Source organism: Heterodontus francisci, chromosome 4 (assembly GCF_036365525.1).
Source record: "Heterodontus francisci isolate sHetFra1 chromosome 4, sHetFra1.hap1, whole genome shotgun sequence".
In the NCBI taxonomy this organism is placed as follows: Eukaryota; Metazoa; Chordata; class Chondrichthyes; order Heterodontiformes; family Heterodontidae; genus Heterodontus; species Heterodontus francisci.
The window spans coordinates 181619132-181691220 of NC_090374.1; positions in this window are offsets into that span (position 1 = coordinate 181619132).

A 72089-nucleotide genomic window follows, 5' to 3' on the forward strand; every position below is an offset into this window, starting at 1 on the left:
CTGATGGTCCTCCTGCCATACATATGGTACGTCTTTCTTTAACAGCTCTCTCAGTGATGATGCTTTGTCAGAAAAATTTGGAACGTATGGTGCCAAGAAGTTGAAAAATCCAAGCAATATCTGGAGGTCTTCCTTGTCTTGTGGAGTAGGCATATGCCTCATGTCTTCGACTTTGCCTGGGTCAGGATGGATTCCGCAACCTGAATAGATGGAGCCAAAGAAATTGTTCAGACTTACATTCACCTGGCACGTCTTGCTGTTAAAAATGAGCCCTTTGCGATGAGCTACTGCCATCAGTGAATGAAGATTTCGATCATACTCTTCCTTGGTTTTGCCCATTACTGCAATATCATCGGCGATGCATATACATCCAGGAACGTTTTCTACAATTCTGTCCACATGCTGCTGAAACAGATCTTGTCTGGGTAGTCTCTGGAACCAGCATCTTCCAAATGGTGTCCTGAAGGTGGTGACTTCCTGAGATTCCTTAGCTCGGTGTACTAACCAATATCCATGTTTAGCATCCAACTTGGAGAAGAATTTGGCTGCTGTAACCTGGTGTTGGAATCTTGTGGGGACATTTCTTTAGGGAGAGGTTTAGAAGCCTCGGATCTAGACATATCTTGATTGCTCCATCCTTCTTCAGTACACACGCAATTCAGCTGCACAGTCTGCATGATGATGCACACGACAGATGACGCCATTGCGTTCCATGTCATCTAAATTGCGCTTAAGCTTTTCTTGTATGTGCACACTGCACTTTCTGGGGGTGGGGGGAGCGGTTCCATTAATGAAATTGCATCCTCTCTAAGGTACAGTACGGCATTGCCTTTGAAATCTCCCATGGCATCAAACCTGTCCTGGTATATTAGTTGTAGGTCATGGACTGACTGAATGCGGATACCCTTGGTCTCTTCTGCTGTAATGGGTATCTTGGTGACCTCATGGATAGTCACGATGTTGAGGTCCTTAAACACTGGTAGTCCTGCTACTGCTGATCCACTCGTATCTTCCAGGTGAAATATTTGTGGTTTCCATGCCGACTTGCCATAGCTGCATTGCATTGTTAATGTGCCATTGCAAGGGATGGGTGACCCATTGTATGCAGTTAACTTTGCAATTGTCAGTTCTATCATTAATTTCCAGCAACCCCGGGACATATCCTTCAGGATTTGGACTGGTAGGATATTTGCACTAGCTCCGGTGTCAATCTTAATCCTGAATCGGTGTTGGCCAACTTTCTTTGGGCACATGATGTTAACAGTAGCAAAAGCTTCCAGTTGTTTGACTTCATCAACACAATGTGTCAGGTTCACAATGAAAAACGCCTGCTCGCCTTCTGGCTGAGAATTGCTCTACTCTGAGCCTTGTGTCAGGTCTATTTCGCTGTGGACTTTGCGTATCGGCTTGCGTTTATGCAGGTCTCTGCTGCTCGCCTTGTTGCTGTTTCCCTGTTGCTGCACCTGTCTTCTGTTTGTTTATGTCCTATCTTGACTTCTGGCTGTGACTTTGGAGCCAGATTTCTTGCATAGGCGGGCCCAGTGTTCTTTTGTACCACATACCTTGCAAAGGTCTTGAAATGGCAGGATTCAGTGAGGAAGCTGGCTGCTGGGTCTTAATGGAAGTCTCTCGGCATCGATGTTGACCTGTTCTTCTATGTGCTAGATCATGAGATGGTTCTACAACTGCTTGTGCCACATGTGCCGCTGTTTGATCCTGCTGTGCCAAATTTTGTTCGGTAATACTCCTGTGACATGCATTGGAATGTTTTACCAAGTTGGAGCTGCTATAGAAAAGCAAGTTGTTGTCATCATTGTTGTTGTAGCTCATTTTTGGGACCTCTATAGCATCTAATGAAACTCAGGCATATTCTATAATGGGCAGGCACATCACTTCAGTAAATTACTACCCATGCAGTGAAGTTGATTCAGTGCCCCACTGTGTTCTTAATGTCAATGTAACATCTTTTGTTTTAAGCAATGCTGTAATGTTAAAAAAATCTCTATAGCACTATCATTTTGCAGTTTAGCTTCTGAATCTCAGTCTTAGGTGCAAGGATTTCAAGTAGATCCTTATGCTACTTATTTATATATTTTCACTTATACATTACAGGGCAAGAAAGTTATGCCAAACCTTTATACCTCTGTCTTTAGTCCTCAGCTGAAGTCTTGCATCCAATTCTGGGCACCATATTGTACGAAGATGTCAAGGCCTTGACGAGGGCGCAGAATAGATTTGCGGGGGTACAGTAATGTTGTGGTTATGTTATATTACCATGGCAACTTGGAAATTTAAACTCAGTTAATCAAATATATCCGGAATAAAAAGTGCTGACCATGGGCTCCGATTTTAACTCTGTGCAAGTGAATGGGTATTGAGTGAGTTAAAATCTCAACCTTGCATGAACTACCAGACTGTCGTATAAACCCAACTGCTTCATTAATGTCCTCGAGGGAAGGAAATCTGTCATCCTTACCCGATCTGGCCTATATGTGACTCGAGAACCACAGCTCTTAACTGTCCTCTGATATATTCTCAAGGGATGGACAATAAATGCTGGCCTTTTCAGTGACGCCCACATTCTCAAACAGATAAAAAAAACTAGAGTGGCACCGGGGACGAGTGACTTCTGTTATGTGGAGAGACTGGAGAAGCTTGGGCTATTCTCATTAGAGCAGAGAAGTCTAAGAGGTGATTTGATTGAAGTGTTCAAAATCATGATCGAGTAAACTTTTACTAGTGCAGATGGTTTGTTAACCAGAAAATGCAGATTTAAGATGATTGGCAAAACAATCAGAGGCAACCTGAGGACATTTTTTTTACACAGCCAGTTGTGGTCTGTTGTGAGCTGCCTGAAAGCATGATGGAAGTGGATTCAATATTAACATTCAAGAGAGAGTTGGATGCATACTTGAAGGGAAAAAGAATTACAAGACTTTGGGATAAGATAGAGGACTGGGATTAATGGGAAAGCCATTTCAAAGAGCTGGCATAAACATGATGGGCTGAATGGTCTCCTTTGCTGTATTACTCTGGATGATTAAAAATGTATATTCTTATTGTATATACTAATTTGCTGCATATTGTAGTTCATTAGTTTCAGATCAGTGATGTTTCAAAGGTAAAACTACATGATTTATTCAATGGATACTGATTGTTGAGTGCTCATTGCAGAAAACATATACATTTGATTGTATTATTTTTCAAAATTTAAGGACAAAATAAGATAGGATCAAGACAGAGCCTCAGACAATGTCAACCTAATTTGGTTCAATGTTGAAAGCCTTCATAATGTTTTCATAATGCTGCTACCTCCAGACAAGTCCCTATCATTTCATTAAATATGTTGAAAGTCCAAACCATCGCTGCCAATTTATCATTATTAATATTATTTTCGCGTCATATGCGTGTGAAAATTTCATCTAAAAATTTGCTCCAAATGTTTGGTGGAAGATAATCTAAATTGTAAAAATAAATTAAATGTAAATGAGCAATATGATTGATTAGTTTTACTAAATCATCAAAATGTAACATCTCCAAAGTACTATCAGATGATCTTCTTTCAGCTCTGCAGGCAATAAAATCACAACCGAATCCAAAGAAATTCAAACTGTTTAGCTCGCCGTTGTGCATGCTAATGAGGTGTTTTGCATAATGCCTGCTTAAACATATGGCACAGATTCACTGATATAATATCAATGAGCTACATTCCCACAAGTTACAACATTTTACTTTGTAAATTGCAGGCCAGATTTCCTTCAAAAGTATGTTAATTGAGTTATGAATATGGGTACATTTACTTTAGTGATGACACAAATATGATGCCACCTTCCAGTAATCTCCTATATGAGTACAGCTTAAACAACCCAATACATAATTGGGAGCTTTGGATATTGAGATCTCCACAGCTGAAAGCGAGACACAAACGTGAACTGACTTGGTGTGTGTGTATATACAGAGCAAATAACCCCAAGACCTGGATTTAAAGTAATGATTCAGTAACAGTGCCAGAAAAATATATATGCAGAAATGGTCGATGTAGGATTGAAACAGAACTAAACAATATTTGAGATTTATCTCATAGATAAAGGTTAATTCCTTGGGTTTGATCTGTATCTGCATGAAGGATCTTAGTTACAAACTGGCAGAAGATAGAGAGCTTCCTAACACCTCAGCTAACTGGAGGAGGTGAAAAGACAGGGAGAGAGACAGAGAGGGAGAGAGAGAGAGACAGAGAGAGAAGACTGCCCTTCTAGTTGTGGAGATCGGCTGCACAATCATCTGTCACGGGTCGTGTACTTCTCCTGTCTATTTAGCCTATGCATTATATCTAAACTGTTGCTTCTTAATAAATTTAGTAAATTATTGTAAAATCATATTATGATCTCAACCCCATTTCTTTATATCTGTGAACCCTGAACCTAATTCTTACACTGGTCAACACTGAATACTACTACTTTTGGGATCTTCCACTGGAAGGAATATGAATGGTTTTTACGATGTTAAAGATGCAACATCAATGCAATTTGCTGTTGTAATGATGGGAGGATGTCATACATTGTGCTTTCAGTAATTACTGCCATAGCGATGATGGACAATATAAGGCTGGCAAATTTATTGCATCTAGCGTTGTTAAAGGCCTGCAGAAGGGATTTTGCAAGTTTAAGTCCTGTCCCCAGCCACCCACAAAGGAGCAAATCGATTGCATGATGCTTTTCAATTCACTCTTTCACTGCAGGAATTATAAATATTGGCCTCAGAATGCTTCCTTAACTGACTACAACAGAACAGACTATCTGGCCGTTATCACGTTGTTTGTGGGAGTTTGCTGTACACAAAATGGCTGCCTCATTTTCCTACATTACAATCGTGTTTGCACTTCAAAAGTCATTGTCTTTAAAGCATTATAGGATGTCCTGAGGTCCTGAAAGGTGATATTTAAATGCAAATTCTTTCTTTTGTTCCTGCTACTTATACAGCCCAGGATGGGTCATCTGATTAGGGCATTGGCTTGCAAGGTTATTATGAAGGCAAATGGGAAGAATCCCAACTCCCCATTGATAGGTTTAATGCTCCAAATTCCTTTAACCAGCTATAATGACTGATCAATCATCTGTGATAATGTAAGTTGGAGGACCAAGATGTCATCTTGGAACTTGCTCATCGCCAGATAGACTCAGCTTAGCTTCTGTGTATCCCTGCACCACAACATCACCAATCACGCCCCCAAGATTTCAAACCTTCACTCAGCGGACAGCAGGCACCAGGAGTTGCTTAAATGCAGCATGGAAAATACTGAATCTGCACCTAGAAAAACAGACTTTCTGAAACTGTCCGAAACAAAATCCGATGTTGCAAAGAAAAAACCCTCCAGCTCTGGGATGGATTTGCTGCCACCATCATTGATGGTGCTGAACTAGCTTCTCTTTGAAAAGCAGTCTCAGGGACATGACAGAATGACAACGCAATCAGTATCACTGTGATTGGCTGTCATGTCAACGGGACCGTGTGCCTGACAGTAAACCTCTTAAATGAGCGTTTGGGAAACAGTCTCATTGTTCATGTGGGCAGGAGCCAGGTTATAGGAAAAATAATAAAATTACTTTGTCGACCAACTGGCACCCTGGAGAGTTGCTGCTATTAAAATAATATGCAATTCATGCATTGTGTTAATCAAAAGATCTTTTGGAATGAAACATTTTTGATGGACAGTGATCCTGAAACTCGTGAATAGTAAAATGACTGTCAAACCCTGGAGCGTAAAATTCCAGGCCCGTCGCCTTTGACATTTGGTCATCAAAGGGAAGAAAGTTTTTTTTTTCAGGACGAATGAAGTACATCTTACAAAATGGTTTTAGAATACAGTCCCCACTGTTGCATGTGTACATCATTTGCCTGCCATACACAATGGCGAATACAATATGGCAGCGAGAGAGGACAGTTAAAATGTTCACACACAGGAACAGGATTTACACAGTAATAGCAGAGCAAAGCAACAACAACTTTCATTGTCATAGCACCTTCAATGTGGAAAAAACATCTCAAGGCACTTCAGAGGAGAATCAGCAAACCAAATTTGACACAGAGTCATAAAGCATTATGAGAACTGCTCTTCAGCATGTTACAACCGAGGTGGGAGGAGTGAACTGTCATTTCTAGACCCACTTCTCCACAGGTCACAATAGATATTTTAAAAATATTTACCTAGTTACTGATTCAGCCAATCATATACTCTTTATCCCAGAATAAAATACACCAACCAGGTTTCGTTAATAAACAACAAAAGGATCAGTTTATTATTAAACAAGTCTTATCCAATAACGAAGCAAAGCATTAACACACAGATTGAAATATAAAAGTTCCCTTTTTAAATTCCCCACACACACACTGAAAAAAATAAAGATGATTTATCTGCAAACATCTGTTAACAAACAAAAAACTTTGGCCAAATACTTGCAAGTACTTGCTAATTCCTGAAGAAAAAAGAGACGATGTGGAAGAAAGTCAGTTGTCCCTTTTCATTTGGTATACAGAGACGAGTCACTGGGATCTTTTCTAAAGCTGTTCTTTTCAGGTGGCATTGAGAATTAATCTGGCAGGTTTTTCCAGCTTCTCGGGTGAGATGCAGCACCAGGGATTTTAGCTCTCCCACACTGGATCTTTGCAGCGTTTCCTTCAAAGAGGGAGAGAGAGAGGTAAGCTGGGTGGTTTCTTTTTCCTCGGCTGGCAAAACACCAACTGTCTTCAAAACAGTTCACACCCCAACTAAACTTAAAAAATATCTTCCCCAAACAGAAAGTCAACCTCCTGACCTCCATAAAACTTGACATGTGGCTTCTCTGTAAACATCTTCCCCAGATCACCAATGTTTCTCTTGTTTATTGAACTTAAAGCACATGATTTCCAGCACAGGTTGTTTTCAAACAACATCTCAAGTGTCCTTTCAGTGAACTTGGTTTAAAAAAAAACATCCATTGAATCTTTTGAGTTTTAACACAAGTCCTCAAAAAAATGGAAGCACTTTCTAACACCTCCATCCTTAGAGGAATGAAACAGCATTTTAAAATGTGTTCCATTACAAAGAGTAAAAAAAAAAGGTGAAAAATACTAAAACACATTTACGTACTCATTCTTATTCACTCTTTACCTGTAGCTAATATAATTTGGATTTGTACCATATTTACACTCAGATAACTCAAAGCAAAGTTATATTCTCGACAAAGCATCCACAATTACATTATTTTTTCCAGCAATGTGGATAATCTTAAAGTGATAAAGTTGCAATAGTAAACTCCATAGGAATAGTCTGACATTCTGTTTTGTAAATTTTTTCCACTAAGGCTTGGGGGTTATGATCAGTATATACCAGTGTTTCTCTGTAGTTGTGGTGGACATAGACCTCAAAATGCTTACGAGCTAGTAATAAGCACAGGATTTCTTTTTCCACCATTGAATATCTTTTTGGTGTTGATATAGCTTTTTGGAAAACTGTCCCACTGGCCTTTCTATGCCTGATTCATTGTCTTGTAACAGGACTGCACTGACCCCCAGGTCACTAGTATCAATTGCTATCTTGAAGGGCTTAATGAAATTTGGAGCAGCCAACACTGGTTCATTAATCAAAAATGTCTTTCAGTCTTTTGGCACTCTGCTTGGCACTCTCCTGATTACACTACCTTGGTTTTTTTTTGTAGTAAATCTTTCAGTGGAGCAGCTAAAGTACTAAAATTTGGTATAGAAACCACACATCCCCAAAAACCTCATGATTTCTCACTTAGTCTTAGGGGTAGGGAGCTTCATTAATGCTTGTACTTTGCTGTTCCTGGCAACACTTGTTCTTGCCTTACTACATGCCCGAGGTAGGTTACTCTTGTTTTGGAAATTCACTTTTGGCAAGGTTTATCACTAAATCAGCCGATAGTAATTTCCTAAACAGAGCTTCTAGTTGTTCCAAGTGGTCCTTCCTGTATACCAGCACATCATCAAGACAAACCACACAGTAAGCAAAACTAGCTACCACTTGGTTCATTAGTCTCTGAAAAGTGGCTGGGGCATTTTTGTTAGCTTGAATGGCATTGCTCGGCATTGGAAAAGACATTGGTGTGACAAAGGCCGATATTTCTTTAACTTGCCAGTATCCCTTTAACACATCTGTTTTTGTAAGAAATGTGGCACTGCCCACTTTGTCAATACAGTCTTCCAAGTGAAGAATTGTGTAGGAGTCTGCCTTTGTTACTGCATTAACATTTCTGTAGTCTATGCAGAAACTAGTTGAACCATCAGGTCTAGGTGTTAACACCACTGGGGAACTTCAGCTGCTTTGACTGGGTTAAGTTAGGTGGTTTGCAAACATGTATTGGATTTCTGCTTTTATCTTGGCCTGTTTTTCTGGACTTAGGGGATAAAGATGCTGTTTTATTGGAAAGGATTCCCTACATCCACATAATTTGTGGTTAAGGCTGTCAATCCTGGCTTGTCCCTCCAGGCTCCTTTACATGCTGTAAGTAGCCTTGTTAGGTCTTAGAACATAAGAACATATGAAGTAGGAGCAGGAGTAGGCCATTCAGCCCCTCAAGCCTGCCCCGTCGTTCAATAAGATCATGGCTGATCTGCCCCAGACCTCAACTCCTCTTTTGTGCCAGCTCCTCATAGCCCTCAACTCCCTGATATTTCAAAAGTCTATCTACCTCCTCTTTAAATACTTTCAGTGATCTAGCCTCCACAACTCTCTGGGGTAGAGAATTCCAGACATTCACCATTCTGTAACAATGTCCCCTAGTTCGATATTCCCCCACTAGTGGAAACATCTTCTCAACATCTACCCTGTCAAGCCCCCTCAGAATCTTGTACAATTCAATAAGATACCCCTTATTCTTCTAAACTCTAATGAATAAAAGCCTAACCTGTTTAGCTGTTCTTGATAAGTCAACCCCTTCATCCCAGGAATCAGCCTAGTGAACCTTTTCTGAACTGCCTCCAATGCTAGTATATCCTTCTTTAAATACGGGGACCAAAACTGTATGCAGTACTCCAGGTGTGGCCTCACCAACACCCTGTACAGTTGTAATAAGATTTCCCTATTTTTAAACTCCAACCCCCTAGCAATAAAGGACAAAATTCCATTTGCCTTCTTAATTACTTGCTGCACCTGCATGCTAACATTTTGTGTTTCATGCACAAGAACACCCAGATCCCTCTGTGCTGCACTTTTTTGTGTCTATCCATTTAAATAACTGTCTGCTTTTTGATTCTTCCTTTCAAAGTGTGTGACCTCACACTTTCCTACATTAAACTTCATCTGCCAAGTTTTTGCCCACTCACTAAACCTATCGATATCCCCTTGCAGATTCCTTATGTCCTCATCACAACATGCCCTCCCACCTACTTTTGTATCATCAGCAAACTTGGATATATTACACTCTGCCCCCTGCACCAAGTCATTAATATAGATAGTAAATAATTGAGGCCCTCGGACTGATCCTTGTGGCACTCTACTAGTTACGTCTTTCCAACCTGAAAAAGACCCATTAATCCCAACTCTCTGTCTTCTGTGAGTTAATCAATCCTTAATCCACGTTAATACATTACCCCCAATACCATGAGCTCCTATCTTGTGCAATAAATAATTTCATTGCTCTGCCACTAAATATGAAAGCACAGTGTACAATCTCGCTAACAATTCAGTATTAGCTAACCGGATAGTAGGAGGTTCAATTTGAGAATTGTCTAGGCCTCCTTCTGCCTCATCATCACCATCCCTTTCATCCCTCACTGTCCCTACTACGTGTCACACCTGTGCTTGCTTATCCTCCTCCTGGCGATGATATTATTTCAACATATTGATATGGCACAGCCGATTCTTTTTCCAGTGCTCTGAGGTGTCAATCAAATAATTTACTTTACCAGTTCTTTTGACCATTTTATATGAACCACTGAGCCATGCTTTCAGTGAATCATCCTGTAAAGGCAGTAATATTAACACCTAATTTCCTGGTTGAAAAGTTCGGGTCTTGGCATGCTTGTCTGCCCGTTTATTCATGGTGGTTTGGGAAGCTTTAAGGTGTTCCTGAGTCACTTTGCAGGCTCTTGTGAGCCACTCTCGAAACATGGATACGTAATCTAGCACAGAAGATTCGTTCTTCAGTTCTAAAAACTTTTCTTTAATCAGTTTTAGAGGACCTCTTATCGCATGTCCATAAACTAATTCAAAAGAAATAAAACCGGTAAACTCATTAGGTGAATCCTTAGTGGCAAACAAAAGAAATTCTAGCCCTTCATCTCAATCATGGGGAGATTCATGACAGTATGCCCTGATCATCGTTTTGAGGGTCTGCTGGTACCTTTCTAAAGCCCCTTGTGTCTCTGGGTGGTATGCTGAAGACTTTAACTGTGCTTTATCCAAATTATTCATAACCTCCTGGAAAATTTTAGACATAAAATTAGAACCATGATCTGACTGAATCTCAATCGGTATTCCATATCTAGTGAAGCACTGGGTTAGCTTCTCTACCACTACCTTAGCAGAAACTGTTCTCAGGGGAATGGCCTCAGGGAACCGATTAGCCATGTCCATATTTTTGAGTATATGTCAGTGTTCCGCTTTTGTTTTTGGTAAAGGTGCTACAGAGTCTACCAACTCTTTGGTTCCCCAAAAATTGGTATGGGAATTAGAGGTGCCAGTTTTATGGCAGGTTGCATCTTTCCCACAATCTGGCATGTAAGGCACGTTTTACAAAACTGTACCATGTTCTTGGAAAGACCTGGCCAATAAAAATATCGAACTATACATGATTGGATCTTCCAGATCCCCACATGTCCTGCTATAGGAATTTCATGGGCTGTCCTGAATATTTCCTGGTGATACTTGGGCGGTACCATTATCTGATGAACTGCAGGTCTGTGAGGAGGTTTCCACTTCCTCATCAGGATCCCATTTTTAATATAGTAGCCTTTTGGAACTCTCTTTGCCTTAGCTTCAGATAGTGAAACTTCATTTAACTCTGGATCGGCTTGCTGAGCTTTGATCAGAGAAGACTAATTAAATATTTCCTTTGGATTATCCAAATCCCCAAAGAAAGTTTCAGATATTTGGCTATCTCTCTGTGGTGCCAATCTGACCTCTGACAATGGAACTTGTTTAGCCATTGCTCGGGTCACTAAACACGATGTAAAAATTCCTGGAATATTTTCCTGCAACTGCTCTGTCTCTTTGACTTCACTTGGTACTGGAAAACTACTATCTTCGCTCCGGCCAAATCATTCCCCAGGAGTAGGTCAACTCTGTCTACAGGCAAACTATGGACCACTCCTACAGTTACCGTTCCAGACATTAGATCACACTCTCTGTGCACCCAATACAAAGGTATGAGTATATACTCTCCACCGATACCATTCACTAGAACCTTGGCATTCGGTGTGCTTTCTGGTGGAAAAGTTATGCCTTTCCCAGGCAAAAGAGTTTGGGTGGCTCCTTTATCCCTAAGGTTTATGCTTAGGTTTACCTGCCTCACTTGAGGGATAAGGAGTTACTTTTTTTTTGACAAGAATTCCCTATAATGCTCAGGTATCTTATTCATGTCTCGCACACACTCAGTGATTTTTGTACTTGGCTTTACAGCTGCAGTCAGAGCTACAACCTCATCTGTCATACTCTCGGTCTTTATCTGAATTGATCTTGTGCACCTCAATAAGTCCCATGGGTTTACCCTGCAACTTCCAGTATTCTGCATGAAGGTGTCCCACCTTGTGACAATGCTAACACTTAGGTTTACGGACCTCACTTCCACCCTCAGCATCTTCCTTTCTGCCTGAGGAGGAGATCCTGAGACTTTCCCAGCTGTCCCTTCTTGTCCCTGGCTACTTGCCTTCCTTTCATCCTCCCACCTTTTATCCTTCTTAGTTTGTGGAAGTGACAGACAAAGGTTTAGGCTTGAAAGCTAGGTTGTAATCATCAGCGATTTCTACTGCCTGTCTGGCTGTTGAAACCTTCTGGTTCTCTGTATGGGTTCTTACTAACGGAGGAAGTGAATTTTTAAATTCTGCCAGGAGAATTATTTCCCTAATGTTCTCATACGTGGCCTCTACCTTTAGTGCCTGCATCCACCGATCAAAATTAATTTGCTTTACCCTCTCAAATTATATATAAATCTACCCGAGCTGTGTCAGGAGGTTCAGAAAATTATGCCTGTACGCTTCAGGGACATAAGCAGCAAGAATAGCCTTTTTCCCAACTTATCATCTGCAGATGCCTCCTCAGAAAGCATGGCATAAACTTCGTGAGCTCTGCCCTTCAACCTGCTTTGCATACGCATTATCCAGCTTTCCTTCAGCCACTTCAACTGTCTGACTATCTTTTCAAAAGAAATGATAAATGCCTCTACCCATCCATGGAATATTTTAAATTTTAACACAAGTCCTCAAAAATATTAAAAAATGGAAGCACTTTCTTAACAAGCCTACAATATTTATTGGGGCTTGGTTAAAGACCCAAATAGGTACATGGCATTACAGTGGTGTGGTAATTCTGTGATAAATTGATTAAACATTAGGGGTATAATAAAACCAAAAGTGCTGGAAATACTCAGCAGGTCTGGCAGCATCTGTGGAGAAAGAAGCAAAGTTAACATTTCAGGTCAATGACCTTACATCAGAAAAAAGTTTGCTTTTATAAACATTAGGGGTGTTGTTTATGCCAAAGCGTGAAACAGATGTTAAATGAATGCAGTGCTAATAAGACTAGTCTGTTTGAAAGTCCAGATTGAGCACAAGGTTTTGATCCTAAGTGCTGATTTCCATAACTTGAACTTGCCTGGAGGCACTAAACCAGACACATGAAGGTTTAGCACTCAAATACTGATTAATCTTCATGGAGTAGCATATGTGGGCTCTTCACACCCACTTCCATTGAAGGTGTGGAATGTGCTTGCTGGCACATACGGCACATTGCAGGATGGCACCGGGACTGAGGGAGAGGGCATACAGATTCTCGGATGCGGCACCAGAGGTTCTGCTGAAGGAGGTCCATTGGAGGAGCAATGTTCTGTGCCTGCAGGAGAAGAGGGACGTTGCTTAATTCTCCTCACCTACTGTCTCACTCTCCTGAAGCAGCTAGTGCTGCTCTGCCTGTCCTCATGTCCTCCTCTTATTCCTCTTTCCAGACCAAGGGGGATCCCTGGCAAGATGCCTATGACCAAGCACTCCCTTTCTCCTTGTGACTCCTATCAGGTATCCAATAAGGTAGAGTAGCACAGCACTCACTCTTTTACATGAAGTCCTCAGTGAATTTGCAGAATTAATGTTAATAGTGTGTTGGTGAAGTCTTGACAAAGTGTCTCAGAATGTCTCCTGATGTGATTCAGAGGTTCTCTACACAGCTCCAACAAGTGAATATGAAATGGTGAGTATCTCTTTATGCAGCACTTGAAATCAACATGAATACCAAATTTACTCCCAAACAGCTGTTCACTGTTAGGAGGGAGCATTAGGATAAGCGCTAGCCACAAAAATACCACACAACCTCCTTAATGAGTGCTAGCAAGCATTGTTAGTGGCAATCAGCCCCTAAAAGAGCTGCTCGGTGGCTACTCCTGGCGCAAGTTTTAACTCCTTTGTTAAGATGCCATCTTTTGCTAAATGTGAGCTAAACCAGCATTTCAGCTCAAGACCCCATCTTGACCAACTCAGAGGATCTTTAGGACCTGAATGCACTGCCCAAAATTGCCCCCTATCAATTTAAGTTTGCACCGTAATTAATACTTCACCTTGACATTGGTTCTGTGAGTTACATAATAGATCAGAAATGTATGGCAATTCTAGTTTCATCAGATGTCTATCATTGACTCATTTTACATGAGATCATATAATCTTGGGATACTCTGTCAACCCTAAGGCTGACCAAGAACCTCAGACGCTGTAGTGCCAACCTTATGACAGTCAACTTATCTGTCTGAGTCAGTCTGTCTGTCTGTCAAATCTATTCATCGTTAAATTACACTTTCTTAATACTTCTGGACTTTGGGTTGAATCTTGCCCAGACTAAATAAAAAATGAACGCACATTTTCACAACTCCTTTCACTGTATCAGGACGTCCCAAAGGGCTCTACAGCCAATAAAATACTTTTGAAGTGTAGTCGCTGTTGCACTGTAGCATTCTCACTTTGAATGTCACAATGATGGTGATGGGATTAGCTAGTCTCAAGCCACTTCCCAATGGTGGCAACCTAAAAATGCCCACAGATTGGCAAAATTGGCATTAGACTGCAAGAAGACACCAGCATAGCTGGTATAAAGACTCTAGTCGCACTGATGCAGTAGATGTTTAGCTCAGTGCTGCTTTGAGGTTTGGACGATACACGTTTTGCTCTGTCTGCACTACACTTAATCCAAAGGCACTGAGCACCGATAGGAGAGCCTGGCAGCAGACATGAATCAAAATTCATTATGTTGAATCCCCTTGTGTTTTGTACCACTTCATTTTCTGCTTTAAAGTCCAGCACACTGTGGAAACGCCTGTCTTAAAATATAAGAAGATAAGTGTCATGAAGACCCCCACCTGCCAAGAATGAGGCATATTAATTTTGTCGTATGAACATTAATGTTAAACTTGCCGGAGTGAAGTATTGACTTGTTTAAAGAGATCACCAGGCATTTAGCTGGAGGACATTTGCATACTAAGAGACAGTGTTTGGAGAGACAAAGAACTACTCCCTGGTCCAATTAACCCAAATGGATTTTAATCACCAGACATTGAAGGTGTAAGAAGGCTTGCATTCCAGGGTCTGCTAAGATAATAGAATCCACAAATACAGGAGTACGTAAACCAACTGGTCACATGACTAACCGGCTGGCCTAGGCTTTTTTTGAACTTGACACAGGACAGTTTGAAGACAGACTGCAGAGTGCAACTGAACCTGGAAAAAGAGAGCCTCTCTCCTGGCTGGCTCTCTTTCGCTTTCTCACAAGGCTCCGGACCCACTGAAGACATATAAACCTCAAGAAAGAAAAGACTCCTACATCGAAACAAGTTAAAGCGTGCATTGGGCCCCAACGAACAGCAAGACCTTGTGGCAACCAAAGGCTCAACATCAAAAACTCAAAGGACTTTAACTACAATGCAGCTATTGCCTCAAACTTTTCCCCTTTATTCCTTCTACTTTATCTGTCCCTATCTGAATGTATGTTTATCGCGTATGCATGCTAGCGTGGTTGTGTCATGTACCTGTAGTCATTAACTGAATTAGACTTTAAGATAAATAAAATTTCCACCTTTCTTGTTTAAATCTAAGAAAACCTGTCTGATTGATGTCTTTACATTACAATTGGAAAGCAGTGAACAAGGAGCTAAAAAAACACGGTGTTTTTAAAATTAAACACTGTTACGTTTAAACCAGGCAAAGGCAGAGGGAACCCCTAGACCCCCAACTCACCTGGTCATAACAGAAATTTGGGTGCTAGCATCCTGGATGTTACACACAGACAAATGAGGAAATTGGAAGTGGGAAGCCAAATTCATCCCAATCAAAAAGGGAAAAGATATCAATACAGGTTTTCTTGTGGTTGTGTGTGTTAGAATACTAACACGTCTGCGACTGAAGCTAGTAACTACCCAAGCCAGGGTGAAGTCACTTGGGATAAGTTAAAAGCACTGTCTATGGAGGAGTTAAGAAAAATGACTGAGCAGTGTAGGATCACTGTACATGGCAAGGCTAGGAAGTCTGAACTCCTAAGACTAGTGGCCAACCATTTTGCCCTTGAATCTGAAGAAGCAGAAACAGGGTTGGAAGTAGACCCTGACAGGATATTGCTAGTAAAGATACAATTGGAACAGAGGAAACTTGAATTTGAGTAAAGAGAAAAAGAGACAGGAAAGAGAGAAAGAACGAACCTTCCAGAAGGAACAAGAAGAAAAAGAGAGTGGAGAGAGAGAAAGCAAAAGAGGAGAGAGAGAAAGAAAGACAGAAGAGAGGGAAAGAGAGAGCCTTCCAGAAGGAATGCAAAGAGACAGAGCTGAGGCGGCTTGAGTTAACTAGGGGGCGACAGAGTAACCCCAGTGAAAGCATGGCCAATATGGAGGAACGTAATTCAGGGCTGGGTACTGAATTGTTAAAACTTTCCCAAATGATCCCAAAATTCAATGAGGAAGACAAGGAAGGACTTCTTGTGTCTTTTGAAAAACTGACAAGGCAGTTACAATGACCAGCTGAGGCTTGGACTCTGCTGCTACAAAGCAAGCTAACTGGAACAACCCATGAGGTTTATTCCATGTTGCCAGATAAGAGCTCATCAAATTATGAACTGACAAAAAATGCTGTCCTCGGGCATATGAGTTAGTACAGGAATCCCATTGCCAAAAGTTCAGAACCCTGAAGAAGCAAGCTGATCAAACTTACTTGGAGTTTGAGAGAAATAAGCAGCTGGCTTTTGATCAGTGGCTGAGGGCTCTTAAAGTGCAGCTCAGCTATGAAAATCTCAGAGAAGTAATTTTGCTCAAGGAATTTAAAAACTCTCTCCCACTCTCCATAAAGACCCATGCGGAGGAACAGAAGGTTCATGGATCCCGGCAAGCTGCAATGCTGGCTGATGAGTTTTCTGTCATGTATAAGTTGGTTCCAGTGATGAATGTTATGATAGCTAGCCTGTAGTTCCTGTTTACTGTCTCCCTCCTTTCTTGAATAGAGGCATCACATTTGTGGTTATCCAATCGGTATATTTAAGTGAAGTGATAAAAATGTGATGTTGTACATCCCACTTTCTATCATTGCAGCTTGGTTGCTCTGCAGTTGTTTCCTTTTCAAGTATATATCCAATTGCCTTTCAAAAGTTACCATTGAATCTGCTTCCATCAACATTTCAGGTAATGCATTCCAGATCATAACAACTCGCTGCATAAAAAAAAGTTCTCCTCATCTTCCCCCCTCTGGTTCTTTTGCCAATTACCTTAAATCTGTGCCTACTGGTTACCAACCCTCCTGCCAGTGGAAACAGCTTCTCTCTATTTACTCTATCAAAACCCTTCATCTTCTGGCTGTGAAGATGACAGAGGGGATTGCTAAAATGCAAGTAGATAATGGCCAGGTTTTGTAGTGCTGTTGCGTACGATCAAAGCCAGCCCTCATTTATTTTCTGATTGACTTTGGGAATCAGGCAGCTCAAACAGTTGCAAGTTAAATTCAGCTACATCTTGGAAATGAATAAGCACTGAACCAGTTCTGAAATCAACGGTTTAATGAAGTCAAGCTGAATCTGAACATATGCTTGAGCAGTTTAGGTTTGGTTCAACTTGTTTATTTGGCAGCAGCAATTCTCTACACTGTAATTAGTGGATTATTTTCTGTTTGCAAATATGTTAGTGAGTGACAGCCCAGCTCTTGTCAGTGTTGCTGTCAGCCTGTATAGGAGGAATGGATGGAAGTAACAACTGCACTAAGCCTGTACAGAAATCCGCAACATGTGGGTTGTTCAGCAACAGTCTAGTCCTGAAGGAGTGCTGTGCTGTCGTAGATGGTGTCTTCCACCTGAAGTGTTAAACCAAGGCCCCATCTGCCTTCTAGGTGGAGCTAAAAGATCCGATGACTATTTCAAAGAAGCACAGTGGAGTTCTCCCTGGTGCCCTAGCCAATATTTATCCCTCAATGAGCATCACTAAAATATATTATCTTGTCATTATCATGTTGCTGTGTGTGGGACCTTGCTGCATGCAAATTGGCTTCCGATATGACAATGGTGACTACATTTTAAAAATGCTTAAATGGTAGTAAAGCACTTTGGGATGTCCTGAGGTTGTGAAAGGCGCCATCTAAATGCAAGTCTTTCTTTCTATTGTCAACTCAGTTATTAACAACACACATTTTTGACTTCTTTACACAGCTGGTAATCTGGTGGAGTGGATCATTGTAGAACCTACCCATTTTCCTTTCTTTAATTTCAGAGTCTGCATGTGGAGAATATTATTTACTACAATTGTGATGCGAACAAATATCTTTTCTGTGATTGGACACTGGATCGCAATGGATATGAATTTTGTTACACTGTAGGGTCTTTCCTACACTTTATTCTAAATATTTTGGCTCCTGTGTCTTAAGTCACCTTGCTAGGTGAGCCCCAACTCCTTCTGTGTTCAAGAGTCACTTCACTAGACTTGACATCTAAGTAACCTTTCAAAAACGGTGCCTAGGATAACAAATAAAATAGCCTTTCTGTTTGTTATCTAGGGGTTCAAATTCTCCTATGTCTTTGTGAGATTATCACTAATTCGTGGAGACCAAATAATGCAGACTTAGGGCTGTTGGACGTACTCCTGGAGGTCTCATCGCATGACCTCATCCCTCCAACTACTCCACCCCTGCACCATTGATCGCCTAAATCATTCATCCTATTGGTTACCACCTTCTCCCACCAATTAGAAAGCAAACAGACTCTTCATTACCCGATTGGATGATTCTTGACTGTGTCAAACTGCCTTTCCCCCCCCCAACTTTTCCTTAATTAATAAATGTTAATAAATGTGTTCAAAGTAAATGAAAGAAAAAAAGATTTTTAATGATGCTATGATTATTCTCCCAGATGTTGCTCACAGCAGTGTCCTGGAGATTAATCTGCCCGGACACTCCAGGATAATTCTTATACTGTGGGGCGTCTGAGGCGCCCCCGTCAACGCCTTCCCCCCGCACAAACACACACTTCCACCACTCTTCTCCTCCATCTTGATTTCCAATTATTGGCCTCTTGTTCTTCAGGCAAGAAATGGTCTGATAAAAATTGGTCCCTTTGTCTTTGCGTTGAACACATTACATTGGAAAGGAGCTATATGTTTTTCCGATTGATTTCAATGGACAAAAAGTTGCAGACCATTTTCTGTTTGAAGTTTCAGACTGGCTCTCGGATGCATCTTCTTACATATCGCAGAAAACAGTTTCTCCAACTTCCGAGATTGTGGATAACCTTTGACTGCATTTGAGATAATCATCTGTCACGCATATAACGATACAAATCACTCAGTCTTGACTCCTCCTTCAAGATTTGGAGGCAACTAGAGTTTCCAACTCTGGTTGGATGAATTCCTGGAATTTTGCCACATGACCTCCTGTCTCTCACTGCCCTGCCCGCACCATTGATCCACCATGTCAATCCTCACAGCGCACCATTTTCCCAAGCCGGTTGAGAGGCGAACAGACTCTCCATTTTCCCACTGGATGATTGCCAATTTCATTGAAACAGGCTTTTTCCCATCTCCAATTTTTTTTCTTTTAATAACCAACAAACAAACGTGTTCAAAGAAAATTTTAAAAAAATCATTCTTTAATGACCGAATGATTTTTCTTCAGGATTGCTCACAGCAGTGCCATGACGATCAATCTTCAATTCCTGAAGACTCCCGGGAAGGTCTGGAGGCATTGCAGCACTTGCATTGAATTGAGCTTGGGTAAAGATTCTGTTTGTCTATAGTTTTTAATAAAACTGCTTATCACTGGTGACTGAATTCAAGGAACTGTTAAAAAAGCTGAAACAAAACAGAACAGCTTCATTTTTGTTGTGGTTATTTTGCACCCAGAAGGAGATTAATTAGTGGCTTTCTGGCATGCCAGTTTGACAGGACTCAAACAGCTATTGTGACAACCGAAACACTTTGCCTGCGACCTCCCAAATCTATGCATCTATATATGTGAAACCTGTAAATTAGGGACACTATAGGGGCTGGCATCAGGTGTGCTTCTTTTATAGATCTCCTTATTTTCACGATGCACCATGTGTGTAGAGCGAATGTTTTCGGCATTATGGGGAGTTCTTTATCATCTAAGCGATTTCATAAGCAGCGGATTAGAGCTAAGCTCTGCAGTCCTGCCACGTCCAGCCGTGAATGGTGGCGGACAATTAAACAACTAACAGGAGGAGGTGGCTCCACAAACATTCCCATCCTCAATAATGGGAGAGCCCAGCACATCAGAGCAGAAGATAAGGCTGAAGCATTTGCAACAATCTTCAGCCAGAAGTGCCGAGTTGATGATCTATCTCGGCCTCCTCCTAAAGTCCCCAGCATCACAGATGCCATCTTCAGCCAATTCAATTCACTCCACGTGATATCAAGAAACGACTGAAGGCACTGGATACTGCAAAGGCTACGGGCCCTGACAATATTCCAGCAATAGTACTGAAGACCTGTGCTCCAGAACTTGCTACGCCCCTAGCCAAGCTGTTCCAGTACAGCGACAACACTGACATCTACCCGGCAATGTGGAAAATTGCCCAGGTATGTCTTGTACACAAAAAGCAGGACAAGTCCAACCCGGCCAATTACCGCCCCATCAGTCTACTCTCGATCATCAGTAAGGTGATGGAAGGTGTCGTCGAAAGTGCTATCAAGTGGCACTTGCTTAGCAATAACCTGTTCAGTGACACTCAGTTTGGGTTTTGCCAGGGCCACTCAGCTCCTGACCTCATTACAGCCTTGGTTCAAACATGGACAAAAGAGCTGAACTGAAGAGGTGAGGTGAGAGTGACTGTCCTTGACATCAAGGCAGCATTTGACCGAGTATGGCATCAAAGAGCCCTAACAAAATTGGAGTCAATGGGAATCAGAGAGAAAACTCTCTGCTGGTTGGAATCATACCTAGCACAAAGGAAGATGGTTGTGGTTGTTGGAGATCAATCATCTCAGCTCCAGGACATCACTGCAGGAATTCCTCAGGGTAGTGTCCAAGGCCCAACCATCTTCAGCTGCTTCATCAATGACCTTCCTTCAATCATAAGGTCAGAAGTGGGGATGTTCACTGATGATTGCACAATGTTCAGCACCATTCGTGACTCCTCAGATACTGAAGCAGTCCCTGTAGAAATGCAGCAAGACCTGCACAATATCCAGGCTGGGGCTGATAAGTTGCAAGTTACATTTGCGCCACACAAGTGCCAGGCAATGACCATCTCCAGCAAGAGAGAATCTAACCATCTTCCCTTGACATTTAATGGCATTACCATCGCTGAATCCGCCACTGTAAACACTCTGGGGGTTACCATTGACCAGAAACTGAACTGAAATCCTGATTCCCCAAAGCCTGTCCACCATCTACAAGGCACAAGTCAAGAATGTCATAGAATACTCTCCACTTGTCTGGATGGTTGCAGCTCCAACAACACTCAAGAAGCTCGACACCATCCAGGACAAAGCAGCCTGCTTGACTGGCACCCCATCCACAAACATTCACACCCTCCACCACTGATGCACAGTGGCAGCAATGTGTACCATCTACAAGATGCACTGCAGCAATGCACCAAGTCTCCTTAGACAACATCTTCCAAACCCGTGACCTCTACCACCTAGAAGGACAAGGGCATCAAATGCATGGGAACACCACTATCTGCAAGTTCCCCTCCAAGCCACATACCATCCTGACTTGGAACTATATCGCTGTTCCTTCACTGTCGTTGTGTCAAAACTCTGGAACTCCTTTCCTAACAGCACTGTGGGTGTACCTACCCCACATGGACTGCAGCGGTTTAAGAAGGCAGCTCCCCAGCACCTTCTCAAGGGCAATTAAGGATGGGCAATAAATGCTGGCCTAGCCAGCAATGCCCACATCCCATGAATGAATGACAAAAAGCTTCCAAATCGGCAGAGAAACTCACTATCATCGGGATCGAGCCATGCAAGCAGTCAATCGCAGAGATAGGGCGGGTTCTCTGCCACCATGCATGATGGGTAAAGCACTGCCTATTCCACTAAAGCATTTTCTTTCACAAAACCTGCTGCCACCTCATGCTGACTGGCATACACTGACCATGAAAATTTGGGAGCAGAAAGGAAGCAAGCTGTAAAGGAATGTGTCAGCGCTCCCAGCTATTGGAAGTTCCTGATACAGCAGCTTTGAACTGACTATGTCCCATGTTTTAAATTGTAAAAGGGCATTGAAGGCTGCCTTTAGTTTCTAATTTGTGGATGCCTGTAGTTTCAGAGTGTCTCTTGTACATTTTACCATGTCAGTTGTCTCTCAGCAAGTATCCATTTTTTACACATGTCTGTTTTCTAGGAGTGTCTGTTTTTCACAGGTTTCACTCTGTGCTTCATATTCTTTGTTCTCCTTCTGGACTAGTAATAGATGTTCACATCATCGTGTTGTTGAATGCGTTTGCACCACCATAATTTTAATCAATTTCAGTGATACATCAGCCTCAGTCATTGCTCTTTCTGCCATCATGAAGTGGTATCTAACCACCAATTTCACAAAATAAGAGACACCTTTTCCAATTGAATTTAATAACCACTTATTCTTTCCTCTCCTGGTGGTAGTGACTCACAGTGGTAGAGTTTTAAAGCTACCTTTTCAATAGCTCACCTATTACAGATCAATATCAGACCTGGGATCTTTTTTTGGTATGTATGGCCGAGGAGCTAACAACATGATCCTATTACCCATACTGATTTCTTGGGAAATTCAGAAAATAGACCTTTTCATCCCACTCACAGAAATATGACCATAATATGTTAGGTATTCACAATGATCTCAATACCATTTGTGTCATTATTGTTTCTCTATACCCTGAAAGAAAATTACCCTTTTATCCAATCTGCTCTGTGCAAGCACATCTCATTCTTTATAAAGAAATAACTTTTACTTAAATAGCACTTTTCACAAACTCAGATTGTCCCAAATCACTATACAGCTAATGAAGTACTTTTGAAGTAGCTATTCTTGTAATGTAGGAAACACAGCAGCCAATCTGTGCATAGCAAGATCCCACATTCAGCAATGTGATAAGGCCAGATAATCTGTTTTAATGATATTGGTTGGGGATAAATATTGGCCAGGACATTGGGAAGAACTCCCCTGCTCTTCTTCAAAACAATGCCATGGAATCTTTCATGTCCAGCTGAGAGGGCAGATGGGGCCTTGTCTTAATGGCTCACCCAAAAGACAGCACCTCTGACAGAGCAGCACGCCCTCAGTACTGCCTAAATTTGCACTGAAGTCTCTGGAGTGGGACTCGAACCCACCAGTGCCAATCTGAAAGTGCAAGAATCACTTTGTTATCAGATTATGTATATTAATTCTGCGGTGTACAATGACACTTTCTGTAGTTAAGTTAAATGCGATTGCAATCTCCTAAATAAAACACATAAAGCTGCATTATTGGTAAAGTTCCCAGCTAGACACAGGGTCGTTCTCTTCCCTTGAAATCAGAGGTTCATAGATATAAGCTCCACTGCAGGAATTTGAGCAGGGAGGGCCTGCTGCATTGTCTGTTTTGTTAGAGGTGTTAAATTAAGGCCCTCTATACCTGTTCAGGTGGATGTAAAAGATTCTATAGGGCACCATTTGTAGTAGAGCAAGAGAGTTCTCCTGGTGCCCCTCCCAGCATTACAAAAAAAGGATCCGCGGGTCATTTATCTCATTAGAACATTACAGCGCAGTACAGGCCCTTCGGCCCTCGATGTGGCGCCGACCTGTGAAACCATCTGACCTACACTATTCCATTTTCATCCATATGTCTATCCAATGACCACTTAAATGCCCTTAAAGTTGGCGAATCTACTACTGCTGCAGGCAGGGCGTTCCACGCCCTTACTACTCTCTGAGTAAAGAAACTACCTCTCACATCTGTCCTATATATATCACCCCTCAACTTGAAGCTATGTCCCCTCGTGTTTGCCATCACCATCCGAGGAAAAAGACTCTCACTATCCACCCTATCTAACCCTCTGATTATCTTATATGTCTCTATTAAGTCACCTCTCCTCCTCCTTCTCTCCAACGAAAACAACCTCAAGTCCCTCAGCCTTTCCTCGTAAGACCTTCCCTCCATACCAGGCAACATCCTAGTAAATCTCCTCTGCACCCTTTCCATAGCTTCCACATCCTTCCTATAATGTGGTGACCAGAACTGCATGCAATACTCCGGGTGCGGTCTCACCAGAGTTTTGTACAGCTGCAGCATGACCTCGTGGCTCCGCAAGTCGACCCCCCTACTAATAAAAGCTAACACACCATATGCCTTCTTAACAGCCCTATTAACCTGGGTAGCAACCTTCAGGGATTTATGCACCTGGACACCAAGATCTCTCTGTTCATCTACACTACCAAGAATCTTCCCATTAGCCCAGTACTCTGCATTCCTGTTACTCCTTCCAAAGTGAATCACCTCACACTTTTCCGCATTAAACTCCATTTGCCATCTCTCAGCCCAGCTCTGCAGCCTACCTATGTCCCTCTGTACCCTACAACATCCTTCGGCACTATCCACAACTCCACCGACCTTAGTGTCATCTGCAAATGTACTAACCCACCCTTCTACACCCTCATCCAGGTCATTTATAAAAATGACAAACAGCAGTGGCCCCAAAACAGATCCTTGCGGTACACCACTAGTAACTAAACTCCAGGATGAACATTTGCCATCAACCACCACCCTCTGTCTTCTTTCAGCTAGCCAATTTCTGATCCAAAGCTCTAAATCACCTTCAACCCCATGCTTCCGTATTTTCTGCAATAGCCTACCGTGGGGAACCTTATCAAACGCCTTACTGAAATCCATATACACCACATCCACTGCTTTGCCCTCATCCACCTGTTTGGTCACCTTCTCGAAAAACTCAATAAGGTTTGTGAGGCACGACCTACCCGTCACAAAACCGTGCTGACTATCTCTAATGAACTTATTCTTTTCAAGATGATTATAAATCCTGTCTCTTATAACCTTTTCCAACATTTTACCCACAACCGAAGTAAGGCTCACAGGTCTATAATTACCAGGGCTGTCTCTACTCCCCTTCTTGAACAAGGGGACAACATTTGCTATCCTCCAGTCTTCCGGCACTATTCCTGTCGACAATGATGACATAAAGATCAAGGACAAAGACTCTGCAATCTCCTCCCTAGCTTCCCAGAGAATCCTAGGATAAATCCCATCTGGCCCAGGGGACTTATCTATTTTCACACTTTCCAAAATTGCTAACATCTCCTCCTTGTGAACCTCAATCCCATCTAGCCTCGTAGCCTGAATCTCAGTATTCTCAACAACATTTTCTTTCTCTACTGTAAATACTGACGCAAAATATTCATTTAACACTTCCCCTATCTCCTCTGATTCCACACACAACTTCCCACTACTATCCTTGATTGGCCCTAATCTAACTCTAGTCATTCTTTTATTCCTGATATACCTATAGAAAGCCTTAGGGTTTTCCCTTATCCGATCCACCAATGACTTCTCGCGTCAACTATCCTTGAGTCTTCACAATGAATCCTTCTACCTTTATCAAGCTTGCATTTCTGATTGCTTCGTGCAGTCTGCAGTTACACAAAGTTGCTGTCTTATACACTGATATGAGGGGCCCTGCTTGGTCAGCCTAACTGTCTGTGTCTCACGGTACCATTCTCAGGGATATGACTTAGCCAATCTTGTTCCCACAATGCCTTGGGTAAATATTCCATTTTGTAACAATATGTGGCTATACTTTCAATTTGTATATGAGTATGTATATATATATATATATATATATATATAGATATTCACTAGGATTATATGAATCTACTTACTCAAATAACATTTAAACATTATAATGTTTGCTGCAGATGCCTCTGCACTTGGGTGTTTCCTTCTACAACGCACAATATCACTCACACACGCATAATATCACACGCAATATCACACACGATATCAGACACACAATGTCAGACACGCGCAATGTCACATGCACAATATGTCACACGCACATTATCACAGACACACATAATATAACACACACATATATCACACACATATACATAATCCATCAATATTGGCGACCACGCTCTGGAAGTGGTTCAAGAGTTCACCTACCTAGGCTCAACTATCACCAGTAACCTGTCTCTAGATGCAGAAATCAACAAGCGCATGGGTAAGGCTTTCACTGCTATGTTCAGACTGGCCAAGAGAGTGTGGGAAAATGGCGCACTGACACGGAACACAAAAGTCCGAGTGTATCAGGCCTGTGTCCTCAGTACCTTGCTCTACGGCAGCGAGGCCTGGACAACGTATGCCAGCCAAGAGCGACGTCTCAATTCATTCCATCTTCGCTGCCTTCGGAGAATACTTGGCATCAGGTGGCAGGACTATATCTCCAACACAGAAGTCCTTGAAGCGGCCAACATCCCCAGCTTATACACACTACTGAGTCAGCGGCGCTTGAGATGGCTTGGCCATGTGAGCCGCATGGAAGATGGCAGGATCCCCAAAGACACATTGTACAGCGAGCTCGCCACTGGTATCAGACCTACCGGCCGTCCATGTCTCCGTTATAAAGACGTCTGCAAACGTGACATGAAATCGTGTGACATTGATCACAAGTCGTGGGAGTCAGTTGCCAGCATTCGCCAGAGCTGGCGGGCAGCCATAAAGACAGGGCTAAATTGTGGCGAGTCGAAGAGACTTAGTAGTTGGCAGGAAAAAAGACAGAGGCGCAAGGGGAGAGCCAACTGTGCAACAGCCCCAACAAACAAATTTCTCTGCAGCACCTGTGGAAGAGCCTGTCACTCCAGAATTGGCCTTTATAGCCACTCCAGGCGCTGCTTCACAAACCACTGACCACCTCCAGGCGCGTATCCATTGTCTCTCGAGATAAGGAGGCCCAAAAAGAAAGATACATAATATCACACACAGACAGACACGTACATGCACATACACATATTGTCACACACACAAGCACAATATTGCGCACACGCACGCGTACACACACACATGCAAGATCACACGCAATATCACACACAGACAATATTCACACACAGACAATATCGCACATGCACAATAGCACACATTCACATAATATCACACACGCACACAATGTCACACACACACATTGACGTTATTTGCTTGTGGAATCTGGTTGCACATAAATTGGCTGTGTTTCAAAGTTCAAAGGTAATCTATTGTCTTTGGGACATCCTAAGTATGTGAAAGGTGATGTAAAAATGTAAGTTTGTCTTTAAAATCCAGTACGAAAGAAAAAATAAAGTCTCTATGTGGCATCCTCAAGATCAGGAGAAAAGTATAGGAAATTTGTATAATCTCTGCAGGGATTTTTGGAAGAAATATGACTGGATTTTGGTGCCAATCTTTGTGTTGTCTCATTAATAGAAGTGGATTATAGCTGCAGAATAATTAGAACCATCGGAAAAAAAACATAAACACTTAAGTAAATCCAATGACCAGACAAATGCATCATTCTTGCAAGGTGCGTGCATGATTTCACATAGGACAACACAGCAATTTTTATTCCAACATCATTAGCCTATCTTTCATCAAAGTATTTTTCAGCAGAAGCTGCCCAAGGAAAATGGTGAGCACACTTCTACAGGTAGAGTGAAGTCAAAGAGCAAGTGACAACCTTGAGGAGTTTGTTGAGAGTCATAGAGAGAGAGATACAGCACTGAAACAGGCCCTTTGGCCCACTGACTCTGTACTGACCAACAACCACCCATTCACACTAATCCTACATTCCCTACCACATCCTCACACCTACATTAGGGACAATTTACAATGGCCAATTTACTTATCAACCTTGGCTGCAGGAGGAAACCAGAGCACCCAGCAGAAACCCATGCAGTCACAGGGCAAACTTGCAAAGTCTGCACAGACAGTTTCCAGAACTGAACCTGGGTCATTGGAGCTGTGAGGCTGCTGTGCTAACCACTGCACCACTGTGCCACAGAAAGCAGGCAAGGTGTAATGAGCTCTTGCTCAGGGGATGATGTACAGACATTAAAAGAAAGAAAAAGGTATGAATTAATGGTGAGGCACATTATATTTTCACTTAGATAAAATTAACGGTTGAATTGATTTGCCTATTTTGAAGAAAAAGAGGATGGCTAAATATCTATGTTCCATGCAATCATTGATCAATCTGTTTTTGAACTTCCTTAGAAGTTTATAAAAAGACATATCAGTGTCCCAAAAGCCAATAGTCACCAGGACATTTTCCATGTCGTAGGCTAAAGTTAAAAAAGGAGAAAGTAATAGAGATAGAAATGGAGGTGCAATTGGACACAGTTTCTGAATTAAAATGTTGAATTTGATCTAGATTTGTTAAATTGGAAGATTATGAGTCTTTTTATTCAGTCATGCTAGTTTTTTTTTATTCCAGGTTTATTTAATTGAATGCAAATTCCTCGGCTGCCACAGTGGGATTCGTACCATATCTCTGGCACCTTAGTCCAAACTTCTGAATTGCTAGTGCAGTGACATAACTGCTTTGCTACCATCTACTGAATTCAAAATCTCATAATACCCACCCAATTTGGTAATAATTGTCTTCATCGGTTAGGACTCAATCATCCAAGACACTCTTTTCTGACCTACTACAATGCATCAATGGTCTTTTGATGGTACCTAAAATTGCATGGAATGTTCGAACTTTGGCTGTACCAACAGGAACCTTAGGAACAGGAGTAGAGCATTCAAACTTTCGAGGCTGCTGCACCATTCAGTTGGATCCTGGCTGAGCTTTATCTCAAATCCATTTTATCCACCTTAGCTCCATATCCCTTGAAACCTTGATCTAACAAAAATATCCAATCTCAGTCTTGAATCTCCATTTGTCCCCAAGCAATCCCAGCCTTTTAGGGGAGAGAATTACCGACATCTAATATCCTTTGTGTTTCCTTTTCTCCCCTCCTAAATAGCCTACTACTAATTTTAAGATTATGTCCCCTCGTTCTTGATTCCCTTACCAGAATAAATAGTTTCTTCATATCTACCCTATCAAATCCTTTTTATATTTACGATACCTTGGCAGAGGCCTGAATTTTAACCTATTCAAAACCTACACATTTGCACAGAGTTAAAATCGGGCCCTCACTCTTCAATACTCAAGGGAGTACAAGCTAAGTATATATGGGTATAATGAATTGTACTGGGTTAAATTACATTTTTCAACTCAGCTGAGTACCTCAGAGATGCATTGTGTTTCTTGAACAGGCTTGTTTATCATTGCATCATATTGACTGGATACTTTTGGTGAATGAATTGTTACAAAAGTGCTGCCATTTTTGTTAAATTTTGAGGACTTGTGTTTTAAAACTGAAAAGAATTCCAAGGATTTTTTTTCAAGGGGCACTGAGAGATTGTTTGAAAACAACATATACTGGAAGTCACCTGTCTTCAGATAAATACCCAGCAGGGGCTTTTTGACCAGGGAAAGATTTTTGCAGAGAAGTGACAGGGCATGATTTATCGGGTTCAGGAGGCTTGACCCTTGAGATATTGTTTTGGTTTTGCTCTGGACAGTGAGTTGGGATGTGGGCAGTGTTTTGAAAGGAGTTTAAAAAGAAAACCTCCCAAGGACAAAATCCCAACTCAGCCTTTTCGATCTCTTTGAAAAGCCTGCCAGCTTTTCCATGTCTTTGAAAAGCCTGCCAGCTTTTCCATGTCTTTGCAAAGCCCTTGGAAGCGAACATAAGACATAAAGAAATTGATGCTGCATTCCTCCTGAAAGGCCTGCCAGAAATCCTTGTTGCTGCATTTCTCCTGAAAAGCCTGCTAAACTGATCTTCAACATCACCTGAAAAGAACTGCTCTAGAAAGATCTTAGTGACAGCCGTCTACGCCTATTTGGGACATGAGAATAAGGGGATAACTGACATCTTTCCACATCTCTTTTTTCCTTCAAGAATTAGCAAGTATTTGGCCAAAGTATACTTTTTTTTTGTCTTTTTAGTGACAGTGCTCAAAAGAGAAATTCTCTTTATTTATCAGTTAGCTGGTGTGTGTGTGTGAGGGGCTAAGGTAAAAAGGGGAATGTTCATATTTCAATCTTTCTGTTAATGCTTTGCTTCATTACTGATTAATTCTTGTTTTAGAATGAATTAATAATTTTGTTGTTTCCTAAAGAAACCTGTTTGTCGCATTTTATTCTGGGATTAAAAATAGAGTCTATGATTGACTGTATGGGTAACTGGTGTCACACATAAATGAAAAACCCCTGTAAATTGTGTTTTGTGCATTTGAGTATGAATGTCAACCACCAGTTTTGTACATCACGTTTAAGTCTTGACTTCTATGTTCCGATTGTCAAAATGATGGAGCGAGGTCAGGTGGGACAGCAACTTGAAAAGGGTCTATTTTAGGTCCCAGGAAAACTCTATCCAATTTGCCTGGACTTGAAGCTGTAACAGTTTGAAGGTACAGTCTGTCTTCATTCCACAGCTGCCTTTAGGTCAGCCTAGCCACAGTTGTCTGATGCTTCACACCTCTCTCTAAGCCACAGCATGCAAGAAGCCAGACAATTAAAGAAGAGACAGACTGCAAACTGCAAAGAAAATTAAAGACACAGTCTGCAAAAATAGCAAGAAAACCTGCTTTCTGCTAGTTTCCTCTCCAAAAGGTGATGTCAACCAAATCAAGCTACATCCATTTACCTTTGAGAGTGCAAAGAAGAAGAAATTTATAAGAGAAGAGATATTTCCAACAGCTCTTCCCCCATTTTGGTGAGCTCCAATTTTTGGATGTTTTTTTTTGATAATTTAAATGGACACGAGTTTTAACTGAAATTCATGTTAGTTTATTGTTCTATTTAGTAAATGTCCTTGCCTTTTTATGCTTTTAACCTTACCCTGTATGTAATCATGCATGGTGAAATTAAACCCCTTCCTGAGTTTAAGAGTGTGATGATAAACCCTACTTCTTTGTCTTAACTCCAGCAGCCATGTTGTTGTTGCGGTCATTTATTATCAGGGTTTAAGGGAGGGAAAGAAATTCAATCACTAATTTATTTACGGACAGTGGTTGGAAAAACAAGGAAATTGGTTCAGAGAAAAAAAAAGGATTAACTACCTGTTAGTAACATAGAAATTGTGAACTCAAATCTGCGATAAACGCAAGAAAGACCAAATATAAGAAACGAGCTGAAGCAGAAATTAAAATAAACTGATTGGAAGACAAAAGGGGAAAATCTGGTAACCGAAAAGATTGTTAAGAGAAATAAACAACTGCAGCAAAAACCTGCTTTAACACTAGAAAATGGCACATTTTGATTCAAAGATGTTTTTGTAGCAAGGTGATGTAACTGCTGAAATGCTGGCAGCCCTAAGTACAGACAGTTAAAAGCTATAGCTAGGGAGATACAAGTGAAACTGCCCATAAAGGTGAAATGAACTGAGGTCCTAAAAGTACTGGTTGAGTACCTATGACACAGTTCCATTCTGCAACAGGTAGATGAGGAATTAAATCTTGAAACTGACCCATCTCCCATGGTCAGAATGGAACTGGCAAACCTTAGGATGCAACTGGAGTTTCAGGAAAGAGAGAAGCAGGGAAAAAGAGAGAGGAAAGAGAAAAGGAGAGATAAAGTGTTTTCCAGCTACAAAAATTGGAAATGAAGCTGAAGGCTCAAGCCGACAGAGAGAGAGAGACGAGACAGTTGGAGGCTGTTAGGAAAAATCTCTCTTCACCCGGTAACCACCCAAATCTCCCTAACCCAGAATCAGGTTTTGAGGCTATTACATATGCTAACTTCATGCCAAAATTTGAAGAGCGAGGTGGAATCCTTTTTTGCTACTTTTGAGAAGGTAGCAGACAGCTACAATAGCCACAAGAAATGTGGACCCTCATAATACAGCGCCAGTTAACAGGGAAGGCTCAAGAGGTCTAGTCTATGCTCACCCCTGAAATGTCTACTGATTATGAACAGACCAATGCTGCTATCCTTAGTGCTTATGAGTTGGCCCCAGAGGCATATCGCCAGCAATTCAGGAATGCTCGAAAGAAACCCATGCAGTTATTTGGAATTCGAAAGGTGAAAGCAAATCACTTTCGACCAGTGGGTCCGATCTGTAAAAATGCAGTGCACCTACCTATGAGGAATTACGCGAGCTAATATTGTTGGAGGAATTTTAAAATAACCTACCCCCAACCTGAGGAGCAGAGAGTCCACACAGCTAGAGAGGCTGCAATTGCTGCCGATAGCTATGACCTCACACAACTCAGGCAGTTCCTTACTAAGCCAGGATAAGAAGGGAGAGTGGGATAGAGAGAGAGCCACACCCAGAAAGGGCAGTACAAACGAGGGTGCAAAGAGTCCACCCCAAGCCCACAAAGAAACACACCAGAAACCAGTGTGCTCCCACTGCAACAAAGTGGGTCACTCCAGGCCAGAACACGGACAGTGGACCTGCGTAAGAAGGGCAGCAGAGGCGAGAGATAAAAACCATCTGCCGAGAGCCCTTCTACCTGTTTCTACTTGTCAGAGCCAAAGTATGACATCACAGGAAAACAGGTAGGTGACTGGTGGGTATCTCTTCCGTGTCTCTTTTGATTGGCCAAGTGGTTTAAATCAAGAGACGTTATTACAGCTGAAGAGTACAGTTAAGAAATTCACTTTTAAAATATTTAACATCCAAATAAATTAATTAAATAGAATAGAGATGGCTGGGCAGGCGATGTGTTGCAGCTGTAGTACGTGGGAGCTGGTGGACGCTGGTGCGATCCATGGTAGCCACATCTGCAGCAAGTGTTGGCTGCTCGAGGACCTTCAGCTCAGAGTTGATGAGCTGCAGTCCGAGCTACGGACACTGCAACACATCAGGGAGGGGGAGAGTTACCTGGACACTATGTTTTAGGAGACAGTCACACCCCTTAGATTAATTACATCAAATTTGGATCGTGGTCAGGGTCAGGAGGGTGTGACTGCAAGTGAGGCAGGTCTGAGGATCCAGAATTTAGCTTTTGAGGAGCCTCAGCCAGTGCCCTTATCCAAAAGGTACGAGGCTCTTGCTCCCAGTGTGGACGAGGGAACAGACTGCAGGGAGGTTGAGCGAACTGACCACAGCACCATGGTTCAGAGCGCCATTCAAGTGGGGGGAGAAAAGAGAAATGTAGTAGTAATAGGGGATAGCATAGTTAGGGGAATAGATACTGTTCTCTGCAGCAAAGACAGGGAGTCCCGAAGGCTGTGTTGCCTACCTGGTGCCAAGGTTAAGGACATCTCTTCTGGTCTGGAGAGGAACTTGAAGTGGGAGGGGAAGGATCCAGCTGTCGCGGTTCATGTAGGTACCAACGACATAGGTAGGACTAGGAAAGAGGTTCTGCTGAGGGACTATGAGCAGCTCGGAGCTAAATTAAAAAGCAGAACCACAAAGGATTACCAAATCTCCGGATTACTTCCTGAGCCACGTACAAATTGTCGTAGGGTGAATAAGATTAGAGAGGTAAACGCATTGCTCAAAGATTGGTGTGGGAGAAATGGGTTCCGATTCGTGGGGCACTGCCACCAGTACTGGGGAAGGAGAGAGCTGTTCCGTTGGGATGGCCTTCATTTGAACCATGCTGGGACTAGTGTCCTAGCGAATCGTATAACTAGGGTTGCAGATGGTACTTTAAACTAATTAGTGGGGGGGAGGGTTCAATTGAAGGGAAGTTTAAAAAATCAAAAAGAAATGAGAGAGCAGAGGTGCAGGGTAGTGAAGAGGCAAACAGTGATCAAAGTGTGACAGGAAGGGGCAGAAAATATCAACAGAAGAGTGCAGTAGAAATTAGAACCAGAATGAGTAATAATGGTAAAAAGTCAAAGCTTAAGGCACTTTATCTGAATGCAAGCAGCATTTGTAACAAGATAGATGAGTTGAGCACACAGATAGAAATAAATGAATATGACTCAATAACTATTACAGAGATGTGGTTGCAGGGTGACCAAGACTGGGAACTCAATATTCAAGGGTATTCGACGTTCCAAAAAATTAGGCAGAAAGTAAAAGAGGTGGGGTAGCTTTGTTAATAAAGGAAGGTATCAGTGCGGTGGTGAGTAGTAATATAGGTGTAATAGATCGTGATGTGGAATCAGTTTGGGTGGAAATATATATATTTGGGCAGTGGCTGAACCTGAGACACTACACGTGTAGTGTCTCCCACCCGCCCTCCTCCTCGAACCAAACAAAAAGAACTCTGGTGTGTTGATAAGGTAAGCTTTTTTATTTCTTCTGTATCGTGTGATTGATTAAAAATTTACTTTCTTTTTTTTACTTTCTTTTTTTGATTTATCTATTAATTGGTTATTTGAAAAAGACCATGGCAGAGAAGTATCAGAAAGTATTTAACTCATAAATTTATATAAAGTAATAAAGTAATTAACTAAGTAGAGATGGCTGGGCAGGTAATGTGCTGTAGCTGTATGATGTGGGAGCTGGCTGACCCCATTTTGAACGGCAGGGACCACATCTGCAGCAAGTGTTGGTTGCTGGAAGAACTCCGGCTCAGACTTGATGATCTGGAATTTGAGCTTCAAACACTGCGGCACATCCGGGAGGGGGAGAGTTACCTGGATGTTTTGTTTCAGGAGGCAGTCACACCTGGTAGATTAAGTAATTCAAATTCAGTTAGTGATCAGGGACAACAGGGTGTGATTGCAAGTGAGGCAGGTAGGGGGATCCTGAGTTCAGGAGTGGAGGAGCCTCAGCCTTTGACCTTATCCAACAGGTACGAGATACTTGCTCCCTGTGTAGATGAGGAAAAGGGCTGCAGGGAGGATGAGCCAACTGACCATGGCACCATGGTGCAGAAGGCCATTCAAGAGGGGGGAGCAAAAAGACAAGTGGTAGTTATAGGGGATTCTATAATTAGGGGGATAGATAGTATCCTTTGCAAGCCGGATCGGGAGTCCCGCATGGTGTGTTGCCTGCCCGGTGCCAGGGTGCAGGACATCTCTGACTGGCTTGAAAGGATATTGGAGCGGGAGGGGGAGGATCCAGTTGTTGTGGTCCACATTGGGACTAACAACATAGGCAAGGCTAGGATGGAGGACCTGTTTGGGGATTATAAAGCACTAGGAACGAAATTAAGGAACAGGTCCTCGAGGGTCATAATCTCCGGATTACTGCCCGAGCCACGTGCAAATTGGCTTAGGGATAAGAATATTAGGGAAGTAAACACGTGGCTGAGGGAGTGGAGTGGGAAAGAGGGGTTCCATTTCATGGGGCATTGACATCAGTTTTGGAATCGGGGGGATCTGTACCGATGGGACGGTCTCCACCTGAACCGATCTGGAACCAGTGTTCGAGCGAAACGGATAAATAGGGTGGTCTCTAGGACTTTAAACTAGTGACTCGAGGGGAAGGGAAAGGGAAAACGACAGGGAGTATGATGGTAAATAAAAAGGTAAGCAGCAGGTTAACATGTGTGCAGGAGGGTTTAAGTTCAAGGCAGACTATGAAAGAAGCAGAAAGGAAGTAGAATTCATTTTTTTCTCCGAGGGGTAAAGATCTCAAGAATAGATGAGAACCCCCTGTAAATTGTGTTTTGTGCATTTGCGTAAAATGTCAACCGCCATTTTTGTACATCATGTTTAAGTGTTTACTTCTATGTTCCAATTGTCCAAATGTTGGCGAGAGGTCAGGTGGGACAGCAACTTGAAAAGGGTCTAGTTTTAGGACCCAAGAAATCCCTATCCAACCTGCCTGGACTTGAAACTGTAACTGTTTGAGAATACAGCATGTCTTCGTTCCACAGCTGCCTTTGGGTCAGATTAGCCCCAGCTGCCTTACACTGCACACCTCTCTCTAAGACATAGCATGCAAGAAGCCAGAAAATTAAAGATGATACAGAAAAGCAGCAAAGAAAATTAAAGACACAGTCCGCAAAAATAGCAAGAAAACCTGCTTTCTGCTAGCTTCCTCTCCATCTAAGGAAAAGGTGACGAACAGCTCCTCTCCCAGTTCAGCATTTCCAGTCGGTGACCTCCAATTTTTGGACGTTTTTTTGATAAATTAAATGAACACTAGTTTTAACTGAAATTTTAGTTTATAGTTCTATTTAGTAAATGCCCTTGCCTTTTTATCCCTTTAACCTTACCCTGTATGTTGTAAGCATGCGTGGCAAAGGTAACCCCCTTCCTGAGTTTAAGAGTGTGTAAATAAACCCTACTTCTTTGCTTTAACCCTAACATTCGTGTTGTTGTTGCAATCATTTATTATAAGGGTTTAAGGGAGGGAAAGAAATTGAAACACTAATCTATTTAAGGACAGGTGGTTGGAAAAACAGGGAAGTTCATTCAGAGAAAAAAACAGATTAAGTACCTGTTTGTAACACACGGGCAAACATTTAAATATATGTTGTGACCTGTGAAGAAATGGAACCAGAAAAAACAGTGCGCTCCTCCCAGCTCAGTCGTGACATCTAATTGGGTGCTCTGTCCGAGATCACCCAACACCTATGCCGTGCAATTGTAAGTGAGGTAATAATAATTGAATGGAGGAAAAGTAGGAAAATCAGGTTTCTTGTGCATTAGAGATAAGTTTACACTACCGGAATGTCTTTGTCAGTTGTTACGATTTTTCTGAGGAAGGAGGAGGTATTCCTGAATGATTTGAGAAACATAACCAAGGTTAGATTAAAGGAATTGGCAGAAAAGTTGGTGTTTGAGTTAGAACTAGGAGCTAAAAAAGCAGACATAATTTAAGTATTAGCACAGCATTTGCAGTTAGAAGAAGAAGGCAAACCTAATGGTAGTGCAGTTGAATTAGCTAAAATTCAGTTACAGATGAGGCAGCTTGAACTTGACAAAGAAAAAGAAATGGCAATGAAAAAGCTTGAGCAGGAGTGGTTAAGGTCTGGAATGCACTGCCTGAGAACATTATGGAGGCAGTTGAATTGAAGCATTCAAAAGGGAATTAGACAGTTATATGAAAAGGAAGAATGTGCAGGGCTACGGGGAGAAGGCAGGGGAATGGAATTGAGGGAATTGCTCATTCAGAGAGCCAGTGCAGACACAATGGGCCGAATGGCTGTCTTCTGTGCTTCTGTGAGGAAAAAGAATTAGAATAACTTCAGCTTGATCAGGAAAGAGAATTGATCATGAAAAAACTTGAAATTGACAGAGAAGAAAGGGCAAAAGAGAGAGAGTAAAAAGAGAATTTGGAATTAAAAAGCTGGAATTAAGTCAAAAGAGTGGCCTTGGCTCCAAGGAAAGTTCTGGTGAGGCAAGATCTGACTCCAGCCTGGAGCCAGTGGGGAACTGTTTAAATTTGTACAAGCCTTCCCAAAATTTGAGGAAAGGGATGTAGAGGCATTTTTCACATCTTTTGAAAAGATAGGCAGACAGATGAAGTGGCTGAAGGAAAGCTGGATACTGCTTATGCAAAGCAGGTTGATGGGCAGAGCTCATGAAGTTTATGTCATGCTTTCTGAGGAGGCTTCTGCAGATTATGAGATGACAAAAAAGGCTATTCTCGCTGTTCATGAGTTGGTCTCTGAAATGTCTCAGAACCACCAGAGACAGCCTGGGCAGACTTATATTGAATTTGAGAGGGTAAAGCAAATTAATTTTGATTGTTGGATGCGGGCACTAAATGTAGAGGCCATGTATGAGAATCTTAGGAGCTAATTCTCCTGGAAGAATTTAAAATTCACTCCCTCTATTAGTAATAACCAGTGTAGACAACTAGAAAGTTTCAACAGCCAGACAGGCAGCGGAAATTGCTAATGATTACAAGCTTGTTTACAAGCCCAGACCCTTTGTCCGTCACCCCCACAAACCCGAGAAGGATAAAAGGTGGAAGGGTGAAAGGAAGCCAAGAAGCCGGAGACAAGAAGGGGCAGCTAGTAACACCCCGGGATCTCCTCCTCAGGCCAGAAAGGAAGATGCTGAGGGTGGAAGTGAGGTCCGCAAGCCTATGTGTGACCATTGTCACAAGGTGGCTCACCTTCATGCAGAATGCTGGAAGTTACAGGGTAAATCCATGGGATTTATTGGGGATACACAAAGCCACTGTAGAGAAAGGGTCCCTGACTGAGCGTGTAAGAGATCAAGTTGTAGCTCTGACTGCAGCAGTAAAGCTAACTACAAAAACTACTGAGTGTGGGGGATGTGACTAAGATACCTGAGAGTTATATGGAATTCTTGTCAAAAGGAAAAGTAACTCCTTATTCCTCAAGTGAGGCAGGTAAACCTATAGTTATACTTAGGGATATAGGAGCCACCCAAAAACTTTTGCTGGGAAAAGGCATAATTTTTCCATCAGAGGGCGCACTGAATGCCAAGGTTTTAGTGAATGGTATCGGTGGGGAGTATATACCTGTACCTTTGTATCAGGTCACCAAGAGTGTGACCTAATGTCTGGAACGGTAACTGTAGGAGCTGTCCATAGCTTGCTTGTAGATAGGGTTGACCAACTCCTGGGGAATGATTTGGCCAGAGCAAAGGTAGTAGCTTCTCCAGTAGTCACAGAAAACCGATGTGAAGTCAAAGAGACAGAACAGTTGCAGGAAAATGTTCCAGGAATTTTTTCTTCCTGTGTAGTGATCTGAGCAATGGCTAAACAAGTTCCATCGTTGGAAGTAAAGTTGGCACCCCACACAGATAGCCAAATATCTGAAACTTTCTTTGGGGATTTGGATAATCTGAAGGATATGTTTAGTAAGTCTTCTCTGCTCAAGGCTCAGCAAGCCAACCCAGAGTTAAATAAAGTAACACAATCGGCTCTCACTGAAGCTGAAGCAAAGGGAGCTCCGGAAGGCTACTGTATTAAAAATAGGATTCTGATGAGGAAGTGGACACCTTTAAATATATGTTGTGACCTGTGGAGAAGTGGAACTTGTAAAAACAGTGCACTCCTCCTGCCTCAGTCGTAACAGAATATTGAAATATTCTCTTTCCTCATTGTTTTTGATGGACCCCATTCAATGTACATTTTATCCTAATTCCTGTTACAATATATATTACCTCACATTTACTCAATTAAAGCCCATTTTTTTTTGATTTGTTCTTGGGATATGGGCATTGCTAGCATTTATTGCATAGGATTACATAGGATATACAGCACAGAAGCGAGCTATTCAGCCCAACCAGTCCATACTGGCATTTATGCTCCACTCGAGCCTCCTCCCATCTTTCCACATCTAAGTCTATCATTGTAACCCTCTATTCCCTTCTCCCTCATCTGCTTGTCAAGCTTCCCCTTAAATGCATCTATACTGTTCACTTCAACCACTCCCTGTGGTAACGAGTTCCACATTCTCACCACTTTTTGGGTAAAGATGTTTCTTCTGAATTCCCTATTGAATTTCTTGGTGACTATCTTATATTGATGACCTCCAGTTATGCTCTTCCCCACATGTGGAAACATTCTCTCTATATCTACTCTATCAGAACCTTTTATAATTTTAAAGACCTCTATTAGGTCACACTTCAGCCTTCTTTTTTCAAGAGAAAAGAGACTCAGCCTGTTCATCCTTTCCTAATAATATACCCAGACATTTCTGGCATCATCTTTGAAAATCTTCTCTGTACTCTCTCCAGTACCTCTATATCCTTTTTATAATACGGTGACCAGAACGGCATGCAGCAACCTAAGTGCTGCCTAACTAAGGTTCCATACAGATTTAGCATAACTTCCCTACTTTTCTATTCTATCCTCCTTGAAATAAAGCCTAGAACTTGGTTTGCCTTCCTTATGGTCTTGCAACTTTTAGTGATTGGTGTATTTGTACTCTGAGATCCCTTTGTTCATCTACCCCACCTAGACTCGCACCTTCCAAGCAATAAGTAACCTCTCTATTCATCCTATCGAAATGTACTCCTCACATTTATCTGTATCCAACTTAGTTTGACAATTATTTGCCCATTCTTCAAGTTTACTAATGTCCTCCTGTAATTTGTTGCAGCCCTCCTCAGCATTGACTAGCCACCACCCTCCCCCCGCCCCAATTTGGACTCGTCTGCAAATTTAGAAATTGTGTTTTGATTCCAGAGTTCAAATCGTTAATGTAAATTGTGAACAGCAGTGGTCCCAGCACTGATCCTTGTGTAACACCACTTCCACTCAATAACTACCCTTTATTCCCACTATCTGCTTTCTGTCTTGAAGCCAGCTAGCAATCCATTCTGTCACTTGTCCCTAACCCCACATTCTGTAACCTTAATTATTAGTCTATTATTGGGCACCTTATCAAAGGCCTTTTGAAAATCCAGATAAACTATAACTACTGCATTACTATCATCTACTCTTTCTGTTGCCTCCTCAAAAAATTCAATAAGGTTGGTCAAGCAAGATTTTCCATTTTGAAATCCATGCCGACTATTCATTATTACATTTTTCTTTCCTAGCTATTCTTTTCTTCTTTCCTTTAGTAAGAATTCCATTATTTTTCCTACCACTGATGTTAAGGTCAGTGGTCTATTTCTCCCTGGGCATGATCTGCGCACCACCTCCCTCCCACCCCCCCACCGCCCCTTTCTTAAATATAGGAATTGTATTAGCTATCTGCCAGTCCTCTGGGACTACACCTTTGTTGAATGAATTACTAAACATGTGTAGTAATGCCTCTGCTATCTCTTCCCATCGATTCTTTTAAAATGCATCAACGCAATGCATCCAGACCAGGGGCTTTATCCACTTTGAATTTGATTAGTTATTCAATACACCCCTTTTTTATTTTAAATGCATTTCCCTCATTACTCATCTCACAGTTCAATGTCATGTCTACCTTTCTACCTCCCTGTTAAATACCAAAGCAAAATAATTAGTTAGTATTTCTGCCATCTGTCTATCGCTAGCAAAACAGCAAATTATATTTAAATGATGTCTTTAATGTATAAAACCTCCCAAGGCACTTCACAGGAGCATTATAAAACAAAATATGACACTGAGCCACATAAGAAGATGTTAGGTCAGAAGCTGGACCAAAAGCGTGGTCAAAGAGGTAGGTTTTAAGGAGTGTCTTAAAGGAAGAAAGTGAGATAGAGAGGCAGAGAGGTGTAGGGAGGGAGTTCCAGAACTAAGAGTGTTGGCAACGGAAGGTGCTGCCACCAATGGGTGGACCAACTAAAATCAGTGACATTCAAGAGGTCTGAATCAGAGGAATGCAGATATCTCAGTGGGTTGTGGGGCTCAACGAGATTACAGAGATAGAGAGGGTCAAGGATATGGAGGGATTTGATAATAAGGATGAAAATTTTAAAATCAAAATGTTGCTTGACCAGGAGCCACTGTTGTTCAGTGAGCACAGGACTCATAGGGGAAATGGACTACCTGCGAGTTAAACGCAGGCAGCCGAGTTTTGGAGAGTAGAATGTGAGAGAACTTCCAGGAATGCATTGGAATAGTCAAGTCTAAAGATAACGAAGGCATAAACGAGGGTTTGAGCAGCAGATGAGCTGAGATGGGGCAAAATCAGGTGATTTTATGAAGGTGGAAACTGGTGGTCTTCGTGATGGCTCGAATATGAGCCCAGAAGCTCATCTCGGGGTCAAATGTGACACCAAGGTTGCAAACAAGCTGGCTTAATTTCAGACTATTGTCAGGGAGATGAATGGAGTCAGTAACTAGGGAACAGAACTGTGGTATTATCCTTTCTATCCCTTAATGGTCCTATTTTCATTCTAGGCTTCCCTTTTTATTGATGTGCCTATCATTTTTTTACTATTTTGTTTTAAGTTCCTTAATAATTTAACCTCATTGTTTCTCTTTGCCTTCCATTTGTTCATTTTTTAATTCTCTCATAATCTCTTTGTATGTTCTCTTACCTTGCACTCCTCTGCTGTTTCTGTATTTAGCGTACGCCTCTTTCCTAACCCTCAAATGTTCCCTTATGTCTTCATTCATGGAGTCTCACTTGTGTTTAGTTTGTTCTTTCCTTTTATGGAATATATTTTTCCTGCACTCTGTTGAACACGGTTTTAAATGTTTCCCATTGTCGTTGTGCATCATTGTTTGCCAATATCGTTGCCTATTTTATTTTCCCAAGTTCTATTCTCAGTCCCTCAAAATCAACTTTTATCCAATCCATTACCCTGGTTTTCATCATACTTATATCCTTCTCTATCATTTTAAAATGTATTATGTTATGGTCACTATTGTCTAGATGTTCCCTATTTTTACATCTCTTATCTGTTATGGTTCATTCCATGTTACTAGATCCAATGGAGAATCTTCCCTTGTTGGGCTTTTTAGATATTGGGTGAGAAAGGAGTTGTGTACACATTGGAGGAACTCCAGTCCCTTATCTCCTGTACCTACCTCTTCTGTCCAATTAATATTGAGGTAGTTGAAATCCTCCATGATTATTATTCTATTTTTTAAATTCAATTCCCTAATTTGTTTACATATTTCTTCCTCCGCCTCCTGTCCACTATTAGGTGGTCTGGAGACTACACCTATTAGTATGATTGATCCTTTAATATCCATTACCTGCATCCATATGGATTCTATTTTTGCCTTACTGATAGGTCCATCTCATTTTTCTACTTCCATTATGTTATTCCTAATAAGTGCAGCTACTCCGCCTCCCCTGTTTCTGTCTCTATCTTTTCTAAATATATTATACCCTGCATTGTATAATTCTCAGTCCTGATTTTTCTGTAGCCATATCTCTGTAATCCCTACTACATCTGGATTCTCACAAGACATGATTGCCTCCAGCTCCCCTGTTGTGTACATTGCTGTACAGACATTTTAATTCATTTTTAATAGGATTTCCTCTCACTTTATGTTTAACCATCATTTAGACTCCTGTGCTATAACACGATTTATTCCCTTGCCCATCTTATTTAAGTTTCTGAGTAAGTTTGTGTTTTTTGTAAACTGTGTATGTTTCTGTTCAGCCAAAAACATTATTTTAAGATGTATATAGTGGGATAGCTGAGGAACTATTATGTTGTCCTTCTAGCCAGGTAAGTTTGACAAGGTACAGATTCTTGAAGCCATTCAATCCATCAAGTACAGCTTCCCATAGAAACTCAACAACCCCCGTTATTGACTCGTTCCGCCTATTAATCACTTTTTGAGTGAAGACGTGCTTCCTGGTATCAGCTTTAAACATGCTTTTAATGGGCTCCTGCTTCTGTTACTTTCTTCGACTGTTATGGTTTCACTTAAATACTGCTCAGGATTAACCCTTCCGATTCCGCTTTAGAAGGAACATTCTCATCACACAAGTATCAAGCAATGACCATCTCCAACAAAAGAGAATCTAACGATCTCAATGGCATTACACTCACTGAATTCCCCAACATCAATATTCTGGAGGTTACCATTGACGAGCTATATACATACTGTGGCTACAAGAGAAGTTCAGAGACTGTGATTTCTGCAGCAAGTAACTCACCTCCCGACTCCCCAAAGCCTGTCCACCATCTACAAGGCAGAAGTCAGGAATGTGTTGGAATTCTCTCCATTTCCCCAGATGAGTGCATCTCCAGCAACACTCAAGAAGCTCAACACCATTCAAGACAAAGCAGCCTGCTTGATTAGCACACCATCCATCTCCTGAAATAATCACTCTCTCCACCATTGGCTCACAATGCCAGCAGTGTGTTACTGTCACATGGTGAGATGTGGATGGTTCCCACTGTTCAACTCCCCACCTGAACGTAGAAAGTGTATTTTGTTATTAGGGTTTAACCCCTTTGGTGTTTTATGTGTCAAATAAACATACAACAGTTTTTCTTGTAGGTTTAAAAACAGAAAAACAATTGTTTATTGATCAATACACCTTAACCGAATTTGTCGAAACCACACATGCACCTGTGCGCACGCATGCACACACACACACACACACACACACACACAAAAAAGAGACAGATAGAGACGGAAAAAGGTAGCAATTTTTAGTGGTGGGGGGGGAGGTCTTGATAAACTTGCAGAATTCTCTCGGAAATCGAGTTCTCAATGGGTGCAGGTCTGAGATAATTGTAGATTTCTCTCTTGATTGAAAGTTTAGTTGAAGATGTTAGGTCACGTCTAGTTCACCGCTCTCTAGTGAAGATGTAGGATTCTACAGCAGGGCACGTGCCTTCTGGTTTGCTGGAATACAAGCTGCTGGATGTTGCTTCTCTTCTCTCTTTCTCTGGGGTCTCTCTCTCTAGGCTGTCTTTTTTTAAGGTAAAACTGTGTTATTTCTTATCTCCTGGTAGGAGATGCTGTGGTCTCTTAGTCATGGTGATAACACAATGGCCAAGGATGTAGCTACTTCACACCTTCTTTGGTTGAGAAAAAGACATTCAATTCTGGAATGTTTTAGGATGGGGTGAAATTGACACCTCTTAGCTTTGAAGATTTGTCATTTGTCCTTATCAGACAGATTGAATACACAAAGGCCAATCCCTTTTTTATTGGTGGCCATTTTGGACCATTGTTCACTTTTAAAATAAAAGTTCATTTTTTCAAAGACAAAGTCAGTTTTTCATAACGCTTCAGATTTATTCCATGATTGTTGTATTATTACTCTTCTGGCGTGTGTACCATCTACAAGATGCACTGCAGCAACTTGCCAAGACTCGATCGACAGCACATTCCAAACTCACAACCTCTACCACATAGAAGGACAACGGCAGCAAATACATGGGAATACTACCACCTGCAAGATCCCCTCCAAGTCACATACCATCCTGACTTGGAACTACATTGCTGTTCCTTCACTGTTGCAGGGTCAAAATCCTGCAACTCCTTTCCTAACAGCACTGTGGGTGTACCTATACCAGGTATACTGCAGTGGTTCAAGAAGGCGGCTCACCACCACCACCTTCTCAAGGGCAATTAGGAATGGGCAATAAATGACAGCGATGCTCACATCTCATGAAAGAATAAAATTAAAGCTGTTCTCCTCCTAGCAAATGATTTGGAAGAAAATTGAATTTAGAATACAGAATTTTGTGTAATATGACTGCTGAAACTAACCAATTAACAGGAAGATAAAAAGAGGTTTGAACACTCATGATATCGATGATTTTCTTTTTAATCATTGAAGGATCTGGGTGTTTCTGGCAACACCAGCACTTATTGCCCATCCTTAATTGCCCTTTAGAAGGTTGTAGTGAGCTGAGTGGCTTGCTAGGCCATTTCAGAGGGCAGTTAAGTGTCAACCACATTGCAGTGGGTCTGGAGTCACATATAGCCCAGACTGGATAACGACAGCAAGTATTCTCCCCAAAAGGACATTAGTAAACCATATGGATATTTGTGATAATTCGCAATTTTCATGGTCGCTATTACTGATACTAGTTTTTTTACTCGAGACTTATTTAAATAATTAAATTGTTATGACCAGGTGAGAAAGGGGTCTAGGGGTTCCCTCTCAGCCTTTGCCTGGTCTAACCGTAACAGAGTGTAATTTTTAAAACACTATTTTTAGCTCCCCCTCAGTGAATCCTTGTTCATTGCTCTCCAACTATAAGGCAAAGAAATCAACCAGACAGGTTTTCTTAGATTTAGACAAGAAAAGTGTAAGTTTATTAACCTTAAAACTCTAATTCGGTTGTAACTACTACGAATACGCAACGTGACCACATTAGCATGCATACGCGATAAACACGTACGCAGATAGAGACAGAAAAGGAGTAAGAATAAAGGGAAAAAGTTTGAAGCAACAACTGGAGTTCATTTACTATCAAAGAACAAAAGAACAAAGAACAGTCGAGCACAGGAACAGGCCATTCGGCCCTCCAAGCCTACGCTGATCATGATGCCTGTCGAAACTAAAACCTTCTGCACTTCCGGGGTCCGTATCCCTCTATTCCCATTCTATTCATGTATTTGTCAAGATGCCTCTTAAACGTCGCTATTGTACCTGCTTCCACCACCTCATCCGGCAGCAAGTTCCAGGCACTCACCACCCTCTGTGTAAAAAAATTTGCCTCGCACATCCCCTCTAAACTTTGCCCCTCGCACCTTAAACCTATGTCCCCTAGTAACTGACTCTTCCACCCTGGGAAAAAGCTTCTGACTAACCACTCTGTCCATGCCACTCATAACTTTGTAAACCGCTATCATGTCGCCCCTCCACCTCCGTCGTTCCAGTGAAAACAATCCGAGTTTATCCAACCTCTCCTCATAGCTAATGCCCTCCAGACCAGGCAACATCCTGGTAAACCTCTTCTGTACCCTCTCCAAAGCCTCCACATCCTTCCGGTAGTGTGGCGACCAGAATTGTATGCAATATTCCAAGTGTGGCCTAACGAAGGTTCTGTACAGCTGCAGCATGACTTGCCAATTTTTATACTCTATGCCCCAACTGATGAAGGCAAACATGCCGTATGCCTTCTTGACTACCTTATCCACCTGCGTTGCCACTTTCAGTGACCTGTGGAACTGTACGCCCAGATCTCTCTGCCTGTCAATACTGCTAAGGGTTCTGCCATTTACTGTATACGTCCCACCTGTATTAGACCTTCCAAAATGCATTACCTCACATTTGTCCGGATTAAACTCCATCTGCCATTTCTCCGCCCAACAGATCTATATCCTGCTGTATCTCCAACAGATCTATATCCTGCTGTATCCTCTGACAATCCTCATCACTATCCACAACTCCACCAACCTTTGTGTCCTTTGAGTTTGAGGTAGAGTCTTTGATTGCAGTTAAATCTTGCTGTTTCGTTTGGCCCAATGCACGCTTACAAACTTGTTACGATGTAGGAGTCTTCTCTCTTGAGGTTTAAGTGGCTTCAATGGGTCTGGAAATTTGTGACAGAGAGAGGGCCAGGGAGAGAGACCTTCCTTTTCTGTTGTCTTCAAAGCAGTCTCTGTCTTCAAACTGTCCTGTGAGCACAATTCAAACCTCCAAGTTGGCCAGCAGGTTAGTCATGTGACTAAGTTTTTTCAACAAACTCTCCTGCATTTTACGTGGATTCTCCATTTTAGCAGGCACCCTCACTCGGGGTAGGGGTGGGGGGTAGTGGTGGATGGAATGCTGGCTTGTTACACAATCAGTGTCTAGTGATCAAAATTCATTTAGGTTAATTGGATCAGGGAGCAGTTCCATTGTCTTTTCCAAGGCAACTGTCTCTTAGAATGCTAATTTTTCCAGCCACTGCTGATTTCTTAAACAAGTCATCTCTTCAGTCCAGCAACAGTTCAAAATTAATGTTTATATGATGAAATTAATATGCCTCATTTTTGACAGGTGGGGTCTTCATGACAGAATTAAAATTCCCCAGCTATTATGGTGGGATTTGAATACATATCTCCAGGTTATTGGTCCTTGTTTCTGAATTACTCATAGAGAAACATTACCAATATGCTACCACACTGCTCTTTGCTTTGTTTCGTTTTCAAATTATTTAATACATGGTATAAATAAGATACATAATGTGATTTAATTGTCAATGGATAATAAACCATTAATATGTTGATTTTAAATAACTTTGTTGCCTTTCAGATTTATGAATCCTAATTTTAACCGAACCCAGCTGGTGGGATAGGTTGGAGTAGGATGCTAGATTTGCACTCCACCCAACTTCCTATTCATTGCCTTCAATGGAGAGTAAAATTGGACGGGTATAAAGCAAGCTTCTAGTCCTAACCCGCTCTGTTCCTGTGAGACAGGTTAGGTTAACACCAGGGCTATGAATTATTTATCAAACAGTTTATTTTTCAGTAAACATGTTCTTGAGCATCCGTGAATTTAATCGCTGCACCATTGGCAGCTGTGCCTTTAGCTGCCTGGGCCCTTAGCTCTGAAATTCCCTCCCTAAACCTCTCTGCCTCTCTACCTCTCTCAGCTCCTTTGAGACGCTCCTTAAAACCTACTATTTTGACCAGGCTTTTGGTCACTTGCCCTAATATCGCCTGATGTGGCTCAGTGTCATATTTTGTTCAATAATGCCTTTGTGAAGCACCTTGGGATCTTTTATCACATTGAAGGCATTATATAACTACAAATAGTTGTTGTTACTGTTGTAAAATATCAAGTCTCATCCTACATCCTTTACATCCTTGCTGTGATGGAGCTCAGAGTGGAAAGCTTGTTTTGGGAGTCTTGTGTCAGGCATGCGGACGATGTGGCCTGCCCAATGTAACTGATATTGAGGAGGTTGGCCTGAGAGAGGGCGCTGATATTGGAGCTCCTGTCCTGCCACTGAATTTTCAGGATCTTGCGGAGACACCGCTGGTGATATCTGTCCAGGGTTTTGAGATGTCTGCTGTAGTGTCCATGTTTCCAACGCATACAGGAGGGCAGGTAATGCTGCGGTCCTGTAGACTATGAGCTTGGTGCCAGTTTTGAGGTTTTTATCGTCAAACACTCTTTTCCTCAGATGATTGAAGGCTGCGCTGGCACACTGGAGGCAATGCTGAGTTTCATCGTCGATGTCTACCTTTGCTGAGAGAGAACTCCCAAGGTATGAGAAGAGATCCACATTGTCCAGTGGTTCACCGTGGCTCTTGATAGCCAGGGGGTAGTATTGTGCTGCCAGAACAGGCTGGTAGAGGACTTTTATCTTCTGGATGTTTAGCTTAAGGCCCATTCTTTCATACACCTCTGTGAATGCATCACGAGAGTTTTTATGAAGTACATGGCAAGTAAATTGCAGCCTGGACATTTTTGCTACACTAAATAGAGCTTCACTGTGTATGAGTATGTTGCAAGTTCTCTGGTATTGTCCAGAAAAAGTGATCCCTCCAACCCTAGTAATGAAATCTGGTCACACCTTTTACCCAGGCTAGTGCAATGTTTATGATTTATAATAATGAACTCAACCGGAGTTGATTGACAGTAACAGGATGGTTATATATATTTTGTTGCGTCCCCCTGAAACTCCAATTGTTAAGTCAGTCTGGAGAAGATTTAATTGATACACTGACACTGATTGGCATGGGGCATCAAAATTCTAATTAGGAAACCTTATATGGTGACATGAGAAAAACTTTTCTAGGTAGCGAGTGGTTAGGTTCTAGAATGCACCACCTGAGAGTGTGATGGAGACAGATAAAATCAGCGCTTTCAAAAGGGAATTGGATAAGCACCTGAAGAGAACAAACATTTTCGGGCTATGTGGAAAGGGCAGGGAGTGGCTGAACTGAGTTGTTCTTGCAGAGAGCAAGCACAGGCACAATGGGCTGAATGGTTTCCTTCTGTGTTGTAACTGTTCTATGATTTAATGATTCTAACCCAAGATATCAATTGTTATAATTGCTGCAAATGGAGACACGTTGGTGAAGCTTTTCATCTTGCACTCATCAGGACAATACGGAAGAATAAATAATGTAAGGGAAAACAACAATTTATACTGAGAAGAGAGTGCTGATTGGTTGGCAATTGAACTCTGATTGCTCGAGGGGTTGCTATGGAGAATGCACCAGTTTACGGTGACTGACAGTTAACTGCCAAGCTCTGTTTGAAATTTAAACCAGGCAGCTTGACTCTGATTGGTCAAGGCATTGCCCTAAGGAATGAACCAGCGAATGGCTGTCACTTATTTGGTTCAGCTGAAACAGGCATAATGTGTGTACATGTTCTTTCTGTCTGCAAAGAACAGGGCCTTGTGTATTAATATATGTAGCTTCCAGTATGTGCAAATGCACCACACTGCGAGCTCTACTGACAATCTTAAATTGGTTGGCAGCTTAATTCTTAGCACACTGAGGAATATTTAGCAAATGTTGTCCAGTCGTGGAATCACATCTAATGTTGGACACAGTGTTTTGAGTTTTGCAAGCACGGGTTGGTTGGGTACGGCCTGTACCTTGCCCGTTGCGAACAGTGGATTAGATGTGATTCCGCGGCAGTGTGCTAAGAATTACGCTGACAACCAATTTAAGATTGTCAGTCGGGCTCGCAGTGTGGCACATTTGCGGGTATTGGAAGCTACATATATTAATACACTGGCCTCTGTTCTTTGCAGATAGAAAGAACATGTACACATATTGTGCCTGTTTCAGCTGAACAAAATAAGTGACAGCCATTCAGTGGTTCATTCCTCATTCCTTGACCAATCAGAGTCAAGCTGCCTGGATTAAATTTCAAACGAAGCTTGGCAGCTGTCAGTCATCGTAAACTGGTGCACTCTCCATGGTGACTTGGCAACTAATCAGCACTCTCTTCTCATGCAGTATAAGTTGTTGTTTTCCCTTACATTAGTTATTCTTGCGTGTTGTCCTGATGAGTGCAAGATGAAAAACTTCGACAACATGTCTCTATTTTCAGCAATTCTCAATTGTTAAAATGTTCCTCAGCGGATGATACAACTTTGACTAGGCTTAATTCTTCTGAGCTGCAAAGATGAGCTCTTGTCACCGTTAATTGGTTTGCAAATGACGATTAGTGCAGATATGGTTAATAGGGCAATTTTTCAAGCATTAGTTGTGCTCATGTGTTAAAGCCAGTATTGTTGAATTTATAATTAATATTTAATCAGCGAGGATGATCTGATAAATAGTCTGGTTTCCCTGCTCTTTTTCTTGGAACAAAGACAGGAAGAATGGAAGCACATTTATTTTTTGGAAATATAAATTTGCATCAATGACTAAAATATATCAGTGTCCCAAATAATCTGAGATATTTGATTTGTGGAATGAAATCTGGATTGCTTGAATTGAAAACGCATGGAGTAAACATGTTGACAAATAAGCAGGGAAGGCCTATCTAAAACTTCATAAAGATAATTGTGCTGTCAGTGAGCTAGCAGAAGGGAAACTTGTGCCAGTTAGTGAGTCTTCCGGGAACATGTGTGGGCTGGTGAGCTGCTGATTCTGGAAACACAATCATGAAAGCTAAAAGTTGAACATCATTAGCTCACAGACTTGAAAGTGACTTATCACAGTCATTTATCACCGAAACAGGTTATGGAATGAAAGTGCACAATGTGAAGAGACTGCCTGAAAGGGGAAAGTTGGCTAGCTTATATGGAAAACTGAAGGGTACCATCTGCATATGTTTGCAATTAGTGAGAATCATTTAGCAGGCCTGGATGAGATTTGTGTTAGCAGATGAATGTCCTAATATTCAAAAGGGCTAAGATAATTAATGTGAGTATGCATCCTCCTTTCAGGGAAAGCAGGTAATAGCTTATTGTGCACCACCGAGAGCCTGCTTTGCCTCGAGATATTGAAGGTTGTCGCTGGAATATGTACTACAGATAAAAAGAGACAAAGAAGCTAAGAATATATTTTGCAATCAGTTGCCTGCATGCAGCTCATAACAAATTGTCTCGTTGCGATGTGAAATTAGTAATCAGCATTTTAAATGGCAAAGTGGAAAACACTCAACAATAAGCTGTGAAAGTGATCAGGCAGGCAAATTACACTATCACCTGGATTTTAGACATCTGAAATTTGGGATCTTTCTTACATTGTTAAAAAAATACTTCAGTTTTTTTTTCTGGCTGTTATCAATGCACCAGTGTTTTTTAAACCAATACATTCACAAGTGTGGACTGAAACCAAGTAAAGTCTAAAACTAGGGGTCATAAATATGATAGTCACCAATAAATCCAATAGGAAATTCAGAAGAAACTTCTTTACCCAGAGAGTGGTGAGAATGTGGAACTTGCTAGCACTTGGAATAGTTGCAGTGTATAGTGTAGATGCATTTAATGGGAGGCTAGATGGCACAAGTGCATGAGGGAGAAAGGAACAGAAGTTGACAGAGTGAGATGAGGTAGGATGGGAGGAGGCTTGTGTGGAACATAAGCACCAGCAAAGATCAGTTGGGCCGCATGGTCTTTTTCTGTCTGTAAATTCTATGTATTAACAAAACAAGTCATTTCAACATTGTTTTTCCACCTCTTCTTGCCACTATCTTCCCCCATCCCCACTTCCTCCCTTCAGTACAACAACAGTTTGTACTTATACAGCATCTTTAACATAGCAAAACGTCCCAAGGCACTTCACTGGCGCATTATAAAAATTTGACACCGAGTGACATAAGGAGATATTAAGGCAGAAACCAAAAGCCTCGTCAAAGAGGTAGGTTTTAAGAAGCATCTTAAAGGAGGAAGGTGAGAAAGAGATGTCAAGAGCTTTGGGAGGGAAGTCCAGCGTTTAGGGCCTTGACAGTCAATGGTGGAGTAATTAAAATTGTGGATGTTCAAGAGGTCAGAATTCGAAGAGTGCAGATATCTTAGAGTGTTGTGGGGCTGAAAGAGATTACAGAGATAGGGAGGGGCGAGGATATGAAGGGATTTGAAAATAAGAATGAGAATTTTAAAAGCGAAATGTTGCTTGACCAGGAACCAATGTAGTTCAGTGAGCACAGGGTGATAGGTGCATGAGACTTGGTGCAAGTTAGGATATGGGCAGCAGACGTTTGGAAGACTCAAGTTTATGAAGGGTAGAATGTGGGGCGCTGACCAGGAGTATGTTGGAATAGTCAAGCCTGGAGGTAGCATAGCCATGAATGAGGGTCTCAGCAGCAGATGAGCTGAGGCAGGGGCAGTCGGCGATTTTACGGAAGGGGAGATTGGCAGTCTTAGTGTTGGCGTGGATAAATATGAAACCAGGTTTGCGGACAGTCTGATTCAGCCTTGAACAGTTGCCAGAGAGAAGGATGAAGTCAGTGACTAGGGAATGGAGTTTGTGGCGGGTATATTCCGGTGGAGGAAATTTCTGCTCATCCAGTACTGGAGGTCGTACAAGTCGTCTGACAAGTTAGACACAGTGGAGAGGTCGAGAGAGGTGGAGGTGAAGTAGAGCTGCGTGTCGCCAGCGTACATGTGAAAACTGACACTATGTTTTCAGATGATGTCACAGAAGGGCACCATGTAGACCAGAAATAGAAGAGGGCCAAGGACAAAACCTTGGGGGACACCAGAGATAAGGGCGTGGAAGTGGAAAGAGAAATACATCACAGAAGTCTATTAGTCTTTATTATAGCCTTACAGCATGATTGTCAACCACTAGAGCAGTGTTGTTGAATGCATTTGCCACTCACTACATGTGGCAAATTGATCACATACATAAGGTGAATTGCTGATCAAATTTACCTTTTTTTTGTTGTTTTCGGTGGCATTGGATGAGTCATGTAACATCCAAGAAACTGTGATCAGTTTGGCTCTGAAGACTTGGAGATTCATGAAGAAATGTTGGCAATTTCTGGGCTGAAAGAAAAACAAGAAATGCTGGAATCACTCAGCAGGTCTGGTAGCATCTGTGGAAAGAGAAGCAGAGTTAACGTTTCGGGTCAGTGACCCTTCTTCGGAACTGACAAATATTAGAAAAGTCACAGATTATAAACAAGTGAGGTGGGGGTGGGGCAAGAGATAACAAAGGAGAAGGTGCAGATTGGACCAGGCCACATAGCTGACCAAAAGGTCACGGAGAAAAGGCAAACAATATGTTAATGGTGTGTTGAAAGACAAAGCATTAGTACAGATTAGGTGTGAATACACTGAATATTGAACAGCAGCAAGTGCAAACCTGAAGAAAAACAACCTGAAAAAAAGTTTGAATTGGATTTGAAGAAGTTAACTTCAGTCATGATGGATGGTGCATCTATGATGATTGGACAAAAATCTGCATTTGTCAGTCTGCTGAAGCAGCATGTGACTGTGAACAGCCTTGAAGGTGATGAAAATATCTGTACTCAAATGACAGGGGAAGACATGCCGAAAGATTTGATGAACACAGTTGTCATCAATTTTATTCGCAGTCGCACTCTGAACCATCGACTGTTTATGAAGTTGTTGGAAGAAGTCAAGTCAGATTTCACCAAAATCATCTACTTTGGGAATGTACGGTGGCTGACTCGTGGAAAGGTCCTACAACAACAATTTGCTGCCTTGCTCACTCCAATCCGAGACTTTCTTACCAAGAAAGGAAAGTTGGCAGCTCACTCTGATTGAGGTTGAAGCATGGCAAATGTGCCTTGCATTTTCTGACCGACATCACCACCCAATTGCATGAATTGAACCTGAAACTTCAGGGAAAGGGAAAGCTGATTTACGATTTGGCACAGTACATGCCAGAGTTTCAGTCAAAACTGAAACATTTTGTGGTGCACATTAAGAGTCAGGATTTCATACATTTTACCAAATCTGCAGCGGTATGCGGAAGATGCTGATTTTGACCAGCAGAGCTATGTGAAGTGGTTGGAGAATCTGCTCAGCAAATTTGACAACCAATTCTTTGATTTTGAAAATTTTGGGCTCGCCTTTCAGTTCATGCAAGATCCATTTCACGTTGGCATCTATAATTCTCCACTATTTCAAGGGCTCATCAGTATGTTCTCCCTCGACAGGCATAGTTTTGAAGCGGATTTGCTGTCGCTTCAAAGCCAGATTAATCATCAGCCGAAAGATGAGTCTGTCTTGATGCTGTGGTGTTGGTTTTTAAAGCAAGATGAGTTCGTGGTTCTCCACTCAGGCATAGCAAAGCTGTTTTCGATGTTTGGCTCAACGTGGCTCTGTGAATCCACTTTTTCTGCAGCAGCTTTCATGAAGTCAAAGTATCAATAGCAGATACTGCATGTGAATCTGGAGACGAAGTTGAGATGCTCAGTCTGCAAAGGTTTCTGCCCAATTTCAGGACATTGGTGAAAGAAAAAGATTGCTAATTATTGTACTAAATGTTTAAATTTGCAATAATAAATACAGTATCTAACAATTATGCTATGCTTATTTTGTCAGTACATACATACTACTGCTGGTGTATTTTTCTAGATAATTAACAGTGACCATGTTTTACTCTGTAATATTCTAAACTCCTAAAGTTACCATGTTTTACTGTGCATCGGTCTTGATTGCTGATGGTTTAAAACATAAAACCTATTTTCAAAAGATTGTGCATTTGTTTTATTCATATTGCATAGATTTTGTATCGTGTGGTATAAAATGGTAACCTGATGCCACAAGTTTAACACTTGTCATAACACCTCGGTCTCTTTGTTGATCAACATACTTTAGTTTGGAGCCCTGCATGGTATAGACCATCCATTGACTGTACCCAGTACATTTACCAACATTAAGTGCCCATCACAATGAGATCTGAATGTAACTTTTTTTCCCATCCAAGGTTTCAATGTCAATCTTGGTGTCGTGCAAGGATCTACTTTCAATATCTCCAATGCCTTTCATCCAGATCCTTAATGAAGCTTCGAAAGAGCAATGTGTTTTAACTCCAATCTCTGTGGGTCTCCACTAGTAGCTGAACTCTACGAAGAACCATTAACTATTAATAATGACTCCCTGCCTACGAGAATAAAAAACAATTCCTTATCCACCCCAGGATCTGCTCTCAAAAGTGATATAACAGTGGGAGTTATCTTGTATTCAAAGGGGATGCCTGCTGCAGTCAGATGGCAGTAATTTATCTAGACATAATACACTAGGCTTATAAAATTTACAAAACAATCAGTAATTTCTGCTCCTATGCCAATGCTAATTCTCAGAAGTCCTTATCATTTCGAACAGATAGCTGGAATTACAAGATTTCTGATTTTTATTCCTCAGTACACCAGTGAGCAAATTGTTATATTAAATGCATAATCTTAATTAGTTTTCACTAGATGTAGCCACTGACTCTATATCCCTCAAAATGGTAATTGAGGAAACACAATTGGAAATCTTATCAAATGTGCTTTACTTGCCATTTTGATTGGGCTTTTTGACACCAAAACAGAAGCTTTGTAAATGTGATGGTTTTCAATTTTCTGAAGAAGATTACATCTGCAACTCCTACGGACGACACTATAATTTAAGTTAGTCTAAACTCAAAAGAAAATTCAACCTGAACAAAGACAATAGAAAAGCAGATTTATATTTTGATTTATAGCCAGCTTACATCACTAAATCAAATTCAGCTCGAGAGCTGGCTGAAATTAGGTAAAGCTCTTTGATCCAGTCAATATTATAATGAAATCTAACAATATGTGCAGCATTACAGCTGGAGAATGCACTGAGAATGAATTGAAACCGTTTAAGAATGGTATGAATGGTACTGTATTTAGACAGCATTTAGTATATATTGTAGAAATCTAGCACTAGGGACCACATAGTGGTGTATCATAATTTAGTAAGGATTTAAAAAGTATTTATTTATCTTATATCAATTAACTAATTAGTGATAGAAATGTCAGTTAGAGGGGTGAAGTGCTTCACCTGTGAGATGTGGGAAGTCCGTGACGCTTCCAGCGTTCCGGGCGACTACATCTGCAGGAGGTGTACCCAGTTGCAGATCCTCACAGACCGCATGGATCGGTTGGAACGGCAACTGGATGCACTTAGGAGCATGCAGGTGGCGGAAAGCGTCATAGACAGGAGTTTTAGAGAAGTGGTTACACCCAAGGTGCAGGCAGATAGATGGGTGACCGCTAGAAGGGGCAGGCAGTAAGTGCAGGAATCCCCTGTGGCTATCTCCCTCTCTAACAAGTATACCATTTTGGATACTGTTGAGGGGGATAGCCTATCAGGGGAAAACAGCAGCAGCCAGAGCAGTGGCACCACGGCTGGCACTGTTGTTCAGCAGGGAGGGACAAAGCGCAGAAGAGCAATAGTCATAGGGGACTCTATAGTCAGGGGCACAGATAGGCGCTTCTGTGGACGTGAAAGAGACTCCAGGATGGTATGTTGCCTCCCTGGTGCCAGGGTCAAGGATGTCTCTGAACGGACAGAGGGCATTCTGAAGGGGGAGGGTGAAGAGCCAGAGGTTGTGGTACACATCGGTACCAACGACATAGGCAGGAAGAGTGATGAGGTCCTGCAGGGGGAGTTTAGGGAGTTAGGGAGAAAGTTAAAAGACAGGACCTCTAGGGTTGTAATCTCTGGATTACTCCCTGTGCCACGTGCCAGTGAGGCTAGAAATAGGAAGATAGTGCAGCTAAACATGTGGCTAAACAGCTAGTGTAGGAGGGAGGGTTTCAGATATCTGGACCATTGGGATCTCTTCAGGGACAGATGGGACCTGTACAAGAAGGACGGGTTGCATCTAAACTGGAAGGGCGCTAATATCCTGGCTGCAAGGTTTGCTAGCGTCACTCGGGAGGGTTTAAACTAGTGTGGCAGGGGGGTGGGAACCAGAGCAGTAGCACAGCTAGTGAAGTAAATGAGGAGGACATAGTAAATAAGGCCAGTAGGACTAAGAGGAAGAGCAGGCAGGGAGATGTTGCTGAGCACAGCGGGACTGGTGGTCTGAAGTGCATTTGTTTCAATGCGAGAAGTATAACAGGTAAGGCAGATGAACTTAGAGCTTGGATTAGTACTTGGAAATATGATGTTGTTACTATTACAGAGACTTGGTTGAGGGAAGGGCAGGATTGGCAGCTAAATGTTCCAGGCTTTAGAAGCTTCAGGCGGGATAGAGGGGGATGTAAAAGGGGTGGGGGAGTTGCATTACTGGTTCAGGAGAATATCACAGCTGCACTGCGGGAGGACACCTCAGAGAGGTCATGCAGTGAGGCAATATGGGTGGAGCTCAGGAATAGGAAGGGTGCAGTCACGATGTTGGGGGTTTACTACAGGCCTCCCAACAGCCAGCGGGAGGTAGAGGAACAGATATGTAGACAGATTTTGGAAAGATGTAAAGGTAACAGGGTTGTAGTGGTGGGTGATTTTAACTTAACCAATATTGACTGGGACTCACTTAGTGCTAGGGGGTTGGATGGGGCAGAATTTGTGAGGAGCATCCAGGAGGGCTTCTTGAAACAGTATGTAGATAGTCCAACTAGGGATGGGACCATTCTGGACCTGGTATTGGGGAATGAGCCCGGCCAGGTGGTCGAAGTTTCAGTGGGGGAGCATTTCGGGAGCAGTGACCATAATTCCATAAGTTTTAAGGTACTTGTGGATAAGGATAAGAGTAGTCCTCGGGTGAAGGTGCTAAATTGGGGGAAGGCTAATTATAACAATATTAGGCAGGAACTGAAGAAGTTAGATTGGCGGCAGCTGTTTGAGGGTAAATCAACATCTGACATGTGGGAGTCTTTCAAACGTCAGCTGATTAGAATCCAGGACCAGCATGTTCCTGTGAGGAAGAAAGACAAGTTTGGCAAGTTTCAGGAAGCTTGGATAACACGGGATATTGTGAGCCTAGTCAAAAATAAAAAGGAAGCATTTGTAAGGGCTGGAAGGCTAGGAACAGATGAAGCACTTGAGGAAAATAAAGACAGTAGGAAGGAACTTAAGCAAGGAATTAGGAGGGCTAAAAGGGGTCATGAAAAGTCATTGGCAAACAGGATTAAGGAAAATCCCAAGGCTTTTTATATGCATATAAAGAGCAAGAGGGTAACCAGGGAAAGGGTTGGTCCACTCAAGGACAGAGATGGGAATCTATATGTGGAGCCAGAGGAAATGGGTGAGGTGCTAAATGAGTACTTTGCGTCAGTATTCACCAAGGAGAAGGACTTGGTGGATGATGAGCCTTGGGAAGGGAGTGTAGATAGTCTCAGTCATCTCATTATCAAAAAGGAGGAGGTGTTGGGTGTCTTGCAAAGCATTAAGGTAGTTAAGTCCCCAGGGCCTGATGGGATCTACCCTAGAATACTGAGGGAGGCAAGGGAAGAAATTGCTGGGGCCTTGACAGAAATCTTTGCATCCTCATTGGCTACAGGTGAGGTCCCAGAGGAGTGGAGAATAGCCAATGTTGCTCCATTGTTTAAGAAGGGTGGTAAGGATAATCCAGGAAATTATTGGCCGGTGAGCCTTACGTCAGTGGTAGGGAAATTATTAGAGAGGATTCTTCGGGACAGGATTTTCTCCCATTTGGAAACAAACAAACTTATTAGTGAGAGATAGCATGGTTTTGTGAAGGGGAGGTCATGTCTTGCTAATTTGATTGAGTGTTTTGAGGAAGTGACGAAGATGAGGGAAGGGCGGTGGATGTTGTCTGTATCGACTTTAGTAAAGCCTTTGACAAGGTCCCGCATGGCAGACTGGTGCAAAAGGTGAAGTCACACAGGATCAGAGGTGAGCTGGCAAGATGGATACAGAACTGGCTCAGTCACAGAAGACAGAGGGTAACAGTGGATGGGTGTTTTTCTGAATGGAGGGATGTGACTAGTGGTGTTCCGCAGGGATCAGTGCTGGGACCTTTGCTGTTTGTGGTATATATAAATGATTTGGAGGAAAATGTAGCTGGTCTGATTAGTAAGTTTGCGGACGACACAAAGGTTGGTGGAGTTGCGGATAATGATGAGGATTGTCAGAGGATACAGCAGGATATAGATCGGTTGGAGACTTGGGCGGAGAAATGGCTGATGGAGTTTAATCCGGACAAATGTGAGGTAATGCATTTTGGAAGGTCTAATGCAGGTGGGAGGTATACAGTAAATGGCAGAACCCTTCGGAGTATTGACAGGCAGAGAGATCTGGGCGTACAGGTCCACAGGTCACTGAAAGTGGCAACGCAGGTGGATAAGGTAGTCAAGAAGGCATACGGCATGCTTGCCTTCATCGGTTGGGGCATAGAGTATAAAAATTGGCAAGTCATGTTGCAGCTGTACAGAACCTTAGTTCGGCCACACTTAGAATATTGCGTGCAATTCTGGTCGCCACACTACCAGAAGGACGTGGAGGCTTTGGAGAGGGTACAGAGGAGGTTTACCAGGATGTTGCCTGGTCTGGAGGGCATTAGCTATGAGGAGAGGTTGGAAAAACTCGGATTGTTTTCACTGGAACGACAGGGGTGGAGGGGCGACATGATAGAGGTTTACAAAGTTATGAGCGGCATGGACAGAGTGGATAGTCAGAAGCTTTTTCCCAGGGTGGACGAGTCAGTTACTAGGGGACATAGGTTTAAGGTGCGAGGGGCAAAGTTCAGAGGGGATGTGCGAGGCAAGTTTTTTACACAGAGGGTGGTGAGTGCCTGGAACTTGCTGCCAGGGAGGTGGTGGAAGCAGGTACGATAGCGACGTTTAAGAGACATCTTGACAAATATATGAATAGGAAGGGAATAGAGGGATATGGGCCCCGGAAGTGCAGAAGGTGTTAGTTTAGGCAGGCATCAAGATCGGCGCAGGCTTGGAGGGCCGAATGGCCTGTTCCTGTGCTGTTCTGTTCTTTGTTCTTTGTTCTTTGAGAACGATCAAACATTTATAAAGGTACATTTGAATATTTAATAGAAAACAAAAATGAAGATGAAGTATTTAATCAGCCCCTGAAGTACACTTTTAGCTTCATTATTATAATTTGTAATAGAGTTTTGTTCAAAATTGTGTCCTGAAATTTATGTTGCTGCTGCCGTGATCGATGACAGCTGTAAACAATGGCAGCTCGCTGTGCAGGCCAAGTTTCATGGAGCTGCTGCGATATTAAACATGGCAGCTCATTTAAATGGTTGGGCGGAACGCCACATACCCCACCCCTCCCTCGCCCCCGATGGCGTGGAGGAGGCAGGCAGTCCATCCCCGGCAACAGCGTCAGGTGCCACTGTGCAGGCACCGAGGCTATTTTTAAAGGGCTTCAAGCCCAACATTACAACTTACATTTTTAAAGACATATTACATTAAAATGTATTTTAAAAATAAATAAATGTTTTTAGCCTCTCTCCCCCCACCAATAGCCATACAATTCATTCCTTGCCCTCTGCCCCCCACCAAATACTTACCTTGTGTACCTGACCTTCCCCTCCTACAAAGTTCATAAACTTCCCATCATCCCCTACACCAATCGGAGGAGTTTGACCCCATTCCCACCCACCCCCAAACACTGAAATACTTACCTGCTGCCCCCTCCCCACCAGTGACCCACATAGGATCTCCGAACGGGTATCCGAAGGTATGGGAGTGCCAGCCACCGGTAGCAAGATGGTGGGAGCAGATTAGTAATTAATTCCTTTATTTGGATAAATTGAAATATTTAAATTCTGCTCCCGTCGCCGAGCGGTGGTGGTGGGGCCACCATGAGGCCTTGCTGCTGCTGGCAATATCGGGTTGGGCCTTCCCGGTGTCGAGGCCAGTGGCGGTTCTCTGCTGGAGGCATTTTCCGGGCCCCCACCCCCCCCCGCCACGACCCCCGACATCGGTGAGGAGGGGAGGGGGGGTTGTAAAACCCAGCCATGTATTTTCATCCAATTTATTCTACAGTAGAGAGTTCGGTAAGATATAGGAATAGGAGTCAGCCATTTGGTCTTCAAGCCTGCTCTGGGATGCAGTAAGATCATGGCTGATCTTCTACCTCAACTGCACTTTCTCGCCATTTGCTTCCCTTCTGGTCCAAAAATCTGTCTGGTGTATTCTCAGTGACTAAGCATCCACAGCTCTCGAGGTAGAGAATTCCAAAGATTTACAACCCTTTGAGTGAAGAAATTTCTACTCATCTTAGTCCTAAATGGCAGACCCCTTATTCTGAGACTGCAGCCCCCTCTAGGTTCTGGACTCCTCAGCCAGTTACCCCCATAAATGAATTATGAAAGACACAAATGAGTCATGTTATTTCTACTCAGATTTCTTTGGATCTTCCAATCAGAAATGAATTTTCCAGTGCATTTTTTTGGCCCTGGGATTTCCTCTGTTTATTTGCCTTCAGGAGTTAACATGGCTACAGCAGGGGTGAGTAGGAAGGGTCGAACCTTATCAGGTGCAAAGAAGTGACTTTGGAGGTGGGGGGGGAAATTTAGAAAATTTTGCTTTGGGGCAGCTCCCCAATGCATTCTGAGAAATCTTGCCGAAGGTGGGGTGAGATGGGGATCAGCTACCCACCTGGCAGCAGTGGGTAGCTAATTAGGATCACTTATGTGCCCACTTAGGGCAAATTGCCACCGGGATCCTACCTAATTGGCCCCTAATGAGGCCAAAGCCCAGAAAGTGACTGGAGGTAGCCTCCTGGTGGCAGGTGGGGAAGTCAGTGAGGCCTCCTTTAACTCCACAGCACCCCCACCACCACCCCCAGAGCTGTGGGTGCCAGACAGCTACAGCTGCAGTCGCAGGCCAACCTATGGAGGGGATTCGGGCAGTTGTGGCCACTCTTTTTTTGTCATTTTCTGAGGGCGTCTCCATCTTGAGGCGTCCTCATTGTCCCCTACCTATAGCGGCAGGGCAGTGCTCACCTCTCCTGGTGGGGCTACCGGCTACCTGGAGCCTCTGGTATTCCCATTGCCTTTACGCAGGGCAGCGGTGGAAAAAAACGGCCCACCCGCCCCAGACCAATCAAGGCCCTTAAGTGGCCACTTAACAGCCATTTAAGGACCTCTGCCCACCACCATGGGGATTTTACCCTTACCAAGCAGATGGCCCAACCCAAGAAAAGCCCCTAACAAAAGCAGGCAGCTCTCTGACGGCCTGGGGGGTGGTGCCCTCATGATCGGGCACCCTGTGCCCGACGGAGGGCCGCTCCTGCTGCCCCAACCACCCAACATGCACCCCCCATCCCTCGACCAATCACCCCCGGCGAGGCAACAAAAACTTACCTTGGTTCTGGACATCTTCTTCTTCAAGCTGGGCTGCAGTCCCAGCAGAGGCCAGCGCTCCCAGTGGCGCTACTGGATCTAAGAGCTGCCGGCCCGCTGGTTGGCCGGCGACTTCATTAGGCTGGACTTCCTGCCTCAACTGCAGGGATCCGTCTCCGGCCACTGCCCTGTCTCTCTGACCTCCTGCGGTCTTTCTTTTACTACAGCGGGGCTACCACCTTCACCTCCGCCAGATCATTAGCTAGGAGCAGGTCAACCCCGTCCATAGGCAAACTAAGGACAACCTCTACAGCCACTGGTCCTGAAACTAGGTCACACTCCAGGTGCACCTGGTGTACAGCTACAGGCATACACTGCCCTCCAATACAATTCACCATCATTCTGGTGTTCACTGCACTCTCTGGGGGAAAGGGCAGGCCTTTTCCCAGTAAAAGGGATCTAGTGGTCCTGTGTCCCCTGAGAATTACTATGGGCTTGCTTGACCCACTCGAAGGATATGAGGTTACTTTTCTTTCAAATACAAAACCCTGATAAGCTTCAGAAATCCTATTAACTTTTCCTGCACTGCCCGTAGTAAGATTCCTGGGTTGCACTCTTACTGCAGTTAAAGCCACAGCTTTTTATGTGATTTCATCAGGGTCCCATCTGCACTGAGCAGGTGTGCCCTGATTAACCCTACCGATTTTCCCTTTAGTTTCTAGCAGTCAGCTTTCAAATGCCCTGCCTTATTACAATGGAAGTACACAGGTCTCTGGGTCTCACTCTTGCTCACAGCACCTTCCTTTTTGGCTAGAGGAGGTGGGCCTCCTTTATCTCCTGCTTTCCTTTCTCTTCCAGGACCGACTGGGCAGATATCACCTTCCCACCCTTTGTCCTTTTTGGATTTGTGGGAGTGAATAGGAAATGTTCTCCCCTGAAAAACTGACTTATAAATGAAAGCAAACTCATCGGCCAGGACAGCTGCTTGCCGGGCTCCCTGAACCTGCTGCTCCTCTACATGAGTCTTTATTGAGAATGGGAAAGAGTTTTTAAATTCCTCTAACAGAATTACTTCCCTGAGAGTCTTACAGCTGAGCTGTATTTTTAAAGCCTTCAGCCACTGGTCAAAAGCCAGCTGCTTACTTCTGTCAAACTCCAAATAAGTTTGATTATCTTGCTTTTTGAGCGTTCTAAACTGTTGGCGATAGGTTTCAGGTAGTAATTCATTTGCCCTGAGGATGAACTTTGGTCAGTTCATAATTTGATGAACTCTCATCTGGCAAAAAGGAATAAACCTAATGGGCTTTTCTGGTTAGTTTGCTTTGCAATAAAAAGAGACCAGGTCTCAGAGGCCATTTTAGCTGCCTTGCCAGTTTCTCAAAAGAACCAAAAACACTTTCACATCTTCCTCATTAAATTTTGGAATGAATAGAGCGAGTTTTAGCAATCTCATACCCAATTCTGAATTCTGCTCCTCCATATTGTCCATGCTTTCACAGGGGTTACTCTGTCACCCCCTAGCTAATTCAAGCCGCTTCAACTCTCTTTCCTTGCATTCTTTCCAGAATATTCTTTCTCTCTCTCTCTCCTCTCTCTCTCTCTTTCCTTTTCCTGCCTTTCATTTTCTTCATGTTCATTTTGGAAGGCTTTCTCTTTCTCCCTCTCTTCTAATTCAAATTTCCTTTGTTACAATTGTATTTTTCCTAGCAGTACCCTGGGTCTGGGTCTACTTCTAACACTGCTTCTGCTTCTTCAGATTCAAGGGAAAAATGGTTGGCCACTAGCCTTAGGGGTTCAGACTTCCTAGCTTTGCCATGTACAGTGATCCCACACTGCTCAGCAATTTTTCTCAACTCCTCCACAGACATTGCTTTTAACTTATCCAAAGTTGCTTCACCCTGGCTTGGGGAGCTACTCACTTCAATTGAAGATATGTTAGTATTCAATCACACACAACCACAAGAAAACCTGTATTGAAATTTTTCTGTTTTTGATTGGGAACAATTTGGCTTCTCACTTCCAATTTCATTTGTTTGTCTGTGGGTAAAATTCCAGACACTAGCCACCAAATTTCTGTTACGACCAGGTGAGAAAGGTGTCTTGGGGTCTTTTGCTGTCTTCACCTGGTCTTATTGTTACAGGGTTTTATTTTTAAGCACACTGTGTTTTGATCTCCCCCTTTGTCAATCCTTGTTCAGAGATTTCCAATTATAAGGCAAAGAAATGAGCATAAACAGGCTTTCTTAGGTTTAAAGAAGGAAAGTGAAATTTATTAAACCTTAAACTCAAACTCTAATATGGTTAACACCTATGGATATACTACGCACCCGCGCTAGCATGCACATGTGATCCACACGTGCAAATAGGGACAGAAAAGAGCAGAAGAAAAATAAAATGGAGAGGTTAGAGGCAGTCTCTAAAGGTGTTTCTTGTTACTGTTTCATGTGTTTCCAGTTCGCCATAGAGTCCTTGATTGTAGACAGCTCTTACTTTTCGTTGGGGCACTGTATTCTTCTTAAACCTTGTTCACTGTAGGAGACTTTTCTCTCTTGGTGTTCATATGTCTTCAATGGTTTTCGATGCTGGTGACAGCAGGATGAGAGCAGACAGGAGAGAGGTGTTCTCAATCTAGGAGAAAACAGCTTTCTGAGTTCAAAATCCCTGTTGGAAGTTCAAATTCAAAAAAACTGCAACAGTCAGCCAGACATGTGACCAAACTGGTTCTACCACATCTGGCTGTGTATTTAGCCATTTTAGCAGTTAACCTGGAATGCAAGCCTTTCCACCTTCAACGTCTGGTAATCAAAAGTCCATTGTGGATTAAATTGGAGCAGGGAATAGTTCCTTTGTCCTTTGAAGTACTTGTCTGTTGATATGCTAATGTCTCTCTCCAGACAAAGTGTCCAATTTTTTTTTAAAGCAAGTTCTTTCTTCACCAACAATAGTTTCAAATCAATGTTCATGTGGCGAAATTAATTTTTCCTCATTCTTGGTAGCTGGGAGGGCTTGCCTGACAGAAGGTTGACTAGTCAGCAAAGTTTTACTGGAAGGCTCATGATTTCAAGAAAGCACAGCAGATGGTTGTGTTTTGACCTTAAGGGTTATTTGCTTAATGACAAGTCAGAATTTATGGTGTCATCGGACTTTCCTTTAGAAAGGCTTTTGTTTCATTTTGAACTGTTAAAAAAGCCAGTTGGTTTGGCTAAAAACAGGCAGTTGGAGTTTGATTATTGACCTGCCAGGAGAACAGAAGATCCAGCCCATCTTTGTCTTGAAAAGTAAATCCTGTATCAAGTTGTACTGTTGCCTCCTGTATTTGAAGAAATCCCATATGTTTGCAGAAAACCTTGCATCTTTGAAGGAACTTCGCATTGAATGTATGAGAATTGAAGCCTTTGTTGCTGCACAGTTGATGTAAGACCTCTGTGAAGCCTTCTATGCTGAATATCTTTGAAAACCTACCCAGACTGTTCATCAACATCACCTGGAAAGTACTGTTCTAGGAAGATTCCTAGTGGCAGTGACGTATTTGTCTTTGAGACACCTCACCAAAACAAAGGACTTCCTTCCATACTTTCTGTTAAGCCTAAGTGGGCTTTTTTTTATTCCTTCTATTTATTTGTAACATCTGTAAACATAAATCTTTCTTTTTCCTGGTTAACCGGTTGTGTAAGCGAGTGTGTGTGTGAGGGCTAGAATAAAATAAGGGGTTTTACTATTCATTTGTGCGTATGTTTTACTTTATTATTGGTTAAGACTTGGTTTATAATAAATGGATAATTTTGTTGTTTATTAAAGAAATCTGGTTGGTGTTCTTTATTATGGGATAAAAATAGAATATCTGATTGACGGTTTCAGTAAGTGGGAAAATTTAAATATATATTGTGACCTGAGGAGAAGTGGGACTGAATTAACAGTGCACTCCTCCTGCCTTGGTCATAACATGGCCCACTGACTCAGTATTAGTGTTCAAGCTGTGTTTCGTTTTATCCTGAATAGCGGGTTGGTTCGTTTTTGGACCTTCACTGTTTAGTTGCAGTTATGTTTAGCATGGCTTCGCCACTTGCAACATCATTTACTTTTCTTAATAAATTTACACTATAATTCTGCCACCATAATTCAATCTGATTCCATAACAACAAGGACTTCCTCACCCACTCTAATCTATGCTTGCTGCAGATACATAGGTGGTGTATTTATTATCAGTATGGAAGCAAAAAATTAACTGTTGTATTACTGTGGAAAAAAAACATGCAGTATCCACCTCATCACCACACGAATATAGAAATATTTATTCCTTAACTAACATCACTAAAACATTGCTGTTTCTGTCACTGTTACAACCAGGTGAGAAAGAAGTCTAGGGGTCCGTCTCAGCCTTCACCTGGTCTTACAGTAATAGGGTTTAATTTTAAACACACTGTGTTTTTTAGCTCCCCCTTGGTGAATCCTTGCTCACAGCTTTCCAATTATAAGGCAAAGAAACCAGCACAAACAGGCCTTCTTCGGCTTAAAGAAGTAACGTTGAAATTTATTAAACTCAAACTCTAATTCAGTTGATGCCTACTGATACAGGACGCACCCACACTGCCATGCATACGTGATACACACATGCAAATAGAGACAGAAGAAAAATAAAGTGAGGAAATATCTGAAGAATTGTTGTTACAGTTCTTCGAGCTCACTGTAGAGTCCTCGATTGTTGGTAGATCTTGCTTTTAGTTGGGCCCAGTATTCTTCTTATACCTAGTTCGCTGTAGGAGACTTTTCTCTCTTGGAGTTCATTTGTATTCAGTGGATTCAGAGAATTGTGAGAAAGAGATGGGAGCAGGCAGGAGAGATCTTCTCAATCCAGGAGCATTCTGCTTTCCTACCCAAAATGTTTGTACAAATTCAAAAAGCTCAGGTTGTCCTGTCATTTTTGACCATATCTGTTTGGGTATTTGGCCATCTTAGCAGTCAACCTGGAATGCGAGCTCCCCCACCTGCAATATCTTGTGAAATAAAGTTCATTGTGGGTTGAATATGTTAGGGAATGGCTGCTTTGTCCTTCCAACTATCTGTTAATATGCAAATATCTTTTCCAGCCACGGCTGATCTGTTTAACAAGTCCTTTCTTCACTCCAGTAACAATTTAAAATCAATGTTCATGACAAAATTAATGTGCCTCATTCTTGGCGGTGGTGGGGCAGAGGGGCGATGGTCGGGGGTGGCTAGCATGACAGTCACCTTGCTGTGCACAAATGAAATACAATTGCTTTTTCACAATGTAGTTGTTACTGATGATTTTGACAAACAAAATTCAGATTTGATTGTGTTCCACTCATGTTGCATGCTAAGATTGAGAATTGCGTTGGTAGTTGTAATATTCTGTGTACTGTTAGTCTAATACAGAATATCTAAAGAGTCTGCTGGGTTAGAAGAAACAAGAGCTTTATTGAAACGCATATTACTGCTGGAGCTGACACCTTCCAAGAGAGGCCACGAGGGATCCACACCATGTGCTATCACATCACTTCCTGTGATGAGTTATACAGTATGATTAGCATATTAACCCATTAACAGCCCAATGTCCAGTATAACACATTATACTACATCTCCTCCCACCTCCATTTCTACATGGACAATCGCTGTGACGATTTCACAAGCCTACTGTAATGAGTCCTCTATTCCTTGGGAGGGGATTGAGGTATTGAGTCCTCTGAGTGGTCTCTCAGACTCATTTGGAATTGGTGGATGATTCAGGTTCATCATTCAGGTTGCCTTCTGGAGTGGTGGATGAATGCAGCATCACTGGTCTATTAGATTTTGTCGATGATTGATTCTCCAGATAGGAGGCTGCTTCTGTATTGCCACCAATGCACGTCTATTTGTCTCACCATACCATGCTCTGTTTGGGCAATTTAGGACAATGGATGTGGTGTCTGTTCAACCACTTCTCCATAATGAGCTTGGCCTCAGGTCCAAACTGGCTCTCCAGGTTGTAGGTCTGGTAGGTTTCGTGCCTTGTGACGTTTGTCACAGTTTCACATCTGGCTGGAACTATCTCTATCTTCTTTCTCCCACACTTTGTCCAATTCATCAACTCGTACTTGTGGCATGAGTAAGTGTGTAAGAGTAGGGAGTTGAGATTTTAGTGTTCTTCCCATTAAGAGTCCACATGCCGCGAGACCATTTTGGAGTGGAGTTGAACGATAGCTCAGAAGTGCAAGCTGGAGGTAATTGTTCTTCTTCAGCAATGCTTTAATTGTACGCCCTCCTCTTTCAGCTACACCATTGGCTTAAGGGTATCTTGGTGAGCTGGTGGTATTAACAAATCCATATGATACTGTGAACTCTTTAAAATATTCATTGGCAAACTGCAGATATTACATGGTCTGGGATTCCATGTATTGCAAATATCTCCTTCACTGACATAATTACTGCTTCAGAAGTGTGACCCTGCAGTTGCTTGAGTTCTCTCCATCTGGACTACTGGTCTACTAAGATCAGGAACATTTTACCTGTGTGCAAAGCGATCCATCCCAAGATGTTCCCATGGTCTTGATGGAAAAGAAGATGACATCAACAGTTCTTTTGTCTCCTGACGATGAATAGCACAAGTAATACATCTTGATATCATCTATTCCAATGACTTTGAGAGACCTGGCCACCAAACAGAATTTCTTGCTCTGGTTAGTTATTTTGTGATGCCCAAATATCCTTGATGCAATCTTTGTAGTATGTCTAGTCTCAAAACTCTCAGAATGATCAATCTCTCAATATTGATGAGTAAATCATCAACTATACTGAGATGTCCTTGCTGTTCATAGTGCTATCTGAGAATGGGATTGTCATAGTGTCATAGAGTTATACAGCACAGAAACAGGCTCTTTGGCCTATCGTGTCTGTGCCGGCCATCAAGCACCTATCTATTCTAATCCCATTTTCCAGCACTTGGCCCATAGCCTTGTATGCTATGGCATTTCAAGTGCTCATCTAAATACTTCTTAAATGTTGTGAGGGTTCCTGCCTCTACCACTCCTTCTGGCAGTGTGTTCCAGATTCCAACCACCCGCTGGGTGAAAAAAAATTTCCTCAAATCCCCTCCAAACCTCCTGCCCCTTACATTACATCTATGCCCCCTGGTTATTGATGCCTCCGCTAAGGGAAAAAGCTTCTTTCTATCTATCCTATTAATGTCCCTCATAATTTTGTGTACCTCAATCAGGTTCCCCCTCAGCCTTCTCTGCTCAAAGGAAAACAACCCTAGCCTATCCAGTCTCTCTTCATAGCTGAAATGCTCCAGCCCAGGCAACATCCTGGTGATTCTCCTCTGCACCCTCTCCAGTGCAATCACATCCTTCCTATAGCGTGATGCCCAGAACTGTACACAGTACTCCAGCTGTGGCCTAACTAGCATTTCATACAGCTCCATCATAACCTCCCTGCTCTTATATTCTATGCCTCAGTTAATAAAGGCAAGTATCCCATATGCCTTCCTAACCACATTATTTACCTGTGCTGTTGCCTTCAGTAATCCACGGACAAGTACACCAAGGTCCCTCTGACCCTCTGACCCTCTGTACTTCCTAGGGTCCTACAGAATATCCATTGTATATTCCCTTGCCTTGTTAGTCCTCCCAAAATGCATCACCTCACACTTCTCAGGATTAAATTCCATTTGCTGCTGCTCTGCCCATCTTACATCTATATTATCCTGTAACCTAAGGCTTTCCTCCTCACTATTTACGACACCACCAATTTTAGTGTCATCTGCAAACTTACTGATCATACCTCCTATATTCACCTCTAAATCATTAATGTACACTGCAAACAGCAAGGGTCCCAGCACTGATCCCTGCGGTATGACGAATGGCCTACTCCTGCTCCTGTTTTTTTACCATTGGTCACAGGCTTCCATTCATTAAAACAACTCTCGACCATCACTCTCTGCCTCCTGCATTAAGCCAATTTTGGATCCAATTTGCTAAATTGCCCTGGATCCCATGGGCTCTTACCTTTTTAACCAATCTCTCATGCGGGACCTTATCAAAAGCCTTACTGAAGTCCATGTAGACTACATCAACTGCTTTACCCTCATCTACACATCTCATCACTTCCTTGAAAAATTCAATCAAGTTAGTTAGACATGATCTCCCCTTGACAAAGCCATGCTGACTATCCTTGATTAATCCCGCCTCTCCAAGTGGAGATTAATTTTGTGCCTCAGAATTTTTTCCAATAGTTTCCCTACCACTGATGTTAGACTCACCGGCCTGTAATTACCTCGTTTATCCCTGCTACCCTTCTTGAATAATGATACCACTTTCGATGTCCTCCAATCCTCTGATACCTCTCCTATGGCCAGAGAGGATTTGAAAATTTGTATCAGAGCCCCTGCTATCTCCTCCCTTGCCTCACACAACAGCCTGGGATACATCTCATCTGGGCCTGGGGATTATTCACTTTTAAGCCCGCTAAAACAGCTAATACTTCCTCTCTTTCAATTTGTTCAAGTATATCACAATCCCCCTCCCTGATCTCTGCACCTACATTCCTTCTCCACAGTGAACTCAGATGAAAAGCAATAATTTAAAACCTCACCTATGTCCTCCAGCTTCACACCCAGATTGCCACTTTGGTCCCTAATGGGCCCTATTCTTTCCCTGGTTACTCTTTCCCTGGTGTACCATGTATCCTGGCCATCCTTTGACCTGAATACATTCTTCATCAGATTTCTGTGCATCTCTGATTTCGTTCAGTTGCAAAGTTGTTGCTGGTAGGGTTGTGGTGGTTGTCGATACAAAGGTTTCTATCTCTTCAACAAGGGATACACCACCTTGTTTAGGTCTTGCCACTGGGATACGAGACAAAGCATCTACTGCAATTGGATCTTTTCCCGGAATATACTGTGTCTTTGCATCAAGCCTCATTATTCCCAGTCTGAATCTTTGTACTTGTGGAGGCATCTTTGCTAATCCTTTGAATTTAAGAGCATTACCAATGGTTTGTGGTCTGTCTCTATCTTGAAGTGAAGGCCAAGAACATAATCTGCAAACTTTTCTCAAGCCCATGTAGCCACTAATGCTCCTTTCTCTATTGCTCCATATCTCTGTTCAGCCTCTGTCAGTGAACAGGATGCATGGTAAACTGGTCTGCGCTTTGCTTCTGAATGTATCTGAAATGGTACAGCTCCCAGTCCCATTGAAGATGCATCTGCAGCAATGATAGTGAGCAGTTCTGGGTTTTATTGAGCTAACACATCAGGTGATATCAGCATTTCTTTGATTTTCTGAAAAGATCTCTGTTGTGCTTTCCCTCAACACCATGCATTGTCCTATCGCAACAATTGATGTAGCAGCTCATTGACTACAGCTAAGTTGGGCAGAAACTTTCCCACTTGGTTTACCATACCAATGAATCTATGCAGCTCAGTCACATTCCTAGGAGCTGGAAACTCCTTGATTGCTCTTGTTTTCTGTGGATCAACTCTTATACCAATTCCATCTGCAATATGTCCAAGGAATTTGACAATTTGCTGTGAGAACTCACATTTGTTATTGAGTGTAAGTCCTGCAGTACTGCTCTCACTCTAGTGTCATGTTTTGTCTGAGTGGATCCATGGGTCAGGACATCATCCATATGACATACGACTCCAGTTAATTCCTCTAGAATGCTTGACATAGTCCTCTGGAAAATTTCAGGTGCTGACGTGATACCAAAGTGTCATCTGTTGAAAGAAAACCTTCCAAATGGCGTAAAGAAGGCTGTGAGCGACTTCGCCTCTTCATCGAGGGATAGTTGCCAAAAACCACTATTTGCATCTAGCTTCATGAAGCTTGAACTCTTCTCCAGTTTAGCTATGCTCTCATCTGCAGACGACATAGGATGAACTTTGCGTTCAACTGCTGTATACAGCTGTGTAAGATCAACACAAATTCTGATAGATCCATTGGGTTTTGGCACCACAAACATTCCTGAGCACCAGCTTGTAGGCTCTGTCACAGGGGAAATAAGTCCTTGCTTCACCATACAGTCAATTTCTTTGTTTACTTTTGGCAAGAGTGGGTGAGGAACTTTTCTGGATGTAAACAGGCTTCTTTCTAACTGTAGCATTATATGGTATCCTG